The 72,089-nt window shown below is 37.9% G+C and overlaps 1 protein-coding gene across 2 annotated transcripts; it reads right to left on the bottom strand.

Moving 5' to 3' along the window:
* Positions 1-28,779: 28,779 nt before the first annotated feature.
* Positions 28,780-61,552, bottom strand: LOC113992576 (guanine nucleotide-binding protein G(i) subunit alpha-1). Of its 2 annotated transcripts, XM_027730013.2 has the most exons (9): positions 61,112-61,552; positions 42,508-42,550; positions 42,288-42,429; positions 37,591-37,748; positions 35,937-36,065; positions 33,155-33,284; positions 31,828-31,981; positions 30,718-30,932; positions 28,780-30,616 (listed from the first exon to the last, which is right to left on the bottom strand). In XM_027730013.2, the coding sequence occupies exons 1-8, from the start codon at positions 61,227-61,229 to the stop codon at positions 30,742-30,744; spliced, it is 1,065 nt and encodes a 354-aa protein (XP_027585814.1). In that variant the 5' UTR covers positions 61,230-61,552; the 3' UTR covers positions 28,780-30,616; positions 30,718-30,741. The 2 variants fall into 2 exon arrangements, with proteins under 2 accessions (XP_027585814.1, XP_039244148.1); XM_039388214.1 differs by having other exon boundaries at positions 28,780-30,932.
* Positions 61,553-72,089: the final 10,537 nt, after the last annotated feature.

The raw sequence follows: 72,089 nt of genomic DNA, 5'->3' as shown, positions 1-72,089 counted from the left end.
ATACTTTTCCAGATGTACTTTCAACTACATAGCATGGAAAGCAAAGACATTTTAATATGTTTCGGGATTTATTTACATTTTAAACTTCACCCAGAATGATGTTACCGTGACCCTGCAACTTCAGCCCTCCCTAGACTGACGCAGTACAGGCCACTAACCCCTGAAATGAAAATGCTAGTTTTGTGAAGATGAATGAAAGCAGTGTTAGTCCTCTGCTGAACAGATAACTAAAGAGAAGTATTTTGAGGCAATTGTGTAGATGGATAAAGTGCTAAGTAAGGAATACACAGAAAGATCTGGAAGTGTTTAGATTAGGACAGATTGACTTTATCTTCAGGACAGGGTAAAGTAATTACAATCAAGGTTTTATATCTGTTCACAGCAAGTAGGGTATTTACTACTGACTACAGGAAAATCAAATGGGACCTCAGAGACATACCAGTGATAAGAATGACAATGTGAGCTGCCCATTACACATATTCACACATCAGTATCAAAACTGCCTCATTTTTCCAACTATTGGGTTGTCTGTGCTTAATATGCTTGATACTGATAAAACGGTTATTGTACATACACACCAGCAGTGCATACAGGGATGATCTCAGGAATAAAACCCACCAAGAGCGCAGCTGAGGTTAGTTAACCTTGAAGGTTATTGCCCTCTCAAAATGAGAAATATCTGACAGTATATTCGAAAGTGTTTCTTTTTTTTTTTTAATTAAACATGAAGAGAGCAGTAGGGAAAACTACGTTGAATGAAAATAAGCCACACTTTAAAAGCAGCAGCACTATTCTATTTTTAACAGAGATTTATGTGACCTCTGTCTATGTTGTGCACAAAAGGACTGTTATAGGATGGCAAGGTTGGATTTTCACAGCCTTCAGGCTACAGACCATGCTGCAGTTTGTATCCATCATTCAGCAGTAAGAAATATCTAGAGGAATTAATAATGAAGAGGGCTATGGTTGCCCTTAGACATTTCAGGAAATGTGCTTGGGATCAGCATTTGCAGTGAAGTTCTCAATATATTCATGAAAGCTCTACTGGTCCATGCCAGAGTGACAGCGATACCTCTTCCTACTTCATTTTGGTGCAGTCATTTCCTGTGAAAGATGTCAGAAAGGCATAATTCTGCATAGCAGAATGGTGTCTTGTCTTGGGACACCTACATCTTCTCTGATTTGTGATGTTTTACACTTTTAGTAATGCCAGAAATTCACCAAAAGACTTAATTAAAGGGGTTTTCATTTTTGTAGTTCTACAGAGATATTAAAAAAACCCACAGCCCTTACAAAGAATAAGGGAAGATCTGTGCATATCTGTGGTGATGTCACTGAACTCAGTGAAGTTGACTGTGTTGGTAGACCATATGTTCCTTTTGTTTTATAGTATTACCAGTTAAAAACCCTTGGCTACATGTAGTGAGTCACTTCTAGAAATACAAGACTTCACTGACTCAGGGAAAAAATCAAAAAGAATCCTATTTTACAACAAAAATTTTTATGCTTATTTAATAAGCAAATTTATTGAAGTTTGTAGTTTTCTTTTCCTCACAAAACCACCGGCAGAACAGATCTTCTCAATCAAATGCATTATTGGCCCTGCTCCACCTTCCTATTAACAGTGAATCATAAGCTAGTGCTGAAAAAATAGACCTGATTTGCTTTAAATAGAAAGAGAACAGAAAATAAAGGCAACTGAAATGTTTCAGGTGCTGAAAAAGAAGGCTGAAAAGCTGAATTTTAATCCTGACTAAATGATCTGGAGCACAGCTAGTGCATCTTTCTAAACGCTGTGGTGCTCGCTGTGCAAAGACTTTCTGCTCTGGGTTTAATGCATGTGACACTTCACTGATGAGCCCTCCTAGGTCTCTAATGCTGAGCTTTGGATTTAATGTTCCAAACAATTTGAAGAAAAATGCTTTCCCCTATGATTGTTAATTATAAGGCTCTTAGAAGTTAATTGATTACAATCTCCCATCATTCATTATCTAAGGCATTACACCTGCAGCTCTAACTGAAGTATTTATGATTCCATCCAACAGAGAGCTGTCTATGCCAAACTCCAGGCAATATCTACCTGTACCAAAATGTAGGAATGTGATGGACTATAAAACTATCAGTTAGCAGCTGAGGACAAACAGAGCCTGCAGGACAGCAAAGCCCATCTTGTGCAGAGGAAGGAGGAGACAAGTTCAAGGGTGCAGACTTGGAAAGGCTATGGCAAGCCAGGCACACTCACTTCCCTACCAACAGGGCTAAAGCTGTGCAGAAAGCAGTCAGGGTGTAAGGAAAAGGTGAAAATATGTTTACACAACATATTCTAGGGGTACATGGCATGCTACATGCTGAAAAATAGCCTTATGTTTATAAATATTGAAGAGACACGTCTAATAAACCCCTCTGAGATGCTGCGTGTATCAGCTTGTCATGCTACAGGCATGAAATCTGGTCAGCAGACTCTTTACATGAAGGAGAGCATGCTCCTATATAAAGTGTAAATGTATTGTAAAAGATTGCATCTCCCATTTGCTCTATGGACACCGCTACAGCCCCTGGAGGTGCTGGAGTAGTTACCATATGGAAACAAGAGAGGAATTAATCTTCCAGAGCCACTTAACGAACATATGCTTGGACAGACAGGCGCTGTTTAGGGCTTTGAAATCCTAAACTGAACATCCAAATCAAAGACAGCTATCACAGGTGGAGAAGTAGAAGGTTATTGACTCAGACAACAGTACTTGACAAGCAGGGAACTCAACACTGCAGCAGCTGCCCTTTCAAAATGGGTTTTATAAAAATGTGACAAAATCGGATTCACCCCTGTGCAGGCAGCACAGGTGTACACAGGTAGGGAATATACTTTTGGGATTAGCTGTTAACACAGCATTTCCCACTTTCAATGTGACCCAATATATGCAGGAAGCAGAAGCAATAACACCTGTTGCATCCTTGGGAGTTTTAGCAACCCCCACTGAATTCAACTGAAGAGAAAGGGGGAGCAAGGTACCTCCACGACCTTTCCTATCCACAGACTTCACCTTTCACTAAAGAGCAGAGCTCATAAAACATGAGCAATAGCAACATAATCTGAAACAATGGCAATTTCTGTGGTTTTCTGGTTATTACTTTTGTTATCCTGAAAGATAACATGGAAGTTTGCCTGATTACTAGTGGCCAAAATTCCATTGGCTCAAAAAGGGGCAAGTTCCAAGCTGAGACAGAAAAATGACCAAAATATGAGGGAAAAGGACATAAATGTAGTTGATAGAAGAAATTATAATAAAGTCCTAACTCTAAGTTTCAGCTTTTACGACATCCACTACTTCTTCTTCCTTCCAGTATTAGTTGAGCAATGCAACTAAATCATTAATTTAGTCCCTTCCTTATAGCAAATTATAGAATCACAGAATGGCCTGGATTGGAAGGGACCTTAAAACCAGTCTAATTTAAATCCCTCTGCCATGGGCAGGGACATCTTCCATTAGACCCGGTTGCTCAGATCCCTATATAAACAGGCCTTGGACACTTCCAGGGACTGGGCATCCACCACTTCTATGGGCAACCTGTTTCAGTGCTTCATCACCCTTACAGTAAAGAATTTCTTCCTAATATACAGCCTAAATTTACCCTCTTTTAGTTTGAAGCCATTACCCCATGTCCTATCAACAGATGCCCTTGTAAAAAGTCCCTCTCCAGCTGTCTTGCAGACCCTTTAGTTACTGGAAGGCTGCTCTAAAATCTCCCTATAGTCTTCTGTTCTCCAGGCTGAACCACTCCAGCTATCTCAGCCTGTCTTCACAGGAGACATGCTTCAGCCCTCTGATCAACTTTGTGGCCTCCTCTGGACCCGCTCCAACAGGTTCATGTCCTTCTTATGTTGTGGTTTCAGAGCTGGGGTCTCACAAGAGCAGAGTAGAGAGGAAGAATCACCTCCTCCAGCCTGCTGGCCACACTGCCCGGGACACATCTGGCTTTCTGGGCTGCAAGCACACGTTGCTGGGTCACGTTGATCTTCTCACCAACCAACACCCCCAAGTCTTTTTTCCTCACGCCTGCTCTCACTGTCACAGACTGTGAATAGAGTGTCAATTTATTTATGCAAATTTAGACTGAACAATTAAAGAGCTACTTTAGCTGATATTTGTAATAGGGATGTTCATAGGGGAAAATTAACATGATTTTGAAGGAAAAAATGAGTAACTTGTGGTAGCCTGAGGGCAGGAGGAACTGACACGATGTTATTGCACACTTTATGCCCATGCAATATTAATGCAATCACCATGACAACCATGACATCCTCTGAAATTATACACCTTTACAATTATGGAACATCTGAAGGAAAACACATCTACAGCTTGCAGGAAGGCTGCTGTAATCTAAAATCTATTGCCTCTTTTTATAAGCATTCAAACATTTCTTCAACAGCTCTTTCTTCTAAAGGCTACAATAAGTTAGTTTCTAATTTGTGTCTGACCTAAGTGTAGACATGGCTGTCTGGTTCTTTTTCCACAGTGAAAAACAAATGTATGCTTTAAATTTACATGAATAGTGTTTAAAGGCAGCAAGTCATAATTAAAAAAAAAAAAAAAAAGTGCCTGCATAAAGTAGCTGACCAAAGTCTTATAAAAATTGTGAAAGGTCCTACATGTCAAAATCAATCATGGCTACATCCAACAGCCACCTTGCTTAATCAGGAGCTGAGGCAGGATGCATTATTTACATTTCTATAGAATTAGCACAATGTTTTCAGTGAACAAATAATCTGAATCACACTGAAAATAATATGGCAAACTACATAATCTAGGGGCCTGAATAGCAGCCATAAAGTAATTGCTCAGTAAAGTAATATAAAGGCCACCAGACACTGTGTCATGACAATGTTATCCTTTTCATAATGTATTCAGGAAAATCAAAATGACATAAGCAGGCTTTAGCAACAATGCCTCACTTTTAGCAAAATGCCTCATGTGGATTGCATACACTGCAGTCCTCTGCTTTTTATAGTGTCATTACATTTCCTTCCAAATTGAAAACAGGCTGTGATTCAAATGCTCATTTCTCCACTCATTTAAACATGAAGTGAAAGCATCCAGTACCTCAGGCTTATTAGAAAGAAAATGAAGAGTTATGAAACTTGAAACAGTAAAAACAAAGTGATAAGTGTCCCATCCCCAGCAAAAACTGGGATGGAGGTTCAAGGTAGCAGCTACTTAACTTTTATTGCCCTGTTACCGAGGAAGGATGGTGTCAGAGAGATATGAGACTCACTCTGTGCAGTGGCTGAAGAGTTTAAATGTCCCTGTTTATTTTCATAAAAAGCTGTAGATAGGGAAGAAAAAAGAGAACTCCTTGATCTGTTAAAATCAAGTTTAAAAGTTCAAATCCTTTCACTGAGAGACTGGGTTTAGACTTTTCTCTAGCATCTATCTTTACCGTATCCTGACACACTCATGGGTCTTCCCGCTGGCTTAGTCTTATGAAGTACTCCAGCATCAACAAGCATATTCAGAACTAATGACGTGTTTCAGTGTAACACATCCACTGTAACACATCAGCAGAATAACCCTGCAGTAGTTTGTCTCTCTTACAGTCCAAGGAGATGGTGGGAGCACAGCTCTGGTGGCAGGGCAGGCGCTGCCTCCATAGCCATTTTCAGGCGGAGGAGGAGACAGGTGCTGTGATGGCAGCAAAAAGGTGGCTGGTCCTGACCAAAGTGTTTATCCATTGGGAAGCCAGACACAGCTACTCATGAAAACTCACCAGCATCCTCATTGTTTCCCCCAGTTGCAGTACTGTCTCCATCATGTACCTGTCTTGTGAACAAAGTTAAAGCCATATGAGACAGGCTCTGTGCAACCAGGAGAACCAAGTCAGGGGAACACAGAAAACATTGCCTTTTAATTAATTCCTACTCTCATCATGCTTATAGCAGATGTGAAATTATCCCAGTGACATAAATTCTTGAACATAATGAACACAACACTGTCTTTCTGACAGTGGCTGACAAGTGCAATATGGGGTAAGAGATGCTCAGGAAAGAGGGGGAGCCTTGGAGACAGACACCTTCTGTATTGCTAAAACCTCAGTGTGCTTTGCCACAGTGAGAATAGAACCAGAGTATGGGTGATCAAGTATGAGCTAGGGATAAAGATAGACAACAGTCTTACACTTTCAGATAAAAAATTATATAACCAGCATAACTAACCAGGAAATGTAGAACACACCAAATGCTTCTCCCTACAACCCTCTTTGCCAGTGATTATATATTAAAAAAAAAATCAAGTAAGCTAAATCTGACATATTTCGTCCTACATTTAGTTAAAATATTGTATATGTGTATATGCTAAAAGAACCTAGAGGGGTTGTATAACAGCTTTCTTTGGAAAATACTACAAACAGTCAAACATCAGACTTATGCAAAGCTCAGCTCCAGTGACACCATTTTATTCATGACATTAACTTCTACGATTATACTGGCAGGGATCATTGAGCCATCTACTGTAATAAATATTAGATTTTTTTTTATAGATGTTCTTGGATATACATTTATGCACATTTACTAAAATGAAACCACTTACGAAGCAGAGGAGAACAAGCAGAAGGTACTTGAAGGGCAAATTTCAGTCAAACCTGCTCAAACTGATAGGATCATATAAGGTAAACACTGTTAAATCTTTTACCTCTGTATGGAGCAAATCAGGCTACAGCCCCATCTGAAGGACTGAGATCACAGCAACCCCATAACTCACAGCTCCCCAGCTGAGCCCAAACTCCACTCCTGGAAGCCTGACAAACACCAGGCTTCAATCACTGTCTCTCCGAGTTACAATTTACCCTGGAACTTCTACTATTATTATTTGGATTATCATAACATCATGACACACCATGAAGAACACTACTTTGAAAACACAAAACAAGATGCACCATAACCTTGAATAAGTTCTGTAGCCTCAGCATAAAGCAAGAATCAAGAGATTACACACACGCTGGTGTAAAAAAGCAGTGAAACAATGTTGGTCAGCCCGACTAGCCAGGATCCCAGCACATCAGTGGGCTAACTATTGTAAATTAAGCCAATGGAACTATGCTGATTTACTGAGAAAACATCCTGCCGAGTTTGTATTATACTCAACTGCTGCTCCATATTTAATTATAAAAATCCTAAAGCAACACAAAAGCCTACAGCAACACAGTTGGTGCCTGCTGTGCACCAGCTGTCTGCAGTGACAGAGCATGACGGATAGCCCCAACCTTTGGGGGTCCAAGGACTAAAGCAGTCCCTCAGCAACCAAAACCACTGGCTTCTTCATGTATTACAATCTTTGTTGCAAGAGTACTTTCCCACTGTGCCCATTTCCATAATTGGGAAGTAATTATTGTTGTCTGGACAGATCCTGTTTTCATCTACTTCAGCGGGAGGAAAAACACCATGAGAAAGAAATGATGGGGCTGGAATTTTAACCCTAATGCATCTTTAGGGAAGACTGAAGCACAAATTTGCTTGATCTTTCCAGCTTTGCCCATTGGATGGGCTGCACGTGGTATCCAGCTCAGGGGATGTTCCAGGACTCTGCCATGTCATGCACAGCCCCACTCCCTGGAGCACAGGAAGCTCTGAGACATCCACACTGTGTCCTCACAGCACAGGTGTTGAGGAAGCAAACATGCAAAGGAGGCAGAAATCCTTCCTTTCAGGGAGGGAAAAAGACCCTCATGATGATAACCTGGTGTAATAAATAAGAGCTCACAGTTGGTTGGCAAAAGAGGACTCAGATTTACTCCCGGATTTGTGTTTTGGTGCACAAGGAAAAAAAAAGTAGAATGGTATTTTTTTCTCCTAGACAAATTTAGTGAGTCTGTTGCAGTAAATTACTGTCATTAAACACATTTGAAAGCAGCTGTAAGTAGGGGAAAAAACAAAGACAGTTATGCACAGAGTCATGCTCCCAGGACTATGGCAGGAATATTTAATATTTTAGAGGAAGTTGAAAGAAACTTATAATAATGCTAAATTATGAAATAACCAAGTCAGAAGAGATTTTTCTTTCTGCCTTCTGCTGCTGAAGATGAATGCCTGATAAGTCCCAAAGAAAGTTCCCTCCCCTCTTCATCCCCAACCCCTCCAATAAAAACAAAAAAAGGAAAACATAAAAAAATACTCCAAGTTTTCTACACAGACAGAGTCTGAGATCAAAAGAGATGAATTTAATAGAAGGAGATCCAACACGGAACATCACTTGTAACTTGTCCATTTTATTTCCAGTCTGCCCTTCAGGTGTCTGTTGCTTTTCCGTCTGTGTCAAGAGAGACTCTCTACAATTTTGGAAAATCAGACATGATAAAATCATGCTAAAAATATTTCAGTTGCAAAATATGATGCTTTATAAAATAGCAGAAGGCCAGAAATAATTCACAAGGAAGCTTTCAAAATGCTTCAAGAACACTTTTGGATAAAATTGCACTCTGAATCATAAATACCGTAGGAGAGAGAGAGGGCTCCCCAAAGACATTTAAAGCTAACTGAAACTTTTTGTACATTAACGTTTAGAAATTTGAAGAAAAAATAAGAAAAACATTGAAGACATTTTCTTTCCTAATACAAAGAGGTGCCTGAGTGGATGCTTACACTTCCAATTCAAATTTATTATATATAAATTTTCAGATCAAACAGAGAAACTCCAGGTAGGTTTTAAGGAACTCGTAAGACATGCTACCCAAGCAAGCACTGTAACAAAGGGTCATTAGTGTGTCACCACTTGTCTGCAGAGCCAGGTAAGATGACTCTGTGCTGCTCTGATGCTATTGTAAAGTAAAGCATATTAAATGAAAACACCTTGGAAGTCGACTTTGCATTTACCCTTGACTGTGAGTGTGTACATGGTTAATCCTACAGCTCAGCTGACAATGGCAATTTATGTCAGCTATGTTCTCCACACACTGCATGTGCATATGTGAAAGGCCAGCTTCTATTTTGCCTCAGCCAACTCCTTGACTCACTAATACTTTGCAAAAATACCCAGTACTTCTGTTTCTGACTAATTCGCTAAACCTCAATCTCTCTATATGCTTTAACAAGTCAATTCCTTGGTACCTTTGGAGCAGGCTGCATTTTTCACAAGAAAAAAAGACTGAAATCCAAAAGTAAATTTTAACTATCCACATGCTGTATTTGACAGCATCGTTTTGCAAAGACAAGAAGAGGTGTAATGTTACTCCTCCTGAAGCAGCGCAGTAAGGCAATATCAGAAATGATCGTGTAAACCACGCTTCAGTGTGCTACATTTAAACTGCTCCACAGCTGGCACTAAGAGATATTCCAAAACCATGTGCCAAAAAATGACACAAGGCAGGAAAGAAACCGAGAACCATTAAGCTCGCTATAGAATGTATTATTTTTGACCATTTATTCATGACTTAGTGACAATAGCCTCTGCACTGCCTTTCTTCCACTGCATGTTATTTTAAATGGCAACATATAGACAATATCGTACTGTGAGACTCGATTCAACTGATTTTCAGTCAAATTCTCGGCTTACTGTACCCACTAAACATGCAATTATCTAATGTAACCAAACAAAATTACATGGCTGAGCAATTTAGCTCTCCATGTGTTTAAAAGACGCACAATAGTGAGCATAAGATTTAAATTTGTAACTTTTAATCCCTTGTTACAACATACACTAGTAATTCTGCACAGTTGTGTATACTCCTCAGAAAGAAAGCTGTCAGCATCATGACCACATTTAAATAGCATTTCTGGGATCAAATTGGTTTAAACCAAAGAAAAATATAAGAACTCAGTAGCCTTCACTGTCTGCCACTTGTGCGTTAGCACATTCCACTTGTGGAATGAGTTTTTTGTTTCAGCCTCCCCAGGTGGGAAACTCCAAAGTTCCCATTCCAAACTTTCTAGTGCACCCTGTAACAGATATTACAATGCCAACCAAATGTGCTACTGCAGTCCATGCTGTTATTCAGCCAGAGCAGCCACGCTAGGCTTCTGTAATTCATAGTAAGTCATAACAATAACGTTATTGTCTGTGGATAACCATCTGTGAGAACTGCTGACACAGTGGAAGGAGAAAAAACTCTCTCCATTATGTTAAATCCAGCTTGGAGGAGCCCAAAAGGAGGGGGAAGTGCAGACTTATGGCCCTGGGGTGCTTTCAGAGCACCCTACCATGTTCCAGGCAACATCCTCCCTCAGCTTTCCAAAGCTCTGACATGTCCAAGCAGGGCCAAAGGTAGCCTGTTGTCTGTGTACCCTCAGAGACGGTTGGATTCCTCCTACTCCACCAGACTCTCCCTTCCACAAAACAGAGGATGAGGGCAGAAAATATTTCTTCTATAACATCACCCACATCATGGAGATGGCTTGTATTATTTCAAGAGTACATGTTGTCCCAGGAGCATAAAGAGGAATAGTATGGTTGGATCTGCAGGACAACTTTTGTCACTTGCAACTCTCCCACTCATCTTCAGTGCCATTTATCTAATCAGCAGCAAAACAAGCAGCTCCACGTTACACACTACTGGTTTGAAGAATTTTTAAAATAGATTTTGATCTACAGGTGTGTGGAGTAGCCAAAGCAGAAAGGAAGGCTCCTGTGAATAATTACAGCAGATGAGAAAAAAAGAAAGGGAAAAAAAAAAAGATATAATATTCCTTCATTGGTACAGTTGGGCTATTTTGCTCCAGCGATATTCTTGTTGCTGCTGTAAAATAGAATATTGATTGGAGAAAGTAAAAGAAGGCATTCACAAAAGCTTGAAATGTCAAAATTAGTAACTATGTCAATTTGAGGGAATGTCTGATCTAGAATACTCCAAAGAGCATTTGATCTTTGCTATCTTTGCTTTTTTTCTCCCTCTCTCATAGACATACTGCAAATCTAACTTTGAAAAAACACAGCTCAGTTATAAAAAGAGAAAGATATTAACTTTAGAAGTTGTTTTATGTCTTTTATTGCTGATTAACAGGCATGACAAATATTTGTTTAGAGTATTTATTTTGTTAAAGTATAGGTTCAAATTCATTAGCTTACTGTACTTGCTTTATACTACCCCAAAGAAGAAAAGTAGCCATAAACTCTGCTAAAAAAAACCCCAACTGATTACACTTGCTTTGTATGGACAGAATGAAATAAACCAGCAAGAATATACCAGTCAGTGTAGACATAAAAATCTTTCTCCACTGGCATAGATATTTTGCCTTCCTAAAATGTTAAGTTTTAAATGGAAGATGTGTCTCTTGGCTACTGACAGAATTTCCATCTTTGCTATAACATTGAGATACATCTTAAAAAATATATATTATGATTGCAGTTCATGTTTTTTAAAGGTCATTTATACCACATTTCCAAATCTGTTGATGATTTAGCCTAAATACCAGGGGAATAATTCCTGTCTGTTCAGGATGGCTTTGTCTGTTTCTCTCTACATCCTGAAGGAAATCAAATCATGAGGAATATTTAAGTCCCTGGTCACATATGTGAATGTTTCGTAAGATACTTCTGTATTTATTTTCCTAGAAGAAAAGGGATTCATCACCTCTGAATTACTCTGTTTATAAAGTGTTACATCCACAGCATATAAAAGTCAATTCAAGTCTTTGGAATAACATTAGTAAGCCTAACATCAGACCCTAAAGTTGTTTAATGGAGAAAAAAGGTGTCCCTGTAGGCCTGGATTTTTAGATTGAAAGCCATCAAATTTGTTCATTATGAATAAATTAATAATTTGAACATTGTTTGTTGTACTTTCAACTCCAGATACATTTCAAGAGATCTTGGAAGGCCATTTCCTCATTTTCTCCTCACCTCTATTACTGTTACACATTGTGGCCCAAAGACACTGTCAAGTCTATATACAGCAAATCTGGGTAGTACACACAAGATCTGTATGTTATTGAGCTGTTCTCTTTATAGCTTGTAGCACTTTGCCTGACCTGCTAATGGAAGTGTCTCTGTACTGGTTTGGCCAGATCAAGAGCTGCCTACTGGTTGTCTTTCTCTCCCCGATAAATCATCTCCATTTTCTCAGGAAATAGAAGATGAAACATTCTCAAAGATCTGTCTGTGATTTAAAAGACTCATCTTCAAAATAAAACATAACACCTAACAGATCTCAGTCATAATTAGCAGTTTGGAGGTTGTTTAGCTAGAATACTCCTTCACAGAAAATCTTGCAATATTTTAAAAAGTTTCAGGTTTTTTTAATTACTCCTGAGATGAAGAAAATATAATTTCTTTCCTCTCCCAACAGATAAGTGGTTTCATACTGATTTCAAGATAGTGTTGTCTTCAGAAAAGAGATAGTCAAAAGACCACCAGCTTGCACTGTTCAAGCAAAAGAAATACATTGTTGGGAACCCTTTCTGCTAGACTCTAGCTGTGATGACTATTTAATTATATGATTTAGTCATGCAGTATTTCCCCTTGGACTCATATGAACACAGCAATATAATCTTTTGAGGACAGAATTACAAGCAAACCTACCTCAAAGTAGTAACGATGCCTGGCAGCGAAGTGTACATGATTTACATCACCTTTGAATGTAGTTGAAAGGATTGGGCTGCAAAGAGTGAAGAAAGTTTTCAAAAGACTTGGTATATTCTTCATTTTGGGATTACTGGATCCCAAATCCCAAACGTTGAATCAGTCTTAAAGCCCCCTGAAAGCACTCTGTGTTAGTGTGTGCAAGTCAGGTCTATCAGCAGAAAGGGGCCTTCATTGGATACTCGTTATTTCAGTGTTTAAGGCTTGGATACTGAAGCCCTGTGAAATCCTTCATCTCTTTCATTCTTACAGTTTCTAAAAGAGTAAATGTTCATTTGCTTTTGACATTCAGAAACTTATTAAACAGGATGAATAGAGCTGGCATCAGACATGCAGATACTCCGAGAGTCCTGGTGTGAGGCAGAACCAAGTCAGAGCTTCACTGTCTACTTCTTTCCAAGACAGAAAGGAAACACTATTACACCTGACCATGTGACAGGGCACAGTTCATATGTGACCATGTGACAGTTCATATGAACAGCACAAGTATCCAAAATACGAAATACAGATGTAAGGCCTCTTGAAGAGGGAGTCATACACATATAGGAACTTAAAGGTTTGGCTTTTTGCTCTGCAAACTTGCCACAATCTACAGGATCTTTATCTTTTGAGTAGAACACTGACAACTCAATTTCTGAACACATTAATTTTGTCTATGGATGCTGGATTCACCTTATCTGGTAGGTCCATATACCACCTACGCGGATGATACGGGATACACTGACATTGAATTCTGAAAACAGTAAACACTTTCTGATTTTAACAGTGTGTATGTAACAGTACTGCCCCAGTGACTCTTTTCACTCTTTTATCCTTCAGCTTTCCACTCACAGGAAAGGAATAACTCTTAACTTCATTTAATAAAGTCCCTTGAATGAATATTAATATATTCATAAGAATAAATTCTGTAGCACGAATAAGCTCTGTAACACTGCACTATCAATAGTTTCTATTACATAAGAATAGTAACATATTTATTTATGAAGAATTTAAGGATTCATAAGATTCATATGAATCTTGATTAAATATTTGCATTAAGGTAAAACCCTTCACAATAGTGTTAAAAAGCACACTGAAAAAGGTAGCTGAAAATTATCAATGCAACAAGTACAATCCCTCCTCTTAGAGCCAAAGTACACATGAATATCAAACTCCTCAAACACTAACAAAAATTTCCATCACTTGGAAAAAAGGAAATAAGAAAACAGATGGGATTCCTCAGGACTGAAATTTAGTAATTTCTGAGATTACACTTCTGTTAGGAGTCTAGTGTGCAACCATTATACATTTAAGCAGTTTAAGATTAATACAATCTACTCAGGGGAAAAAAAAAAAAGAAAACACCCCCAGCAAAGCAGCAAAAGTAAGAAAATCCATTGAAATTTGTAATATAGGTTATAATTAATAATTAATTCTCCTAACACAAAAATACCATTGCTGTTAAAGCAACCTCCTTACACGGGCTTATGGGTTGCAAATTTTATTTGAAACAAATACCTTTAGTTTGAGTCAAGGTACTTCAAAAGAAAATTTTTAATCTGTTAAAATTAAAATTATTATTTTCTACAAGATAGAGTACATAATTAAAGAGATCCTGCACTTTTTTTATTGGGACAACAGAGTAATTTTTCATCTTTTTCTTCTTTTTTGTTGTTGTTTGCTTGGTTTTGTCATTTTTTTAGCAACAAATAAGAATTCTGAAAGCCCAAAATTAAGTGTTTATTTGTCACTCACATTATCAGGACATTTCAGTAACTGGAGAACTGAAGGGAATAAGGACCTGAAAAAAAATTATTAACTGTGTTGATATAAGGAATGCAACATTAAATACACATGGTTTGCTACCAGCTTTATCACTTCAGGAAAAAGCGTATATGGACAGTTATACTTTTTTTTCCCCCAAAATTACAAGAGTTGCCCATGAAGAAAGTTCAGATGACCCTGCCTTCCTATTCTTCACTGCCTCATAGCTAACCAGAGACCATTTCTTTGAAACACAGGGCTGTGGAACAAAGTTATTACTCCTGTTCTCAGGGCCTAACCCTTGCTCTAGAAGGATGACATCACTGCCAAGCACCAGTAAACTGAAATAAGACTGAGCTGATTTCCTGTTACTTTGTATAACCCCCTGAAAGGTACATTTCACAGTCTGAGTTCACAGCCTTGCAGGAAGAGGATGCTTATTTCTAGCAACACCCCTGAATGTTTCTATCAATGCACAGATACATAAGCAAACAGGACAATTGCTAAATCTCATTGCTCTGCTTTTCTGTTACTGAAGAACAAAGTTAAATAGAACACAATGGTGGATTTATATAATACAATGAAACACCAAAGTCTGGAAAAGAACTATAATCACCCTATGTTCTTTTTTCATTAACTTTTTAATTAAAAAAAAAAAAAAAAAAAAAAAAAAAAAAAAAAAAAAAAAAAAAAAAAAAAAAAAAAAAAAAAGAAGTAAGAAGACAAATTGAAGTCACAGCTTCTTTTTCCAAGGAGAATGATTCACATCTACAGTTATGAAAACATTACAAAATTCAGACCTTACAATCAAATCCTGTGGTAGAGATACAGATGGATAGAGACCAGCTTCAGAAGGATTTGACTTCAGAAACGCCCAGCAGCAAACCTGCCCTTTTCCTTTTCTTCCCAAGCCAACAGCACCTGTTCTGCCATGTTATTTACCATAAGATTCCTGACAGGAATTCTGCACTATTTTACCATAATTTTCTTCACCCTGTCAGTTTCAAAACAGTATTTCTTGAATTGAGACAAGGACAGAAGCTGCAGATCCTCAGGTTTGCCGTTTGGCATCCCAGAATTTACATCTTTGCAGTAGTTTTCCTCTGATTTTGGGAAATCTTAAGTATTCCTTATTCTGTAACTGCATGGACTCACCACCTTTGAGGGTGCTGACAGCTCACCCCCAGACCTGTTATGGAAAGGCAAAGTGCAGAACCAGCCCTGCTGCACTGCTTTGCTTTGATTGTGGTTGTGTGGGCAGAATGAAGTGCCAATACAGGCTGCCCACTGGGGACACATTGGATGGGATGAAAGCACGTAGTTATTGCCACCTAGGAGATGGACATCACAAAATCAGATCATCCAGTATGGAAGAAGCCCTGTCTACTTTCCCACTCACATTGTCGCTGGCCTCCACACTCCACCTTCTTCCCACAAGACCACACCAAGCTCCTAAGAGTGCTTGTCCTCTACCAGGACAGCCTGGATATATTATGGATCCAATGCTGTCCTCCTCAGCAGAAGGAATATCTGAAAGTTTTCCTGCAGTGTCTTCTCCAGGTATTTCACCGCCACCAGGAAGAGCAGATCACATAGTCCCAGATCTGGCTGAGAAGAGCAACTCCCAGCAGAAGGGATGTCTCCCCAAAGGATGATGTGGCTGTTGTGATTAATGATGGAGCAAATCCCTAGATCAGTGCAAAGGAAACAATCCAATCCCTTCAGAGCAGGCAGCAAGCTAAAAACAGGGATGGACCAGTAGTATCAAACCCAACACTCCTATCTCAACTCCTGTTTCTCCCAGTTACAGAAAAGCTCGTTCCAGGTTCTAATCTGTAGGTTATTATGAAAACAGGGAGATTTTTCAGACTGAACACAGGGCACTGCCATCCTCTTCCTCTCCACACTGGAGGATGTTTAGCAGAATTAGTATGTCTTCTGAGTAATGGCTCTTCTCCAAGAAGTCATTTCTTGGTATTGTCATCAAACTGAAGATTCTTACCAAAAACTCTGGTTTTGAGATCCCAGTAAGCTAAGCACAGATATCAGATAGGGGCAACAACAGACATCTTCAGACTTAAACAGTTCCTCACCACAAAAACATCTGGGAATTTAGCCTCACCTGTCCCTAGACTGGCACAACAATTCACTGTGGGTTATCCAACAGCAAGCGAAGCAGAGAAGGATCAACAGAAAAAGAAGCTGTTTCATGAGCTGCATTTGAAGGAAAGTCATGGATATGAAGAAAAGCACAGTTCCTCTGTTATGTTTTCTAATCTGAGTCTCCAGCCCCAGAAGACCCCATGACAGGACACTTCCCTGGCTCCACAGTAGCAGGTGTCCAGGCAGAGGCCAATTAGGCTGCCAGCAAGACAGCTCCAATCTCTTCCCAGTCTCCTCCTCATAAAGGCTGGCTGGATCCTTAACGAAATTGTAAAAATAAATCTTAAAAAGTTATTTGTTTTGTTTGGAGCCTTATCTGCTCCTACACCTCTCCCAAATAGTAAGTTTTTTGCCAAAAGGGCAGCCCACATAGAAAGGTTGTTACAGAAATCCAGGTTGCTGGACAGGAGAGATATGATGGAGGAACACTTTGTCTCCTTAGATAACAGGTTGCCAGCGGTAAGGAGGAACACCCAGAACCTGTAGAGGTTTGGTCATAGCTAAGAGCAGCCTTCCAGCATGCATGCCTAAGAGCTTTCACAAAAATTTTTCCTACCCTTGTAGAACAAGGATGACTTTTATGGGGATTAAATGGTCAATAAAAGCAACACACTGCTTATGCCTTGTATTATACAAGTGTCCTTATAATAAAGTGCCCTTATACGTTACAGGACATTTTGTGCACGCAGCAAACTTTCACAGTGGAGGAAAGATCAGTGCTCTAGGCAGGGAAACAGAAACAATACAGATGAGTGCAATGTCTAGTTGTGCAACAAGGGGGGCAGGTATGTTTGGAGAAAGGCAGCCTGCGACAAGGCTGAGCCTGTTGAACAAGTCATCAGTGTGGTATGACACAGCTCACAGCTCTCTGATCCCTGAACAGTGATTTCAAGCACTTTACACTGCTGGCAGAAAGGCTGTCCCACAGCATTCTTCTCCTTACGGAGATGACAGAAAACACCCTGCATTTCAACAACGAATGGTTAGGAGCCTCTCAAAGCAAGTGCATGAGCCTCTCGGTGCCCTGGGAGAGCTGAATGGTAATGAAGAGTATGGATTGATATACTGGTACCCCAGAGAACGAGGTTTTCTTTGAGGAGAAGAAATGCATCTTCAGTGGAAAAAGGCTGAGGTATAAAAGCCAATTTGTGATGTAAGCTGTTGTTGCAGAGACTCAGAGAAACCACTGATCTTCAGCAATGGCTCACGGGGCCTGTAAAATGACAGAACAATAATTAATAGTTAATCACAAAATTATGAAAGCTGCATACAGTGTATTCCTTTTCATTCGAGAGATCCCTGATAACACCACCAGTACTGATCAACCTTGGGTACACACCTGTTATAGACCAAACCATACTGAAAGTGAAATATGGCATCACAGGCTTAGGCCACCAGCAGATGGTCATCTTACTTTGAACTGATTCATCACTGACCAGTGCAAGTGAAGGATTTCCAAGATCCAGAAGGCAGTGGCAAGGCTTTCTTCCAGAGGGATGAGTTCTCAGGAGACCGACCTTTCAGCAGAAATAAGAGCATGGCCATGGTAACTGTAGACAGGTTGCTGCCTTCTTCTGTACAGTGATACATAGTGGCTGTGCATAGACTCTTCTTAGAGTGAACAACATAAGCTATGTCTACACTAGATATAGTTTTCATCAGGAATGTGCTTCCAAAGGAAACAGATCCCAGGGTGGACAAGTTCTGCAAATCTGAGCCAGGAGTGCACTTACAGCAGCCAAGGGACATTTCACATCCCACGAAACACAGAGGCCTTGGGCACTGCACCCTTAGCAACAGGCATTTTACCTGCGCAAATGTACTTGTCATGGTCTGTCCTGCTTGCTATCAGGTATGGCCAAGGTGAGGGTGAGACAAGTGATCCACGAAAAATCAAAAGTCTGTGTTGCAGCTGAACCATGGTACAGCTCAGGTAAGTCACTGTAGAGGACAAGGAAGAACAGTGTAGTGACAAGCCAGTTGGCAGCACTTTGAAAAAAGACTTAAATACACTACATGATTATGCCTACCAAAGTTACCACAGACATAACTTTCCAGATCCTTTCTATACTCAAGGTATGTTATAACTGTTCTGTTTTTCTCTAATGGATATAAAAGGTATGTCAGGTTGGAACAGGTCTGCAATTTCAGTTTCAGCTACAAGCTGATTTTATTATCAGTTTTTATGAATACTTGAAAAGAGTTTCAATTTTACTTTAACAGGATTGCTGACAAACCATATTGTAAAGTGTTAGTACATAACATTTACTACCTTACACCTGGATTTGAAAAGCATGGTATATCTGAAGAGAAGCTATGAAATATATTTTCTGTAGAGAAGTTAACACCCCTCTGATCTCAGCTATTTTTTATTGCAGAGAAAACATGATAAAACAGACTAATATAAGATAAGGTTCAGATAAACAATGCTTTCTAAAAGGACATAAACATACATTTTTCAAGAAAAAGGTTGTAGATCTAGTTTCTAAAGTAGTCTTTTACTTTGTCTCTTTAGGAAGTTTAGACTGTTTTTAACCTATGCCTTTAAAGAAAGGCTCAGTATTTTTTCCAGGTCATAAGGATAATTAACTACTAAATAAATGGTCTGTATTTTATTACTGCAGCCAGAGAACCAGATCTCAGAAATGGCTGAGGGATAATAGTGCAGTTTTAGAGACATCATAAAGAGTAAGGCTCAATATGATTATCTCATATTCACTTGTTCTGCCTTCACGTACAACTTTGAGTAAGAAATTTACTATAATGAATGAGGTATGCCAAGAAATGGTCTTTGAGAAATCCTAAGAAGTCAGTTTTGGCCTCTGTTTTCAGTAATAGGGTAATACCCCATGCCATTTCCATCAGTGGAAAAGAAGTTCCAGGTTGTTCTTACAGAAAATGTCTTAAACACAAGACAGCACATTACAACATGCAAAGGGTGTGTCTTACAGGTACAGGATCCATTCTCACCTGTACTGACTTACCAGCCTACACAGGGCTCTGTGGTCATCACAGGTAAGTCAGTACTACGTCAGCTGCTCATCCTCTAACCTTAGTGGAAGCAGAATTCAGTTGTGTGGGACAACAAGCTGAACACAAAAAAACTCCTGTCCATGTTGTCAGGAAAGCAATGAGCAGTGTTGCCAGATACATTTCACTGTTGTATTCTAGTACCAGTACGTTCTGCTAGAGAAATTCCCTACCTCTGATACTGGTTTTGAGGGATGTGTTTTGATGTTCGTGAGTTTTTTTCCTTAGAAGGATTCATATCCCTCTCCAGACCAGGCTCACCTCTCAAGCTTATTTACTGCACGAAAATCCTACCCGACTGGTAAATCATGATTACAGCTGCACAGGCTGCAGACTCCTTCAGCTGTGTTTCTCCTTGTGGAATGACTTCTTACATGTTCCAAATAACTGTGGGGAATTGAATATTACCCATGTCTTATTCCCATTAAATGCTACTCCAGGTAATTCACCTCGCATGATCATGTCTGGAAACAAAGACAGAAGGATTTTGCATTCATGGTGAGAGCAGGTATTTGTCTAGGAAATTAGGCAACTACCAATTCAGAATGAGTTTCTTCACTTTAAATGGGAAAGATTTAGAAAGTCTGGTTTTGGCAGCCCTCTAAATCCTCTTAGACCATCATGGCTTCATCCTCCATTCAGCATGGTTTCACACTTGGCACTCCAGTAACTTGGGTCAGACTGACCAACTGTGTCTTCCATCACTAAAACAGCAGCCAGCCAGTTCTCTTTTGATCAACAGGGTGAAAGTGACTGAAAACATAACTTTTAAAAGTACCAACCCCAACAAAGAAACGATTAGTTTATAGTTGGGCATAAAGCACTTAAAACCACAACACAGCAAGTGCTCAGAAACAGATGCCAAAACCTCCTTTGATCATACATACAACAAGGAGTTCAGGATTTGCATGGAAGACAGTCAGAGGCTGCGTGTGTGTCAATATGATCATCATATGGAGACTGCTACAGAAAAGACACCTACCCATAAGGATTATTTATTGCTTTAAAAGGGCTTATTTTTTATCTTTCCATGGTGTGCAGATTAGATAGCCTCTTTCCATCTGCATCCTCTCTAGAACATTAAAACCAGCATTCACAACAGGGATATTAAAATCTTATTTTTCAGCTGTAACAAATCCTACAGGCACTGGCATCCCCAGCTGCTTCCTCTTCCCCAAGATCTACTCACTGCAGTTCCTGTTACCTCCCTCTACTAATGAAAATCCCCCTAAATCAGTGCATTACTTGGCAAGTGCATTTAATGTAGCTCTAGATAAATAAGTAAGGGGTAAAATCCCCTGTAAATAAGTAGGAAGGTGAACTTGTAACAGCTTCATAGAATGACCCAGCTTTCACCAAAGTGTGTTTCACGAGCTAATGGCCCAGGTTAGGCTACAGAGAGATTTCAGGCAGCTTACACTAAAAAGTAAATTTTGAAATGCACTCAGGGTTTCAAGCACAGTCCTAAAACGAAAAAAAGAAAACATGCATGACATTTCTAAACTGTAGAAAAAGTAATTATTATGGTCCATAAGAATCATTGTATCAGCAAGACTATGAGTACTTAGGGGTTTCTTTATGAGTATCTTTAGCACAGCTGCAGTGCTATAGAACACGGAAAAGAGTGCAACAACAGAAGAAAAAAAAAAAAACCACAGAAGGAAAAAAAAGACCGAAATTAGACCCATGAAATACTTAAAACCATAGCAGGACAATGAGAAAGCTGTAGGATGGTTATTTAAGGCATTTTCCATATATTGCATAAGACCGTAGCTGAAAGGCAGAATTATGATGGAACACTTTGCAACAAAGACAGTATGAATTTCTTTTAAAGCATTACAAACTACCAAGGCCACAGAACTACCCCCCTGCCTCTTGAGCCTCCAGTGAGCAGCAGCCAGCTCAGATCCATTGAGCAAAGACCCATTGAGCAAAACTATTCAAATATCCCACAGAAGTATTCAGTTCTCTCACTTGGCTCTTTCTCCTCCAGTATCTACAATTTTTGGCATCAGAAGCAAATTCATCATTGCGACTTAAAATATATTATGATTATGCTGTTTCACGATAACCATGCTCTGTGGCATGCCCTCCATGCTGTTTTACAGAAATAAAAAAAAAAATAATCAGATTTTAAAGATTAATAGATATAGGAAGATAAATGATTGTACCTTCTCACCATACTTCTGATGTCATCTCTCTTTCATCAGCACACACACAGAATTCAGCAGCATTGGGCACCTAACTCAGAATAGTGTGAAGAGGTGTGCTGATACAACGGCTAACAAAGTACCTTATTTTGGTATAATGAAATGCTATAAACATCAGTTTGCTGTGTTTGAAGCACAGAAGCCTGCACAGACACATTAACTCTACTACTTTGCCTTCCAGAAAAAAGCTCTTCAGAAAGATTCACCTCAGAAGTCCAGTTTATACCTCCTGGGCCACCAGAAAACTGATTTACTAAGAATCTCTTTCTGAAAGCAGCAAAGATTAATAACGGCTTTAAAGCAGAATACTGGTTGGCCATGAGGCAAAGAAATGCTTTCACAGCAGCCTTTAGTTAAAATCAATTCAGGCAAAGGACAAACACCTTGCAAGGAAGCTGCATACCTTCATTCAGGAATTTAAAAGTGTTCTACTATCCAGTTAAACTCCTGCAGTCCTGTTTCACCATTCAGTCTTTCCTCAGTGTGCTACCCGAATTCTTCCAGAATGAACACAGTATTCTGATTTTTGTCTGTCTCTCCCTAGTCTAATAGCATCATGAATTAGTGGAAGTCATCACTTAACCATTCTAGTATGACCAGCAACAGCACAGAGGCAGAAGAGGGTTTTGGTATTTGAGCCTATGATAATTATATTTTTGTCTTTCAATCTGCCTTTTTTTTTTTTTTTTTTTTTTTTGGTAAAAAAAGTGTATTAAATTGTCCATAAATCTACAGACCTCTTAAATATTTAAGCTTTGGGAATGGAAAATTTTGAGGCTTGTTGAGATGATTCAAACTGGTATTTTTTAGTAAAACACACATTTTGTATTCCATCCCCATCCATCATAGCAAAAGAAAAATTAAAAAAAAAAAAAGCTTTCCACTTTTAAACCCTTTTCATTTAAAAATAGCTTTGCAATTCAAGATACACAAGGAGAAGTGGAAACTGATGCAAAAAAGAACTACAAGAATGAATGGACTAAAAACACGTGAATTGTACAGAAAGTCTCCTCAGGCCAAATCCATCCAGTTCAAAAAAGAGACAGTTAAAGGACTTTCATTCTTAAGTGAGCTCTGTAAGTTTTTCCTGTTTGCTGGTAGTTCAAAAAATAATTGATAAATTAATTTCAAATTGAATTACACATTGCAAATGTCTAATAAATTATTATAAATAAGATGGTATATTATATGTATATTATATGGTATATTATATGTCATATTATGAATAAGATGGTATCTAGGGAAAAGGTCAGGTCTGAAAGGATTGATTTTGTTACCATGCAAAAGCGAAGAGGAGGGACAGCTGTATTCTCACACAACAGTCCTGCTGGCTTGGGTCCTTCAGGATACAAACAAACAAGTTCAGCATCTGCTTCAGTTCAGAGCAAGCAGCTGAGTAAGGGTCCTGCCCTGAGACCTTCTATTGAACTTATTTTACTTAGTACAAGATACATTTGATTGATTAGGATTGGTACCTGTGATACATATTTTACCCCTTGTAGATAAGAGAAGTCAGTATTATATAAAGTGAAATTAAATTAACATGACAAGGTAAAAATAACAGTTTCAGAGTATTTACTAGTCCATTTGTTAGGGGACTTTTCTCAGATTTCAGTATTTTAAAAATCATACTGACTTTGAACCTTAGTGTTCCAGTTGCCAGTCGAACATCCGTGCAACTGAACTACAGAAAATACTGTTAGTGCCATCGTCCCCTCACTTTTGTATATAGTATGGCAATGAGAAGCACTACCTGGCAGAGATCTACCTCATAAATGAGTTTCTGAAATGCTGGCATAACGTGATGATGTATATAAGTATTATTGGAAGAATGCAAGCTTTGGTTACCTAATATACAATTTTAATTTTGCGATTATTTCCTCGGGATCGTGTCTTCCATTCTTCTTAGATGTACAAGTTTTGTTGTTTTAAACAAACTGAGCTACACTGTCAAAGGCTAAGAAATCATACTGCCACATGCCAGCTGATAGTGATCACTTGACAAATTCTTTCATCTCACTTAAGATGCCGAACATTTAAGTGAAGCAAATTATGCATTTCTAGCAGAACTGCTCATTGCTTCCTACAGTCCTTTTGAAAGTGATGGCACAACTAACTCCTTTCAAAGCTTTCTCTGAAAGTCAGTTTGTGTACAACCCTTCTACAGCACCTATCACAGTTTGGCCTCAAAGGACCTGAACACCTGTACTCCAGCAGTTTAGGATCATGTATCACTGATACCATCCCAGTATTTCCTTCCTCTTTGCCAAAGATGTCAACTGTCAGTGTACTGGATTAAAACACCAGTGCTATGAGGAAGTGCTGTCAGTTCTTTGCTGCAATTCTACTGGAGACACGAACGCTTCACTCTGCTTCTCTTACAGCCTAAAGGAAGCATTTTATTTCAGCTCTGGTCTTGGGAAGGCTCATACAGAGCACTTGGAGTGCTCTATTCATCTTCATTTTGCACATTTAGTGGGGAAAAAATGAAGTAGCTTGTCCCTATCTCTGCACTATAATATTTAAAACACTAAAACCCTCATTTGACAGCCTCGTAATTTATCTTTCAGAATATCTCTGAAATGCTACAATATAAAAATTTCCCATGTTGAAGAAAAAAACTCATTCAAGACTAGTAAACTATTACTCTGCAGCTATATTAGCATTTTATTCTTTCTCGAATGGGTTTTAACTAGGGGAAGACAGAGCTTGAAGGACTGAGAATCGGGATGTGACAATACACTTCAAGTTTAAGTGTACAACGTACCAACAACTGTCTCCTAGCAGCATCCAAACACATAATCTCTACTTGTAAGATTGTATTAAACCCCAAGAACATTCAAGAACAAACTTAACAGACATCAGAAAAGCAGCTGTCTCCCTCCTCCCCCCCTCTATCCACTCCGGTGGGAGAGCACTCCCTCTCTCCTCTCCAGTTTCTTTTTGCTTCCTTTTTGCTGAGTAGCTCACAACCCTTTTCCTCAACATATATAAGATCAGGTTGCTTGGGCCTTTAACAGACAGACATCAAACAGCCTCACTTGGGAAAAAGGTGAGTAGCTCAGCAACTGCACATACCTCTGTTACCTCCTCATCATTAGAGCTCCAGGCAACAAAAACAAGTAAGAACATACCAAAAAACAACCTTATGCCACAACGCTCTCCCTAAGCTGCTTTCTTCAAATGTTGGACAGAGCTGTGAAGTTCATCACTGAAAATTTTCTTTAAAGCTTTTCGAGAACATTAATCTCAAACATCTGACTGACTACAAACATCTTTTTTTGTCCCAGTAGATGATACAGTTTATGACTTTCCTCAATTTCTCAAACAGAGTCAGAGGGCCAAAGACTGAGAACTTTACAAAGAATTAATTTATAAGCAGAAAAACAAGGTAAACTAATGTAATTTCAGTCAAACCAACATAGCTATGAAAGATACTGGCAGAATCTCTAACCAACTACTTCAAAACTTGATCAAATGTACAAAAGTTCAACTTTTTTTTCAATAATCTTTCTAAAATTATAAAGGGTTAAAACCATATTTTTGTTAGAGATCAAAAAGAGTACAAAGGTCATCATTAGAAATTGGATGTAATGAACTATCCTTGTTGATTTACAGGTACCTTAAGAAAACACAGGTCAAATTCACATCTTGAATGCATGTTCTAAAGTTGGCTACAATAAAGTCATTGAATGCAATTTGGATTTTTTCTGGTTGTTGGTGTTCAGTTTTATATTCTAAATTATGCAATTGATAACTTCAGATTTTTAGGTCTTTTAATAACTTCACCATTAATGCTTATTAATAAGAATAGAAATATAAGTTTTGGCAATTCACACCAAGTTAATACTATTCTCATGGGAAAATTCTGTGTTTTGATACCAAAGCTCTTGATCAAAGTTAGACAAGGTATTATAACTTTGTGATTCATGGAATCAAAATGGGAATAGCTGCATCTTTGTTTTAATCTACCAAAAAAAACCCCAAAAATAATCCTGGCATACAGGACAAGTGTTAGCCTTTTTTAGTCAAAACTACGTAACATTCTCAGGATGACAGTTGCATAGGATTTTTAGAACAGATTTTGTGTTTGGTTTTTTTTTAATCACATTTCAAGAGAACCACTACTGTGGAACAGAGGAAGAGTGACCATACCTCAGCATATTTTTTTCACAGTAAGATGTCATGGGTCCTGAGAAAAACTGTTATGAAATTATGCACAAAATTGATGGTTTATTCATTTGGTTTAGTTCCAATAACTGCTACTTTATTTTGACAAATGGACAAACCCTTCTGGAAGTATGTTTGTATTTGAAATGTGTCTCCCACTCACTTATTTGTACTGTACTGTCTCTTAGTACATTCTGATTTTATAGACATGAGGACACTTGTTCATAAGAGGTATTTCATATGTGCTTGGTGTCACACTGTAAAGATTTCTGATCACACTGTGGATCACTATGGAACTCATTGAAAAGTTTTACCTGCTCAGGTTCCTGGTTTCCTAGACTTTTCTTCATGCTTTTCAATATAAACAAATGCAGCTTTAACTACACTTATTCTCTAATTAATCTGCATATTCTTACATTACCATATTAATAACAATCTTACATCAGACATCTGCATGTTCTTTATCTGCAAAAGAATGAACAGATTAGCCTATTCTGCAAGGTACCCATTCCTTAGATGCCTGCACAACAGCACAACCTGTGAGGGAAAGCACAGTGACAGTGCCTCTCCCCAAACTTCTCTGTTAGTGGAAGGGCAGAAAAGGAAGGAGACTGAAGACTAAGGTAGCTGGGAACAGCTAGTTCTGTGAAGCTGCAGGGACTTCCAGTGACAACATATTTGGTCTTAAATGTCTTTTGTACCACTGCAATTAAAGAGAGTAAAATTTCAGATAGCACATTCTGATCGGTACACCCTTGCATACATAAATTTTTCTTTTGTAACAGATGCTCTGCCATTCCTTTCAGAATTGAGACATAGCATTTCAGAAACACAAATTGACTATAGAAGTGTATTTCTACACTATGGGCTCAACTCTTTTCTGTCCTAAAACCAGAGGGGAGTATAGCCAAAAATGGTACAGCAATACACTACCCCATACAGATCTCAACCCACTGATAGCACCTTTAAAGATAAGCCTAATTATGCCTTACTTCAAGTAAATTATTCATACAATAAAACTGCTCAATAACCCTAATCTCTGTCATGTCAGGTAACAGTCAAAGTCTTCTCACTACCACAAAAAAGAAACTACATGCAGAGCAAACCAGCCAGAAACATCTTGTCTAGAACTATGACCAACTTTGAAAAGCACTGCTTCTAAACAGACTACGGACAAATAGTTTGATAAATGCATTTTAACTCAGCCATTTTTAAATACAGCATATTTTAATGAGCTGGAAGTGTGACTAAGTGAAATTCTGCCCCTGGTTTCCTCTGTGTCGAGCCAGCTTCTTTGCAAGAACTCCAGACGCAGAACTGAAAATGGTTGTTTTGCACCTATGAACCTGAAATTTAATATTCCTGTTCATCAGAAAACCCTAAAGTTTTCCAAAAACTACAAGCACTAGTGTAGTCAATGACTGATAATTAAGTTCCTCTTTCACCAGTCTCATCTTCCTCATTCATATGTGAGTGTACTCTAGCAAGCTATAAATTATTCAGGGATGAGCTGCTTTCAGCCTCTTGTTGCACCTTCTACACTTTTTTTTTACAATTAAATAGTCAAGGATCTGGTGTTTACAACCCTGGCATTACTCTTTGACCCACAGGATCTTAGTTAGTAATATGAACTATAACAACTTCAAGAGATATCCACACAGTAGGACAGCCAGCATCTTGGTAGGGGTTCCCTTTTTGCTTGATTTGGAACAGATACTTATCCTTTAATTTTCCCCAATTCTAGCACACTACCCACCATGCTGTTCATGCTGCAGATGGATCTCTTTTGCTCCTTAAGGTTTTATGTAGAATTTAAATCATGAAGCTGCTAATTGCATACATGGAAACAGAAACCGCAACCCAACGAATGCTACATTGTTCCCATTCTGCGATGCTGGACCCTGTTTTAGTTACTAAGGGGTTACTACATTTAACCTCAAGTTTCCTCCTAATTCCATAGGTAGCATCACGAAGCCAAATAGCAAATTTTTCAAACCATCCTTCTACAATGTTAAGTCCCTTAAAAATAGCTATTTTTTTGAAGACAGATGCATTTTAATGAGAGACTTCAACCACACATGTGCACAAGACCACAAGGGCTGGAGAAGCCTCCGTAAAGCTCTGATTTTTTACATATACTAAATTTACACTATTTATGATAGCCTGAGGGAATATCTAAGCTAGTAGAGGGAGCTTTCCCGTGTAAGGCTAGAAAAAGCAGTTTGCCTGAACACTGCATGAAGAAATGAGATGAACAGGGAACTGGAAGAGAAGGGGGGCTCAGGTTGCTGAGGGACAAGACTGTCCTTCTCAGCCAGCGGTGCATCTGCAGCATTTCCCCACTTTTCTGCAGTGCTCTGACAGAGAAGGATGCTCCTGATGGAACAGAGATGGAGTGGAGCCTTATTGCAGCTGCAGTGAAAACTAAGTGTGTGGCTCCCCCCACAACAGAATGCAAGCCCTCTTGTAGCTTTTCCTAGAGCAGTGGCCTTGGCTGACAACTTTCATCTCTGGACAAAGACTGATCAACGAGCGCAGCACATCTCCAAGGAAATATACCTGCTGGCCACCCAGTGGGTCAGAAAAAACCAAGATTTTCTGTCTGGACTAGCGAGTAAAATTATTGCACGATTTTTTTCTGTATTAAGATGTAAATACTTCAGAAAGCACTAGTTATGAAATTCCAAAAATTCTTCAACTGAAGGTGTTGGAACAATAGTAAAGGAAATATATTAAGTCATTAATAAACATTATTTATTCTCATTTTTATGTTATTGTTTCTAGCAAAAGTTTTTGAATTTACTTTTGACTTCCTATCTTCTCATTTTCACTCCCTAGTTACCTCCACAGGATGGATGCAAAAAGATTTCCATCAGCACATTTAAAGAAAAACATTTCTTTCAAGCAAGGCACAAAATTTAGATTTATTTAATTTGATTAATCCCAATTTTTGTTTTACATTAAGTACAAAAACCAACTTGAACGTAGGTGTAAATACAATTCCATAAAGTAGTTCAGTGAGATTTAAAATCATATCCAGAACTGTAAAGCACAATTAAAAGCAGCCCAGGATATACAGATTGCTTACTATAACTGCTGAAAGAGCTCATAATGTATCAATGTATTTAACAACCTCCAGCATTGTTACCTCCTTTCTAATCTTACATTTAAAACACATTTAGCAAATCTGTACCTAACAAAGGAAACATTAAAGAATGAGAAGTGCAGGTAAGTTTTACTCAAGCTGAAGCCTAACTAAAACACACATACAATCAAAAATTAAACAACAGAACATAGACTTAAATATTTTGAACATTTCTAAGAACAAAAATGCTAATATAATATAGAAAAATAGCCACAGGTTCCAAGACTTATTTACTTCTCAAAGAACTTATGGTGTACTGTAGCTGCCTGAAATATTTTAACAATTATAGAAAATCGTATTTCCAAGTTTGGTAGGTTCGTATTTTTTAGATGACAGACATTTAAGACAACCATCAACTTATTTACAATTAGAAGCTTATTCCTTTTAAAATCTGTATTAATAAAAAAAAAAAAAATCAATTTTGGCACTATCCATAAGGCAATGGATGATATGTACCTAAGATAGCAAATCACATAATGAAAGCATAACCAGAAGAAAATGATATTCTTTAACTTATTGTTGTAAGAAACTGTGAGACTTTAATTATAATTAAAGAGGAAATTAAAGGATCAGCACTTCTAAGTTACTTAAACACCCTATCCAAAATACTGAAGAATCTTGTTATATGCAACAGGAAATTGCTGAAATCTGTGAAGCAACTCTGCCATGTCTTGTGGGAGAACCCAGTATTTCTATGGTTATTAAATTATCAAACTAGTTTTATTATCAGAAAATAGCAAAATATGTAAGGAGAACATGAATTTACTTCTTAAGTAAACAGAAAAGACATTGCTCTGAAGTCCAGCCTTTGCTAACCGTCTATTTAAAAAACCCCAAAGGTAGTTTTTCCATTCACTCCACTGAGTAAAGACCACAGCTTCAAAAAAATATTTTATTGATATAACTAGTTTTAACAACTTCCTTTTTGCATTTCCATCAGCTCTTGTGATAGCTGAACCTTAAACTTCAATTTACCAGTGTTGCCACATTTCCACTGCAAAGACTGCAAGCCCAGATTTCATAAAATGTGAATTTCATTTAAATTTTAAAATAATCTTTGCATTTATCTTGAATTTATAAAAAGATTTTTTTCAAAACTTAAGGCAAAAAACAAGTTTTATTGGTTATGTTTGTTTAAGTCTGAGCAGGTGTATGAGGCTGTTTAAATATCAAAAAAGCAAACGCCATATACAGTATTACCAACGAAAGTAAAGAATAAGGCAGCATGCACCCTTAAGATGAGAAGAAAATTTAATTTTACAAGATGTTTAAATAATTCCAAGGCAAAAAGTGTCTGTCTCCTCTAAGAGTATCTTCAGAAAACATGGAAATTTTAGAGGAATGTTTTAGAGGACATCAACTTACTAAAATATTCCGTTCAACGTTTATACAAATACATTACTACAATTGTAAGTTTACATACAATCAACTGACATCTCAGTGTTAACTAATTACTTAAATTTACAAGACAAACATAAATAAAGCTGTTAAAACAGGCAAGTACAGTACTGATCTATCATTCAGCACAACGTATTTTGTACTTCTTTCACCTTGAAAAGAATCAGATTAGAATTGTGCGAAGTTGATCTTCAAACCTAAAAACAAAATAAAAGAGAATTAAGTATATCTATGCAGGTTTTACACAGCATGGGCATATTCCAAATGCCTAAGTCCTGTTTTCAGGCATGTAATTTACCATTTAACAACCTCTTGTCTGTTCTCAGAAGAGGCCACAGTCTTTAAGGTTATTTTTAATAATGACATCAGTTACAGCATCAAAAACAAACTGCACATTTTTTGTGTCTGTGGCACAAGTGAAGTGAGTGTAGATTTCCTTTGTGTCTTTTCTCTTGTTCAGATCCTCAAATTGACACTGAATGTATGCAGCTGCTTCTTCATAAGTGTTTGACCCTAGAAGAAAAAAAATTGCTCAGTAAGCAGATTTCAAACTGCAAAAGAGTAACATGCATATTGTATCTTTGAAGGAAGTGGTTCTTTGGAAATTGTTAATCTAAACCTGAAGAGCAGTAATTCCACAGTCATTGCTTAAAGATACCATTAAAAACCTTCGAAGGAAACCTTTTGGATGCATTTGTAAGAATAAAACCTAAGTATTCAATTCCAGCTGTAGGAAGTCTTTCCATTTACTTCAGTGGCAGAGGAACAAGTTATTAATGACCCATCACTGTTCCCTAGATTAGGATATTTTGTTTCCTGAATTCACTTTACTTGCTTTCAATTTTTATGTTTTTATAAGGTTTGGGTTTTCCCCACACACAATTAAAAACATTTAGCATACGTATTTCTCCTAAGCTTCTTACCTCCAACAAGCTATTTTCTGTACCGGAGCTTGAAGTTACAATGAAAGCGATACATAAAAAGGCTAAGATTTGTTCAAATGAATTCATCCTCATTTGTTTTGTATTTCCTGAGTAAGCCACCTACTTCAAAATGTATGTACATTCCCTGTTCAAATAAAACTCTCATGTGTCCTCAGGGTTTCCTACTTACGTCTAAGTACTAAAACAAGACAATATCAGAAATAAGAATGGGTTAAATAAATTAGCCTGAAGAGTTGGAGCAGTACCATGTAAATGCTATCAGTGGACCAGCAATTATTTCACATGGTTAAAAAGACTTAGCCCTATTTTACTTGTGATCCATAAAAACAATTCCCCATCCTAAACTTCATTTCATAGAAATATTTTAGATGCCTAGAGTTATTCAACTCATGATTTGTCCATCAAAAACTACGTAATTTAACAAAAAAACCCAACAACTTGACACTTGCACCTCCCTCTAATACCTGCATATTCAGGGTAGCAAATAGTGAGAGGACTTCTTTTGATTTTTTCTTCAAAAAGATCCTTCTTGTTCAGGAATAGAATAATAGAAGTGTCTGTGAACCATTTATTGTTGCAGATACTGTCAAACAATTTCATGCTTTCATGCATCCGATTCTGTAATTGGAAAAAAACACATCTGTATTTTATCAAACTTTGGTAGTAAAATCAGGATTCGTATTTTTGATGAACCAGGTAAGTTACACAACTAAGTTTTTAGCAAACAAAATCACATTTTACCACAGGGAAATACAGAGAAGCCAAGACCACCACAAAGACCACTTCTACAAGCCCGGTTTAAGCAACTACTTTTTCTCATTTTCAGGTTTAAGTTTTTAGTATTTACTGTGTTTTTACATTTTGCAGTACAGATATTCTGCAAGAATTGCTGAGTTAGCTGAATTTTTCTTAATACTGATAAGATCTTCTGGAAATTGAAAATGAATTCTGCACCTAGCTGATATTCCAGAAGAAAAAAGAAAAGTTCTACAAGACTAGTGAATCAAGTAAGCAGGTTTTTTTCCTCTTACCATAATTCTTAACTCTGTAGAAAAATTATCCAATATGTAAGTACTTTGGCCAAGTTCCAGCCATTTAAGTAGCAGGATACTAGCTACGACCTTCTCTAACTACATTTGACTTGAAAGGTTTTCTTATTTCTCTTTCCTCCCCAAATTATATTTTATAGGAGGTTGTAGAACACGAGGAAGAGCACAGAAGTCTGTTAATGATTCACACACAACAGACAAGTATCACTTCAGACCACTCAGACAGTAACATGTACCCTGTGCACAGTGACATGGAAGGAGTAAACCCTTGAAAGAGGAGAAAGGAGCAGAGGGGGGTGGAAGGGAGAAGGAAGAGAAAAATTTCTGCAGCTGAGATCAGAGAAACATATTTAGAAAGATGCAAAAACTGAAGACTGAGGAAGGAAGGAAAAACAAACAAAGTAGATACAGATAAGTCAAGAAAGTTCTTACTCTGTACTTCTAGCATCCCTAAAGAGATTAAAATGCATATTACTGACAATGCATCCTCATTAACTTATGCATCCTTTAAAACATGAAAGTGTAGCTGCAAAGAATACTTGTCTCTTAGTATTCCTTCTGAGAATATGAGGAAATACTTTGAAACCTGAAGGCATGAATTCTATCACCATTCCTAGGACCTCTTGCACAAACCATACTTCTTATAAAGCAGCAATACTCCAGACATATTTATAGCTTTCCTTCCAAACTTATTCAGCTTCTATCCAACAACTGTTCCCTTTTTCAACATTGCAGTACTTGCCATTTCCTCATCTTCAGCCAAGACCAAGTCATAATCACTTAGTGCCACACAAAAAATAATTGCTGTAACACCCTCAAAACAATGAATCCACTTCTTCCGCTCTGATCTTTGGCCTCCAACATCAAACATTCTGTGAAACAGAAGCACAAAGCAGGGAATGAACTTTGGAATTTCTAGCTTTCTGCATATTAACCAATAAAATCTGAAACATTTATTACTATTTTTCTCAGTAAAAACCCCACTTTTAATAAAGCCTTAAAAGCCTTCCGATACATTTTAGAGAGTATGAGGAGGTATGAGATGAAAGCTAAACAAGATTAATTATTTACAATAATATATTCATTAACAAAGTTAATTGTAATCTATAAAAAACAAAAATATACAGAGTTAGCGTTACTAAAAAGTCTAAAATAATAAAAGATACTGAACAACAATGTAAGATTCTTTAAGAGAAGAGTGGTGTCTTTTTCAATACTTGGAAATAATGCAGAACTAAGGAAGTTGAATACAGGCAACACTGACTTTATTATTGATGTTTTCGTATTCTGAATATTAAAATATATAATTAAATTTGTAGAAAATAAATATTAGATCTCAACTCTTAACTCTGGTGAGGTTCAGCACCTCTCTCTTCTAAATCAAATTACAACTGAAATCCATGCTTCAACTGGCCATGTTTAAATGAGATTTTTTTTAAGACATGCCTTAATTATTTTCAAAATTATCTTAAAAGACAAAAAGAGGATTACAGAGTAAACACAACTCTCATTTTCCCTCTAATAAATGCATTGTTTGGAAATTCAATTAAGTCTTTCATATGATACACTTACTAAAACTGACTTGTATTTTTTTATTATCCCCCTTTCCTGTTTTTCCCTGAGCTTTAAGAGTGGAAGGTAGGGCACATGGATAAAACCTTACCAATTTAATGTTAGTGTACTACACAACTAGGTAAATTGGACTTGAAGGATTTTAATTACAGTTGTTATTTTTACAAATCAAGTGTTCCAAGTTGCTAGATTTTAATTTGAAAAAATAGAGTAAAAATAAGTAGAGAAGGAAACAAATTAGAAGGAAAACAAAGTCCCTTTGCTTTCTCATCAAAAAACTGTCAGAAACCTCGTAACCTCTAATAAGGTCTTCTACTGGGGTACACTATGGTGTGACAATGCTCATTGCCCATTTAATGTCCTACACTGAGACAATGCCATGTTAAAAATGCCTTGAAAGATTATTCCTGTTAGAATTTAAAAAGGAAAAAAGGATTCCTTAGAAGCGTTCCTTACCTTCAGAGATATCTTTGAGAGGATGCCTTTGGATATTACCCTATATAAATGCAAGGTAGCCACCTAGTCCTATTTCTCAAATAATTAGTGATGGCTGTACCCCTAGGAAGATATTTTATACCTGTATACCTTAATAATTAATACCTTACATTTTACTTGTTACTTCTGTCATTCTAATGCTATGCTTTATAACTTCATACTAAGAGATGAATTTCTGTAAGAATTAACATTTCTACAAAAAAAAAAAAAAGGTGTTCTTTGAAGACAAAAGTAATAAGACATCAGACTCAACTTCTGGAATAGTCTGTAGAAACAGGATGAAGACTAGCTATTTGCATTTTGCATTGAATCAATAATCAAAGTTATGCTAAGCACTTTATAGAGAAGGTTGAATTGAGGCTCAATCTCAAAGAATCTAAACACATACAGAAGAACAGGAAAGAAAAGATAATGAAAGAAATTGATACTGCACAGCTAGTCATGTTTATGTACCCTTGCCTTGCAATAATGAAGCCTTTCATGCCTTTGGTTCATCTTAGAAGTTCTTTTCAATGTTATGTCAGAGTATATTTCAAGCCCTTCCAATAACTCATTAAGCCTGTCTCCTAAAGCACAGGTACAGGTGTTTAAATGTACAACATTACAGCTAAATACTTCCACAGGTCTGTCTCAAAGTTACACATTTTACAGAAGTAGAATCCCATGGTCCTTGTAACAGCCCTGATAATCAGCACAGACTGGACCCATCTACAATAGGGAGCTGAACAAGAAACATTAGAAAGTGAGTGAGAAGATGAAGTGCTCCTCAATACTGAAGACCTCTCTTCAGGCTTGGCTGAGGACTACTCTCCTCAGGTTTTCAAGAGATACATTCCCATTTATCAGCTATTCTTTTATGGATTAATACAGATTTTGTACACTTAAACCCTAAAACAAGGAAACAAAACATATTTACACAGTACTGATGGTCCTGCAGCATACCTATTACAGTACTTGATACACATTTCCATGAAAAAGAAATATTTTCCATAAAGATACTAAAGAAACGTATTATATAGATATGCTGATAACAATTTCTGCATAGTTTAAATGTGATTTCATGTAATTTAATGTGTGTTTTATTGAGTTTTCTTCTTATTCTTCCTCACCAGTAGGAGGTAGACTATTCTGATGCTTTCACCATGAATGGCGCACCTGGGTCGGGGAAACCCCGATGTCAACACAGGCTGGGGGACGAATGGATTTAATTTACATAAAAAGCATCTTTACAAAATGTTTCCAATAAACCCAAAACATTTACTGAAGTTCCAACAACTATTATATCCCTTCAGAAAACTGAGTCCAGCATGAGGAATTTTTTTTTTTAAAGAAACAGAGGGAAAAATAATCTAAACTTGTGGTTAGACAAATTTGTTAAATTACACCACTGAAAGCCATATTCTAGAATTTTACAGGAACTGTAACAGATAGATGATCATGTTGCAAGATTTACATACTTAAAATGAAGATCTTTGAAAGTAAAGTGAGTTTCCACTATTCCTGTGGTTTTCACTCTAGTCCTGAGAACATCCTGTTGAGTTGGAATGTAGCTGGTTTGTGCTATCCTGTCCAAGTCGTTCAAGTAACTAAAGGTAAAAATAAATACTGTTTTCAGTTATTCATAAAATAGTAACAAAATAATTACAAAGAATTACAGAAGTTCTAGGTCCATCCATTACATTGTCCTTGAATTTTATAAAATAGCTTTCTCTGATGTAAGACAAAAAATCTAGACACATTATTCATTAAAATTTCCAATTTTTTTTCCAAAATAAGCTTTAGAGACACAACAATATTTCATCCTAGATGAAAGAAAACTTATGCAATTTATTCCACTGCAAACTGGAAATCCCAAAATGCAAACATGGTTCCACCTACATCAGTGTTGTTCGCACTAATTAGAAGAACACCTTCATCTTTGTAACCTAATGAACTACCAGTTACTTTGAGCTGTAAACAAAGCCCCCAAATTACCCTAGATTTGATAATAGGTATGAAAAGAACAACTCAGTGTTTTGGCCAGAATTAATGTGTTTAAGAAAATGCCTCATACATAACAATTAACTTTCTATTGAGAATTTCTAATTACACATATTTTTTACAATAATATGTTTTCATTGCCAAAATTCTTGCAATGTAGGCCAAGACCATTGCTTCTAAAAACCATACAAATCTTACTTGTGCTTACTTTTGCAGTTCCCATAGTAAATAGGGAAGGCATTATGTTCTACTTTCTGTGCAACAAGTTAGAAATTTTAAGGATACAACTGTATGGCTAAAAGAACAGTTTTCTTATGAAATTGGAGGTAGAGATATCTAAAACAACAAAATAGAACACAGGAGGGTACCAGAGGAGAGTAATTTAAACTCCAAACGGAGTGCTTCATATTGAATAAACTTTATACAAGAAAGTGAGAAATAACTTCAAACACTACAAATTACTTCAGAATTATAAAGCTTTAAAAAAATTGCACTATAAGCAGTGTCACTGCTATGCCATTCTTTACCATCTTAACTCCCCCTTGGTGGACTCTTTCCTTGACTGACTTACCATTACTTGCTGCCACACAATCTTATTTCTGCCACCCTTAGCTCCTTATTATTTTATTTTTTTACTGAAGTGCCCTAGCATAAAAGATACATCCTGATTGTTACCTTTCCTCAACACATTTCTAATAGAGACCATTAACTAACAAAGAAAATGCAGCAATGTTGAACTATAGGAGAAACTCTATTATGAACATGAAAGTAGTATCCTTGGTAATACAAATTCAGATCAAGTTTTCTGGACACATTCAGATACTGAAAAGGTAGTTGAGTCATGTTTTTGTAATAAAAATGCTATTAAAGCACCTTAAAGCAATTTTTGTCTTCTTTAAGAGGGTGAAACACGTGGTCAGAGCATGACAAGTTCATAATTATACCACACTTCTTCCTTTCCAACCTCGAAGCCTAGTTGCAGCATTTTGACCCAAGCAGACAGTATCTTTGTCCAGATACTTCTGTGGTTTCCATCTATGGGGGAGCAGAACTTGCCAAAAGATGACACTTATACTTCTTTAACTACTACTTAGAAGGCCAAGAGAATCTTGTCTGTCACACAGTACTTACTAGGCAGCAGAGTCATTAAGCTGGTACTCTCGAGATCTGTTGAAACAAGCTTGAACTCCACTGTCTTTCCACAGTCTCTTGATAACTCCAGCAAGCTCTGCAGTCATAAATCCTTCTTCTGCTGCTCCAGCCAACACAAAGAGCTGACGAGCATCATCCTTTAGGATGTAAACAGACAGTGCAGAGACAAATATTGAGAAATACAACACGTGTTATCACCTAAGATATTCAGCAAATGAGTTACTTAACCTGGTAAATGTGAATGTAACCAAACAAAAAAAAAAGTGAAATGAACAATTGGTTTTAGTGTTCTCAATAGGATATCAATTCCCACATTTTTCAACAACACAAAGTGTTTCAACACTAAAAATTTGTCATTGCTCATAAAGTTTCTTCTGATCAGTTTATAAGTTGAATAAGTTTTCATAAATAGGAGTAGTAACATATTTTGTGCTCAAGCCTAAAGTTAACTGTATTTGCTCATCAAATACCACATACTGGACAAAATGTTTACACTGCAGACTAGACCCTTCAGAAATGCAGATGTATACTGATTAACTGAAGACAACACATTAAACACTTAAGCTTCAAAAAACAGCTTTGAAAGTGACAAAATCACTTCCCAAATCTTATATCAGGAATTAGAAAAACACTTCTTAAAATCTTTCCAGATAAACCAGTTACAAATATTCATTACCTCTAATTATTCTACAGACACCAAATTTTCTTGGTAAAGCAATACCAAACAAACATCAAGATTTTTAAGAGCAAATGCTGGATTTTAAAACTATTTATAATGACAGGCTTTGAGAATGAGGCTAATGGAGTACAGGATGTAAATCTACCATTCCCCTTTAACAGAATGTGACCAGTTTAGTACCTTCATCCAATTTTGACTGAGCAACAAAACTTAACATTAGACCTGTAAGGCACTGAGAAAAAGACAGCAGCTGGGTAGAGGGAAGATCTACACTAGTACCCTGCTGCAGGGAGCTGCTTGACCTTGGTTATCAGCAGTGTGTGATCTAATGTCAAGGTACATCAGCCAGAAAAATCATCACACTCGAGGCTTGTCACTACTACCCACGGCATGTACTGTTTGTCCAGTAACTAAAAGAAAGAGAACAATGAACCTGAAAAGGAGAAAGGGAGAGACTTGGACACATCAGCTGGGAACTGAAAGTATTTCAAGAAAGAGGAGGATTTAAAAAAGCAACACATAAGGTTATTCCCACAAAACAGTAAGTGAAGACACAGGTGCAAATCTGTAGAAAAATCTATTGCTCTGCTGTTCAAACACTAAGCTGTGGGAAAAAAATTTCCAGGATAAGCACATTAAGTAGTGATTGTTCTAAAGATACTGTCCACTGTAGACTTAAACAATCAAAGTTTATGCAAGCTAACAGAAAAATTGTTTACAGATAGATTGAGTAATACTGAATTTCACAGGCTGAAAACACAAAGCTTGTTCAGTCAACTCAAAGCAAACCTGAAGAGATTTAAATATATGTGTATATATATAGGTACACATATGAAGAACCAGTATCTGATGTTGAAAGTGTCTTTTGAAAGCTAGAGTTGGTAGAAATCTAAAAGAACAGTTGTTAAACAAAAATACTAATTACTGTATATAGACAGGACAAATTGTGGACAAATAATAAAAATTCTATGGATTGCAATAATAATTATGTACAAAAACCAGAGCCCTAAAGATGAAAGGGTTGGATAGTCAGACCTCAGGGTTGGATAGTCAGATCTCAGGGACTGTAATTTGAGCAATATGCCTGCATAAAAGAAACCTGAATGGTAATTCTGGTCTTGAAAATTGTGGATGCAAAGGCAAGAACCTACAACTCACAGAAGCAGCGGATCTTGAAGAAGAGACAATATATACAACAATATGTACAACACATGATGGAAACAGCTTAGAAACTGATAGCCAGTTTTGTCACGAAAAATGATGCCATTTTATGCCTAACATGGTCTGACTTTCAAGTATACAAAATTTACTCTGTTTCAAATAGCTCTGATCTCTACCTGCTCTCAAACAGGCAAGAGGGGAAAGGGACGGTGAAACAAGGGAGTTGATTTTAGCTCTTTAAAAGCCCAAACATTAAGAAATGGTCTCTGTTACGCCTGTACTCCTTTTGCTAAGGATGGCAACTACCACAGACACCACAAGTGAGGCAGTATACAACGATCAAGTCCTACTTTCATTATTAACCAATGCTAGATATTTTTCTTTAATATCTTCAGCAGCTTCCTCTCTAGGTATCACTCATTTTTATACCAGATTTTATAAATGAGGTAATGTAAAAAGACTAATTTAACCATCCCTCTAATTACCATAAATCTCACATTCAGAAAGTGGTCCACAGTCCTTTGAAGTACATTCACTAAAGGTCTCTCAAAACACAGTTTCTATTTAAGTACTGTCCTGTAGCACAGACAAAGATACACCAGATTCCAGACTGATCATTATTGAAGCTGCTGGTGTAAGCTGCACTCCCTTGATTCAATAACTTGAAAAAAGAAAATGTTCAACTCACTGCTTTACCATTAGTCCTATGACAAAAATAAGAGTATATGATTTTCCAAACAGACTTATCCCATTTAGAGGAAAAACCTCATAAATTCACCCAAAAGAATCTTAATGTAATACTTTGCCCCAGGAGTTACAATTTCAAGCTTTTCAAGCTTTTTTTTTCCAAAACAAAATAGAATAACTGAGGTATAAATACACTTTTTTCTTTTTTTTTCAAGTGATACTGAAGCTCTGTATTACTTTTCACATTTCTGGCTTAATAAATGGCAAGAATCTAGTACTAACGTTCCACAGCAGTGATGCTCTGAAAAAAAAAGAATTTGGACCACCAAGAACTGACTAAGTGCAATGGGATGGATGGCTATTTTAAGATTATTCCTGACAGAAGTCTGCTTCATCATTTATATAGCTCTCTGAAGTTGAGAAACTCAGATGACTTCAAACTGACATCATGTATAACATAGCCCTCAAAATCTTCTTGTTAGTCATTTTATCTGCTAACACCTAAATTTACTCCTCCTCCGTTTTCTCTTACTATGTATTTAGCAACATAAGTCTACCATCTGCCTCTTTTCAACATTAACTGCCAGACTCCAGAAAGAACTACACTGCAAAATACCAAACTAACAAGCACTGAGATACTCTTGCTGCCCTGGAAAACTTTGGTCTTAAAGGGCAGACTACAGTTAACATGAGAGCAAATGCAGAGAGGAATAACCAATGAAAATGAAGCTTTTCCTATTTATGTTTACAACTGAAGAGACATCATTAACATATGTACATAACAAAAATGGCTATAATTGGCTAACTGCCAATCAGATTTAGACTTCGGATACAACTTCATTACTCACTATATGTAATCTCACAAACGTTTGTCTTCCTTATGACAACCATACATACTGCATTTCACAAGATTACTAAAGGAATACTCTCTAACATTTATAAATTTTGCTTTTCAAGCAATCAATAAAATGAACACAAGACTGTCATGAATAAGGAATTTACATACTGTTTCTTAAAGGCCCTCCTCTCCTTCCGAACTGTAATTCCACATTAACATGACAGAAAAACCTTAAGTCAAAATATCCCTCTGACTACCTTACATACTTATTTCAATACATGAACAGCAAAACACTTCCTCCATTTTTCCTGGGGGACAGCCACAACATAACAAGTTCCTGCATCGAAACCCTTACTGGTGAGCATTCCATGTTCTGACATTGATTTCTATGGAAAGGAGATAAAAGCACACATCCTGAACTAAACTTAACTATTCAGACTGACAGCTCTGGGGATCAATTTCAGCACTGCAGTACAGACTGTACTCAGTCCTGCAACAAGAGGACAAGTAAAAACACCTAAGCTGAGCATTTTATAGAAATATTCTGAGCACCTCACCACCTGACCAGATGTGGGTATAATCAGTCACCACAGATAAGAGCATAGGGGTAGGACTGGAGATATCAATTCTACAGACCAGTTTCAAACAGGTGGAACGGCAAATAAAACCATCAGAGGTTTGCATGTGGGACAAAAAATTAAATAAGATGGAAAAGGTGAAGAAAAGCTTAGAAAAAGGTCTCATTTCCTGGGAAAAATCCCAAGATTGGTATAATGAAAAACATGGGATACCAGCATCAGGTCTAGGCCCATGTCTCTGCTTTGAGTAAAATAAAGTCCTCTACACTGGAAATCCGTATGACAGGCTTCAGTTCAGAGGCTGGAAATGTTTCAGGCACTGCTGTGCCTATGAACTACTAGAGACGTTCAGACAGTAGCTACATGCCTCCCTATTTCAGCTGTGTTTTTTTAAGGAATGTGAAGATGTCTAACTGAAATGACCTATAGAATGTAGCAGCCCACAAATCTGTACAAATAGAGAAATGACTGCATAGTTTAATGTTTTTGAAAAACTCCCTAAGACTCGGATGTTTAGTTCTCCAAATTTAGACAGAATTTGGAAAATTGTATCTAAAACAAACAGTTGTTTTGAATCAATCCAATGCTGATTGCTCCACAGGTCACCTTGCCATGTGAAGTTTTCAATGAGACTTTGTATCTTATAAAGAAGATTTCTGGATATCAAAAGATTTTTTCAGGAAATAGTATGGATATTTCAGCTGTATGTGTGTGTGTGTACTTCAATACTCACAGCCCTGATTGGATCACCAAAGTCTATCTTCAACCTCCCCATTGCTCTAATGATAGCAATAATGGACTGAATGGTGTTACTGTAGACAACAGCTTTGTACTGTTTACATTCTTCTTCTGAATAACCAGCTTCATGGATAATCCTACGGAAGAAAAAATAATAAATTCTCCGTTCATATAAAGAGAAATATTTCTCTGTCATAGTATTTTACCATACTTACTTCATCTGCTTGACAATTGTGCTTTTCCCTGATTCACCAGCTCCTGAAAAATAAATGTGTAAAAATTCATTAGAGTTTTATTAATCTTTGAAAATACATTTAGTTTCTACATTTCAATTGTCTAACCAATATAAAAACTTTCAATAGGTAAAAGGACACATTACAAATTGATTTTTAATAAAAAAACGCATCTTAAGGTGGAAGTTTCAAAATCAAACCATTTTAAGAACAAATCATTCAATTCTAAAATGTCTTTTCTTTTTACAGAAGTGAACATAATCCTTACACAGTCTGCTGGTGTTTCTAATGCTAACAGATGATAAGACACTCAACTTCAAAGTGGTCTGAAGCTCAATTCCTCTAGTTGCCTTTTTAATCAAAACCTAAACAAAGTTTGTAAGTTCTTCACACATTAACGGTCTTCCGCGTTGCAAATGAACATCTTAAAACTCTTCAGAGCTCTAGTCCTTATAACCCTGTTTTGACCCTTGCATGAATAAACCAACACAGCCAACCTACTTCTTGTTAGAACAGATGGCATAAGGTTTGTCAGTCATCCTGATACCATTCTTAGTGCTTAACAAATTAAAAAAAAAAAAAAAAAAGAGAATGCTATGTTAAAATACAAAGCTTACAAAAACAATTAGTATCTCTGTCTACAGACGGGGGGGGGGGATTGTAGTTTTTGCTGTCTCAACAACGTATCTTTAGTCTGTTTCTTTCTCTAAAGATATATGAAACTCTTACAGCTGTGGTGGAGTCATCATCCCTGGAGGTATTTAAAAACTGTGTAGATGTGGCACTTGGGGTTTAGTGATGGACTTGGCAGTGCTGAGTTAACAGTTGACTTTTTCCAACGCAAACAATTGTATAATTCTGTCCACATAACCATTATGCATGCCAAGGCCCTACTTTCCAGGAAGTGGCCTAATACCTGCCTCCCAGTGGGAAGCAGGGAATTAATTCTTCTTTTTGCTTTGCTAGTGTGTGCAAGCTCTGGCTTTTCCTATTAAAACATCATTATCTTGATCCATGAGTCTTCTTGCCTGCCTTCTATTTTTAATTTATCCCAAGGGAGAGGACAGTTATCACACAGCTGTGTGGGTGTTTGGGTTGACCCTGGCCAACAGCTTTCACGGCTGCAATGGCAAAACTGCAGACAAGTCAAAAGAAGTTGTTCTTCCCCAGCAGTCAGCACTCATTATGCTGCATCAAGTACTGTATCCAGTTCTCCCCCTCAGCAGCCAGTAAATGAGATACGGATAAACTAGACAAAAACCAGTAGAAGGTCACTTAGTTGTTTAGAGGGTTGCTGCACATGGCATTTCAGGAAAAGCTACAAGGAAAGGGGTTTTTTAATCCTAGAAAGATTGGGAAGAAGGTTGGATGTGTGTACAAAACTGCTGTCCTCTCCATAAAACCTGCTTAAGACAGCTTAAAGCAGAAGTAAATTTGTTACTCATTACACATACGCAACAAAAAGATGTGAGGCAACCAAGAACCTGCAGCACAGGCAGTTTCACAGATATAAGGGGGGGAAGGGGGAGACATGCAGGGGACCTATTCCCACGGAAGAGATTGTACTGGAACCAACTGCGCACAGAGGAAGTAGAAAGGCAGCCTTGGAGACCTACAAGATTCAACTGGCCAAGGCTCTGAGCAACCTTATCCATTTCGACGTTAGCCTGGCTTTGAGCCAAGGGCTTAACTAGATGACTTGTAGAGGTTTCTTCTAACATCTATTATTTCATGCCAGTATAACAGAGTATTCTGTACTTGTACACTGTCCAGTGATGCTTTTGAGATGTTCCTCCTACTGAACCAAATATGTAATTCAGGACAGACTCAGGCCAATTTAAGACTGCCAAAAGTTGTCCCGCCTCCCCCCCAGCACTGCTACTGATGTGGCTACACTTCCCTTCTTCCAGCATTGCAGAATGAGCACTGGCATCACGAGGAGCTGGTGAGCTCAGAGTTGAGTAGCTGAGGAATAGAGAAGGTCTGTCACATCCATCTAAGATTGCCTAATGCCATCGTTATCTAATGTCCAAGCAAAAAAACTTTTTTATAAATCTGCAAGTTTCTTTATAGAGCAGCAATAGTTCTCAGACTCTGAGCTGCCATGGAAATACACTGATATAAACAGAAATCAGAGGCACCAATAAAAAAGTCATTTGTTATTTAGACATCTGAAGCACTTATAAATCAAATTAACACCCAATCTCAAAATAGCTAATCATGCACTGATGCACAAATGAGTGACAAAAGTTTAAAGATTAGCTTTATTAACAAAATTACTATAATTTCCTTTGCAGTATTATTTTTATTCAAATAATTTGAACAGTATATTCCCCTGCATTCAACAGCAATTTTGGAGATATTAAGAAATATACTACAGCATAAAATTTATATAACCTCGTAAAGTGCTCTTTCTGTTAAAAATTTGTCACATTTGACTAACCAAGCAGGTCAGTGCCAGGGTTAGTTACAGTATAAAAATGAAATTATTTTTATCTCACATTTTCTAGTCCATTTTTTCTGAGTCAGATACGAGTGTTAGAGTTCACACGTACCAAATACCTAGAATTATCATAAAAGGCCTGTCAGTAACATAACCACAAACACTCAGAATACATATGAAGAACAATTAAGACATTTTTTTATCGAGTACTCAACATCAACAGTGAGTTCCTGGAAGGTGCATTCCCCTACATTATTTAACGGAAAATAGAAACGATCGTGTTTGGTTTGGGTTTTTCCTTTATTTGCACACTGAAATGCTTGCAGCTTTCCTAATAATCTTTGCAAAGTATATAGGAAAATTACACCTTACTCAGTGTCCCATAGTGAAAGGAAGTTCATTATTTTCACACTCCTGAATGCAGACTTCTGCCAGGTTTTCTGACAGATGCACTTTTAACATATCCTCCTTTATCTCAGCGTACATAAACTGTCCATAAAGCAAAATGAGAACTAACCCTGTTTTAGAAAGCTTTAGACAGGAGCAAGCAGTATTAAATATTACATGTGACAGCTGCATATAAAATGTCAGAGCTGACTGTATTGTCGCAACCAAATCCTACCCAAATTTAGGCTGACTTGACTGTATATTCCTCAATCATCTAGTAAGGGATGTTATTTATTGCTTGCTAGTTAAGTGTGATACTTGATTTCAGCATCACTACTGTCAATAATTTGAACAGTCTTACAGGCTCTGCTACTATTTATGTATAACAAAAACATTAATAAAAAGACATGACAGTTCTGCTCAGACTAGAAGAAGGGCAGCACATCAGTTCTGAATTTAAAAGAATAGTGGGCATTTTTCGTTTGCTTAGTTTTAAATGATGGTCTAAATTAACTGTTAGGTCAACACATAAAAAAATGTTTAATAACTGATGAGTATTTTCCTTTCTCTTGCACACTATGTCCTTCATGTGCTTCTCAAAAAAAAAAAAAAAGCAACATATCCTACGAAAATCTAATTTAAAGCGAAGAATTTTAAAACTTTTGTTCACATAGTTCATAAGAATATAACCTGAACTAAATCTAATACTCTTACTACACTTGCTTGCCAGAAAGCAGGTAGATCCTTATGCTTCATTATGGAGACTGACAAAGTGTGAAAGCAAGGCACACCCAAGTTAATCAGCACAATTACATGTTTTCCCCATAGATCCTACTATAACCTGAAGGGTCTTCTGCATTAAAGTTTAGTACCTTCACATGTCAGTATTTCACAGCTATGCTATTCAAAGTAGACTTTTACTTTTTTTTGGATCCAGCCTGAGCTCTGATAGCACTTGGTGAATTCAGAGCCAGCACATAAACCCAGGCCCGTGACTGACCCAACTGTACCATCCGCAGCTCAGGGAATCTGAATAAAGAGGGATTAAGTTTGTATTAGAACTTTTCTTTCAAAGCCAATTTTCAGCTTTGGAAATAGAAAAATCAAAGCATCTTCATGTTCAAAAAACCCAATCAAAAAACCATTTAACAGATCTGCCTTGCATATAGCCCTCTGAAGGAACCAAGCAAAACTAGCAAAGCTCAAATAAATTTAAGGAACAGCTAAAGCAGTATTTGATTCTCCAAGCTGTGATTTGTCCAATTACAGAAAAAACTTAAAAGACAGGGTTGGACTAGATCTGAAGGTTCTTTTCCAACCTAAATGATTTTATCACCCTATGACTCATTACTACGAAATTGTAGCAAATACCATCTTAGACAGATTGAATATTCTTTTACTTTTCAAATGGAGCAAATCTGTGTTTAAAAAGAATTAAGTATTTAATAATTTGATTAAAATTAACAGATCAGCAAAAATGGTACTTTAAACTACTCAGAGTGTCTCATGATTTATTATCCCACGCACTGCCTACATAGCAAGCATTCCAGAACTACAAATTTCTAGAACAAATGTTTTATGCACTCAGGCACAGAAACTGCTGCTTGTAAGTGCTGAGATCTTAATAGTAACATCTCTAACGTGTGACACATTTGCTAATTGGTTACTGAAGGAAACAGTCAAATACCAAAGTAAAAACAAAGGAAACTTCAAGTTCACAGTATCCCTCTTTGGAGGAAACCATTTGTCAAGTACAACAGTTTCTAATAGTATAAATATACTTCTTGTAACACTAACACAGTAAAAACCCTATAGATTTAATTTTTTTTGAGAAAAAAAGATTAGAACTGGAGAAAAAATGGGTTGGCTTTGAACTACTGACTAAGTCAGACAAAGAAACAGAACTCACAAACAAGTAGAACAGCCCTGTATGTTGTCAGAAGAGAGATCAAGTATGGACAAGACTAATTAATACAAAACTTTCTACAGATGCTTGCCAGCTTTTCAGCTTGTAGAACAGGACACTTAGACCAGACTAACTTAAGTACAGACACATGCAAAATTTAAAATAAAACAGACTGACTCGTAAATTTTTGGATTCACCTCCTGTGAAGTTCTCTCCCCACAACTCTCCTATCCAATTCTGTCAGACACTGGAGTTTCATAGTAGTAGGCACAAGCTGAATGATGCCTGTTCCTCACTGCCACTGGTCACAGACAAGCTAAATGTCCATTGATTTCTACTCTTTCTGATATGGGGTCAGTAATCTCTTACAAAAGCACACTGCTTTGTAGCTTGGAAGATCATGTGGAAGTATAATCTCTTAAATTTATCACCTCATGACACATTACCAGACATGAGATCTAAATTAGAATGCAAGCTGCTGATCAGCGTTACTATATCCAAAACACATCAATTGCTGGGACAGGAAACCCACAGTGGAAACTTGTTGATACAACATACACCAGACTGACACTAAATGAAACATTTTCTGACACCAGCACCCACACTCCTCTATCTCCCTGAATTTTTTTATTTTGCCCTGTGTTCCCAATCCCCCTTTTTGAAGCCACCCACACTTATCTACCACCACCCTGTATTCTTCTAATGCTGGGGCAGCTGCTGACCCTAGCAGTTTATGTTCCTTTTCCCCCTTCCCTGCTGTTTTCATATAATCAACCAAAATTGGACAGTATTCATTACTTCTAAGGTGGCATTAGTCTTGGAATTTCCATAGCTGCTGGAATTTGAATGTGTCAGGAAACTTTGAGCAAGTTGAGAATCTGTATGAATAGTATGTGGAAGAAAATATTTCAGTAACGTAGCCATGCAGTAATAGAGTGTGAATCCCAGATTACAGCACTGGTTCAAACCAGAGAAGTGACATATTCTAAAACTATAGACTGACTCACATAAAAGATCCGAGATAGTTCCCAAGGTTTCAATAGCTGCATGCTGGCTTAGTCCTACAGAAGCAGCACCATTTACACTAATAAGACACTGTCACTTTTGTATATTCCCTAACAAATCAATAATTGATTACAACTAATTATTTCTTTTCTAGGTCTTTAGTGTTGCTTCTAGATAGATGTTTTAAACCAATAGTACACAATAAAATAGTCAATATATTATATATAAGACATCATTTAAGCAAACTGTTAAAACACTACCTCAAGAAGCAATCATGCACTAACTCATGGTAGCATTTTATGTGTTTATTGAGATCTACACATCTAAAAGACTGCTCTGAGTTTCTTAATTATCTAGGCTGTTACTATAGCAAACAGATAAGCAAGTGATAAAGACAGTATTGATTAGTTTAGCATTGAAACAGCAAGGAGAAATTATGGTTTTATATTCAGTATAACCTCTGGAACTCAATGAATTCTAAAAAATAAAGCTAAAGATGAAATGAGAGAGACTCCATCTTGCAAACCTTAAGGTAACTTCTATTCACCTTGATGCCTCAGAGTTTTTTGATTTTTTAATTTTTATAGATTTTAGAAGTAGATATGTAGTGGATGTAGATTTTAATGTATCAGTATTTCCAGTAGAAGTAACTACAGCAGCACACAACTCAGGTATCATTTCCACAATGAAGTCTCTACCAGCACAATTAACATGCATTCTTTTACTGTCTCACTGTATTATATCCCTTACCAGTATTTTCCAGTAAAAGTAACGGCAGTAGCTTAATGGCTGCACATACCAAACCCGTCCTACATCAATCCCTCACAATTCCATTAGCTGTTTAGTCTTCTTTTCAAGGTGGAGTTGCAGAAAAACACCTTAAGGCCTGCACCAAAAGATGTAAACATAGACAAAAGTGACCTTCAAGCCTGGAACTCTGGAGGGTCTCCAAGGACTCAACGTACTGAGAGGAGGACGAAGATGATGAAAGAGGGGTCCCAAACTCCCCCAGACTCAGTTCCTGAGGGGGTGTGCCGGGGGGCAGAACAGGGCAGAACCGGGGGTTGGTCGAACGGGGATTGGAAGGACATGATTATAAAATCATAGAATCTGTGTCTGAGTGCATGCGTGTGGGTTTGCATTCCTGTAGGCCAAGGGCTCATTAAAGCTCTGCTCTTCTTATCTCCTACCTAAATTAGCCTGATGGTTTTTTCTCCTCAGTCTTTTAGGCAACAACCTTTTTATCTTTAAAAGTATGAACTGAGTTTTGAGCTACCTGAAATTTTCAATTAGTCCATAGTATCTTTTGATGACAAAAGGTTTATGAAACGCTCTTTTTGTTTAGGATTTAATCATGTGATAAGCAGACATCTTACCATAAATTGTTATGTGCAATTTCATGTACTACACAAAATTAAATGCATGCAGTTTTTGAATACAAATTCTATCTAGCTCTTCAAAACTGTTCCTATACTCCTCAGTCGTTTCAAGTTACTAGCTGTTGCATCACTAGTATGTGCATCACTTATACCATAACCCTGTTGTACACTCATTGTCTCACTCTAAAAGAGAGCAGCAGTACAATACGAAGTGTCATATTTCAGAAACTTTGAAAAACATTCAAAAGGAAATGTGGTACCTTGGAATTGAAGCTACTTTAAAAGATGTATCTGTTCAGAATGTACAAGAGATCTCTCAAACACCAGTGTCACTGCCTTTCCCAGGGACAGTGCCATTGTACTTTTTATTTCAATTAAGATATAGGCGTAGCTTCCTTTGTGTGAAGTGCCAAACCCAGCAGGTCCGTGACAAGCTGAGACTCGAAGGTTTGGAAATAAAACTCTTACTTATGCCACAAAATAAATATGGGAACTAATGCACATTTAGAGGTAAAAACTAGTTTGCAATCATGTTTGCTGCCTGACAACTGTGTGTGACACCACCAGCAGCTAAACATTTGTGGGTCCAGGTTTATCTAACATGTCAATATTGACAACAGTTTGATAAGATTAGCAGTTGACTACTTAAATGTATTAAAGGCCAGCATCCACACTACTATACTCTAAAAGACTCGGGAATCTCCTCAAAACTCAATGCCCAAAACCTTATTAGTGTTTCAAATGGAACTTCAACATAGCAAATAAATTATTTCCTCTACAAAACTGAAATAAGATTTAAATTTTTTTACTTAAAAAAATTAAAGCGGTTCTCTTCTTCCATACATACTAGTATGCTCAGAAACAATCACTGCATAATTTGAGATCATGGGATGAAAGAACATGATTCAAGACCTTCTAGAACATGAGTTTGAGTGGATATTGTATGTCTCCACTCCAAAAGAGAAATGCTGACTGCTCCAACAGAAAGAAGCATCTCCTTTACTCTTACAATGTTTATCAAGAGAGTCGATTTCTGCCAACAGAGTACAGCATGCCTCATCCAGACCTCCAAGTATACAGCCAATAAACCTCTAGAAATTCACAGTGCCCTGACATTGTTCTTGACAGTGTGGTTGGCCTTCATGGCCTTTTACTGTTCAGTGAGCTATAACTATGATGTGCAAAGATCGCATGTCCAGCGACTGAGATACCAGAGAGAACTTACTAAGCAGGCTATCATTCATCACAATCGAAAATGCTTTATAAAAAATTCCCCACCACAACAGAGGCATACTTTATGCAGGTTATTCTGGTGGAGAGACACAACAAAGGAACTTGGAATTAACAGCATATTTTCATTGCAGTCTCTGCCTGCAATGCAGAACAACACTACTGTTGTATTATCTACAATTTTGACAGAACCTACTGTCCTGCTACCTCATATTACTATGTAACTGTACAAAGAGCTGGGACAATCAGAAAGCAGTGTGTGCATTTCTATCAAAACAGGAAAATGATCTCTCATGTAAATCTCCGCTGATTTTATTCAAAGCTCCACTTGTCACGTAACACCAAGGCATTATTTGAATATGCGATAAATGGGTACTGTCAAAGTTTATACCAGGACAAGTGCAATTACACTAAAAATTGTCCCATTATTGTAGAAACAGAGCAATAAATTTCACATAAATTTTCAGTATTCATCCACACTTAACAGTTTTTTTCATTTTGTAGCTCAAGGACTAAGATCCATAAAAATAAGAATAAGCACATTGATAGCTGACCTAAATTCTCTCCAATGTCTCCAACTCCACCAAAAAACTGTATGTATTTAAAGTGACAGAGATTAAAATGTAAAAAGATCTTAGATAGCTAGAACAACCTTTTTCAAATACAAATATTTTCAGAACTATTTGTATTTGAAGCAAGAAAGAAAATTCATGTGTACAGGCAACCATATTCTTTTGTTACATGCACATGCATTTTGCACACAAAACTATTCTCAAGCAGCATATTATTGGTGGTTAACAATACTTAAAAAAAAAACCAAACTGGCCTTTTTTGGTTGTTGTAGTTTAAATTTGTATTTAACCAGTCTCATATTAAACTGAGAAAACTATGAAGCATGTAAAAATTCCAACCCCTTCCAACACGCAGTTGCACACAATAATCCCAGAAGCAAGGAATAAGACATAAACACATATATACATAAACAGCAGTCTGTTAGGCCTCAAACAAGGTCTCAAAGCCTGATACAACCTAACCTCAAAAGCTCCCATGTTCCAGAACAGTAGACAGAGAAAATAACCTAAATAGTCTCTCATCCAGGAATTAGATGACAGCCTTTGCTAGCAAACACTGAGGCACTAAAGCATATCAGAAGGAATCCCTGTCACTGTCTAAGGGCTTTATGCTTAAGTATTATATGCTTCAGAAAGTATAAAACAGTTTTGCTAAGAGTTTATCAGATTTATTAAGGATCAGTAACTTAATCTGCATACAGCTGAGAAATCCACTTTCAAAATGCTTCAAGAAATATTTAATGAATCAAGAATACAGACAGCACTTCAATGAGACTCAGCAGCTTATTTTCATTCCACCGTTGTATAGAACATCAATGGTAGGTCTGAAATCAACAAGTATTCAAAAAACATTTAATAAATAAAATCTACAAATATTCAAGACAACCGTCTGGTTTACTCCCAATTTTTATTGCAAGACCCGTTACTCCAGTCATAGCAAGTTTTAAAACTGCATTCCAATACAATGTTTACACTGTATTCTACTTATAACGTTAGTATAACTTTACTGTTGTCTCCATTTTCCTCTCTACTGTTTGCACACTGAGCTGGCAGTTGCACTTCTTGCCCATTATCATCTTGCATTCTGCACCAAGTGCTAAGCAGAAGAGGATTCTTCCTAGTCAAGCCTACAATCTATAAAATAGAAGAACATGAGAAAACACAGGTCTGAGGCTCCCTGGATTTGGAATGAAAACAAACTCCTACCTCTAACTTCCAATCAGTACACTCCTTAAGGCAGACTGGCACTATCTCCTATTGCAGCAACAAAGTTGTAAAAAAGTGGGTTTTGAAGAAAGTTTGAGATTTCTACCAACTGGACCTTGCAGAGGAACACAATTTCACATTATTCCTAAGCCAATTCTACAGTGAACTGTGACACACATATGCAGAAATTGGAAGCATCCTATTCTGCACTCATTTTCCACTCCATCTCCTGCTATGCATTTCCAGTACTCCAATTGCATATGGTATCTCCACTCCTCATCACGCTTTTAGTCAGGTCCTCATCAGACCATTATGAAATACCAGCTGAATTGACCACTCTGGCAGCAAACTAAGTCCACACAGGACAGCCAGCTTGACTACTGAACCAGTAAAAAAAAGAATCAAGCATTTAAAAGTGACAAGGAGAGGGCAAAATCATTCAGCTGCATGCTGCAGGAGCACTCTCCTTTTCAGCAATCCAGAGTTTCTAGAATAGCTCTACTGCTCATTAGACAACATCCACTGCATATTTCCAGCATTCCAATTCAGATTTAGAAAGTAGGCAAGAACCTCTTGAGTTTTACTGGAAACTACTAAAAAAGACCCAGAGATTCAGAACATCCTTATGTCCATGATTGATAACAACTCGTATTACAAGCCTAACAACTTCAACAGCTTCATCCATGCAAAAAACAACATAGAGTTGGTATGCAAAAAAATATTTTATCAACTTTGCAAAAGGAAGATGGGATTACAGGTGGCCATTTGATTCCAACAGTATTTTCATTTCAAGAAACAGATCATATTAAATTCTAGACAATATTAAGAATTATAAACCTGATTCACATTTTCAACAGGAATTTTCATTCCAGTACATTGTTTTCTTCTATAAAAGCAATCTGCTTAGAGCAATGATTGTAAAGACTTCCTGTCCATTCTGGTTGCCTAGATACTGTTATATTTCACTAAAGATTTAATCAGATACCTTTGTTAAGTATATTACTCACTTCAAATTCAACGCTACATTTCTAAAAAGCACATATGAAAAAGTAATGAGGTAGAGTTAATTTCATAAGTTGAAGCACAGCATATTCAAATGGTGTTGATTCCTTTAAGTAGCTTCACAAGAAGTGAAATTTTCTAATTTCAATATCAATTTATCTAGGTACTTATAATATTGAAGTTTACACATATCTCTAAATATAGAGTACCCAAATAAGCATACATCTATAAGTCAACACGGCAAGTTGATAAATCAAGTTGTTACCAAAACATACCAGAAATGGTCTTATTCAAAGCTTCAGTTATCAAAGCCAAGAAAGCAATTTACTTGCTTATCACATATTTAACAAGCCTCTTATTTAAAGAATTGGTTCTTAAATGCTTTATGTCAATTAACCCCACCAGTTGAGATCCTGAAAGAACTATACCAAGAGAAATTTTTAAAAATAACACAAAAATATGTTTCAAGGAAAGGGTTAACCAGCAATTTATAACCAAAAGGAAAGTCAAAATTTGACCTGAACAGATAACATACTTTCAAATCAAGGTTTGGTGCATATGAGTATCTGTGACACTAGGTGATTTTTAGGCCATTTTGCTGGGACAGCATAGAGTGATAGGTGATACTTCACCTTCTGTTACATATTCAAGCTCTAGATAATTCCAGAGATTTTGAAGTTGGCTCCACAGCTCTGAGATATCCAAGGGCAAAGCCATGATGATGCAAAACATCTTCCAAGTCCCCAGCTCTTATACTTAGAGCTATACAGTGAAAGGATTACGAGCAGTCACAAACATGGGTAATCAGCCTACAAAATCACTCCTTCAGTTCCCACCCTGATTAAGAAATCTTATTCTGTCTTTTCTGTGCCTACTTAATGGAGAACAAAATATGTTTAGCACTAAGAAAAGAGTTCAAATCTCTTACTGCAGAAGCATACATTCCTGGCACACAAAAGTGTCTCACCAAATACAGTTTATTTTTGTCTTAATAGTCTAATTTCAAAATTTTAATTATCTTTCCACTCAGAAATGTCACTAACTTGAGCCACTTCAAAACCTGCATTTTTCTTAACAGTGCACTCAAAACTTCTTGCTCTCAGAAGTTCACAGTTCTGATTTTTTCAACTACTATCTATATACCTTACGAACTTCAATACTTTTTGGTTACAAAATCTCTCAGGTGAAGCCAACTGAGTCCCATTTACAGATTAACTGTGCACTTTACACAAAGCCTGTAGTCACAGTAGGGCACTGAGCAAACAAGGGGAATAAAGAGAACAGGAGACCTCAGTAAAAGCTGGACAATGACTAAGACTCAACCTCAGAATAGCAAGTTTTCATCAATACAGGTTCTTCTATACATGTCCTGGGAAAAAACTTTTAATAGCTAATTATCCAGTCAGTTCAGATCTTTATTTCAGTGTTTCCATGGCAAAAAAACCCCCAAAAACCAACCAACAACAAAAAAAAACAAAAACAAACAAAAAACAAAAACAAAACAAAAAAACCACAAAAAACCAAAACAAGCAAACAAAAAGGAAAAAAAACAAAAACAAACAAACAAAAAAACCCAAAACCAACCAAACAAAAAACCCCCACCTTCACACTTAACAGAACACCTTAAATACATCTTTTCTACTTCCAATTTTGTACCACGACATTTGCCAGACAGCATGTTACAGGAAACACTGCAGACAATCATCAAGCCAGACAACAAAACTGATTTCAGAATTTCATGCCCTCTAAGCCAGACACATGGTTTGGTTTCAAATTATTTAGCCAGACTTTAGGATGTGCCAACTGTTCAATTCTCCTTCTCAGAGGACCAAAACATCTAAAGGGTAAAACGTGGCAGCAAAAGAACAATCCACTTTGACAATATGATTATATAAATCATTACAACCCAACTACAGCACAAAGCCCTGAGTTCAAGTTGTGCCAACATAACTATGCAGGGAGCTATACTGTAAACTGTAGTTTTGATGTGAGTTAAAAATAACTCCACAAAAGGAGGTTAGGTGAATTTTGGTAATATTATCTACAGAACAATAAACTGTCATATCAGCACCACGATGATACAATAAACTGTACTGCCAGAAAAAAAACAGAAGACAGTAATTATGTCATAGTGTATTACAGAATTTATGTGTGGTCTTGAAGCCCCAATGCTGGGAGTGGACAGCTTACCAAAAAGTACCTTAACCAGAGTCTCCACTTCAGGAGGGGGAAAAAATAGAAAGAAGCATTACATTGTTTTTGAAAAAAAACTTAGAGGAAAACCATTTCTTAAGTTTCAGATGTCTTCTAACCTCTAAAATATAAAAAAAAGCCTTAATATTTAGTGCAAAAGGTAAGTTAAATTAATTTTTATATATCCACAACTACACTTTTTAATGAAGATTTTAAAAAGCAAAGTCACCATTACTGATATCACAACACAGCAAAAAGTGTACAGCTCCTCTTTAACCCTTGCTAAATCAACATCTACTGACATAAATTTTGTCTTAAAGAACTAAAATCGTGATACAATCATAAATAAGGCTCTTATAAAGTAACTTCCAAAAAGAAGAAATAAAATAATAATGCAACAGAAGACCCAAATCACTAAAGATAATTTGTATTGTAGTGAAGTCTATACACACAATAAAGACCAATATGTTGATCCTTTACACCAATATTCAGATAGAAAGAGACAAGCACAAAAGAACCCAAACTGCAACTACACAAACATAACCATAACTGAATGGCTGTGCTTTCTGCACATCCATGAGCCTCCTTTCACAAAAACAAGGGGGATTATCACACTATGAGAATCTAGTAATTTTGACTTCTGTTCTTTGAAATTATTGTTATATTTAGTACAAAGGCTGGAGAATTTCCCTGACTTAACTACAAAGCCAGACATAAAACTCCACATAAATAAAATCCTGATTTGCAGAGTCCAACTGTACCATATTAAAATGCAAGAGAGCTCTTAGTTCAGAATTCCTGCTAAATCTAAGCAGACAGGCAGAAATGGGGGCAGAGGGGTAACACAGACAAGACCAACAAGCAAAAAATCAAATTCAAACATCAAACACTTCTTTTAGGTACTACAAAACAGCTTTTCAATAAGAGGTGAACTTTGTAAATATCTGCAGATAGCTGTCTCTGAAGGCATGACAGGAAATGTTTTGTTAGAAATGTTTTAGACTAGGCTGGTATAATTTATAAAGATGAGGTCAACATCTCTGAAATGTGCAATACTTGTTTGTGAGGATAAGGCTTTTTTGAGAGCTCCCATAAGTTCAGACTTCTAAAGTCTTTCTTGTCTGCAAGTGTGGAGAAAGAGAATACTCTGGAGGAAAGGCAAGAGCAGTAATGGCACGAACAGCATAAATGTATTTTTTCAGTCCAATGTGCAATCAGGTCTGGAGGGAGGGAGGTATTGCCAAGCACTGTGAGGATCACGCTGTTGAAAAGATGAGTATGCAGCAGGAGTCAGTTTGACTGAGCAGACAGAAAGATGCAGGTCTATAACAAAAGAAAAGCAGACAGAAAAAGATGCCCAAGATGTGAAGATTTAAAACAACAACTAAATAGAATTGTTCTAGCTATTGTCTTAAGGAACAGGAAGAACTGCAATGGAAAAGATTAAAAGCTGTATTCTGTCTTAAGTTAAAAGCCACTTATCTTTAAGAACATGACATGCCAATGTTCCAATATGAATCACAAGGATCTGTTCAGGAACAGAAAACTGGCTCTGTTGGTCATGAGTATAAAGGTATTCATTCAACTTAAATCTACAACCATAACTATCCAGAAAGAAGACACATAATTACAGCTGTCAAATACATGGCCTGTGACCTCCTGGATCCAGGATCCACTTCTAAAGAACGTTTAAGACAGATCTGTTGCCTTCTTCATTCAAGATAAAAGAACCTTAACACTAAATTTGCTATATTAGGTGAAGAATGTGATAATTCACAAGATAAAGTGCTAATCCTATAAATTTATGCTGCCAATTTGAATGTACTCATAAAACCTGATGAGCTAACCTCATACCAGAAGGCCTTCTGCTAAATGAGGTGCTGCCTGTTCTCCTGCAGTTGGCATAAATTCAGTGTTATGTGCTTTAGCTAATTCAACAGAAATGCACTTGCAAATCCACACCTGATCTGGATCACATGTGTATTAACACAGCACATGGATCAGTCACACAGAACTGCCACCTCCCAGCACAAGTAGAATTACATTCATTCTGCAATCACTGGAATTTTTATTTACTGAATACTAAAAGTTGAGATGAGAAACCTGGAAGAGAAAACCAACTTGGGTCTACTGCTTTCTCTGCTTGGAAGACAGCCAAAATATAAACTGCTTCTCCAAAATTTCACACTAAGTATATAAGCTATCTATAAGAAACAATAACAAAAAAATACAATAAAACAAAACAGTACTTCAATTAGGACACAAAATTTTAGGAACTGTCAACTTGACACAAGTATTAGAGTGCTTAAGAAAAAGTACATACTTTGGTATGTTAAATTTTCAGTGTTGGCCAATATAATACATTGTACTTACACTTTATGTAGAGTTTTCATGCAACTTAAGTATTTCTTTGTAACACACAGACTGAAAAAAATATTAAATTAAATAAGCTTGTTTATTTAATAATTTTAAAAGATATAATCATCAAAATCCCATGTAAAACCAAGCATTTTTCATCTGGCTTACAAACTATATGCTCAAATTCAATTTACTTCTAAGAATGATGGCTCCCAGAAATCTTCAAGGAAAGACTCTCCTGCTGTTGGGATGGCACATTGAAGTGCATAGAATTACAAGGTTAAAATAGTTATATATGGATAATGTTTAGAATCCAGTATTTTATTCCAAATGACGTGCAGTCAAAATTGTATAAAGGGATGGACCAATTTACAGATATAACAAAAGAACTTAGATAATCCAGTTCAACATATATCTACTTATTCCTAGAGACAGGACAACAAAATATAAATCTAACATGGATCAGTGATACACAATGTACACAAAGTCATGTTTCAGGTACAGCAATGTCACATCTCTCATAATTAAATCCCCATAATTTCCTGTTTTAGAAAAAACCTTTGGAAAAGCATATAATGGAATAAATTAAATTTTAAGTTTAGAAATAGACAGATTTTATGAACATATCTTCCTTCATTTGAGCATTCTAGCTCAAGCTTCCAGTAGGATTCTCTAATCACCATATAAAAATACAGGTTTTATAGATGCTGGAGTAAATCAGATTTATGGGGTCATTGGAGCTACATGACCTTTTCCTACATAAGCAAGGTATTTTAGATGCTCCTCACATACTGCATTTTCCTGGCAGCAGACCACAATTTGTACTTTTCCTTTTATTTCAGTATCTTTTTAGCAGAACAAGCCCATAAATAGATGTAGGAGTACAACCGAGTAGATGATAAACTATGACATGTGGGCTGAACAAGCAATTGGGAAAGTGAGTGGTGAGAAGAAAGTGACTCCAGTGGAAGTAACTCTAAATAGTTTTGCCATCAGATAAAGCATTCACACCACATTTAAGACATCTGATAGAGTTGCAAGGAACACTAACAGAAAAACTTCCATTCCAAACCATGTGAAATACACAAATGCATCCATAGGTGTATGCACAAAACCTCATTCGGAGTTCACTAAACATACAGGTAATCTTTGTTTAAACAATCATCCTAACACTGGTCCTAAGAGAAGCCAGTCTGATTGCCTTCATACCTCTTTTTAATAAGGTACGGGGAAATACTAAACCAACCAAGCCGCTGCTCAGAACAATGGGAGAATCCACATGTATTTGACCATTTGTTCCATATCCTAAGATTTCATGAGAGTCGAGCAGAAAATCTTTTCAGTATTAGAAACAGAGAATTTATAAAATTTAAGCTCGTAACATAGCGCTTTGTACATAAGAGCATTAAACAACTGCAAATAGCAACAAAATCCATTCTCAAGTTTAAAGCATCTTTAAATGGACTTTATCTGTATCCAAGGAATATGATGAAAAATACTACAAGTACTCAACTACAGGTACTACAAGTTCCATATAGAACAGCAAAACACTGACAAATCATTTCAAATGCCTTGCCAGAAGACACATAAAGCATTACTTTGCCACCTTTTTCTAAAAAAACCCCTATGTTCTGCAGTATTGTTATGGATCCCATACAGGAGAACCTTTCCATGCAACAATCTGAGGATGCCAAAGGTGCTCAGGAATAGGCACTGTACCAACCAAAAACCTAACACTTCCTGGAAAACAAACCAGAAAGAAAAGCTTTGTTTCTCTCACCAGTAAAATTTTAAATCTATAAATACATTTTAGGCCGTTTGTTTTTCCCATAATAGATTCGTTTCATCTACACATAAAAGTTGCTCAGTTTTTTGTACCCTTCTAGAGCCATTTTTGAATTTAGCAACAGAAAGTTATTTAAGAGGTCTACTGCAATGTTTGTAGTGAACAAACAGGAGGCGAGCAATGCAGCAAAATCAGTGTCGAGGGGAGTGAAAAATTGAGGAATCATTTAAAAAGTTTGCCTGAAACTTCAGATCTGAGGGTGAAACTGCAACCCAACAGCCACTTTAACTCTCGATTAGAAGGATTCAGTCTGGTTTAGCTATACTGCAAAATTCCCTACAACATCGATTCAATGCAAATCTTGCAGCATTCAGCTGTCCCCAACCTCTACAGTAGTTTTAGTTCCTGCACAAATGTATTCTAATTAAAATCCTCACTTCCTTTTTTCCTGTAATTTTAAATGTAATCTTATCTTACTTATCTTTTACACACAAGCTATATATCACTTAAAACACACAAAAAGGCGAGCTTCAAGTACTTGTGAGCCAAACTCAAGAACCCGAGATGGCACGTAACGAGAGTCACTATATTATACATGTAGAACCCCCATCAAGGCGGTAAGATCTCAGAAACACAAGCAAGTTCCACAAAAAGGAAAAAAAAAAAAAAAAAGCAACGCGAAAAGTTAAACGGCGCTTTGCCTTTTGTTCTTTTGTCGCCTTCTGCACTTTATTCTCATAGGAACAGTTTCGGGTATGTTCGGGTCTACAAGCAACATTTAAGAGTAAATATCCTCCGACGTAACATTTCCTTCCTCTCAGCAGATGAACAGAGAATCCAGGTCAGGAGTTTCGGGCGTTCTCCCCTTCCCACGGAAGGCAGGGCCCGGGACAGACCAGCCGTGCAGCTGCCCCTGATCCCCGAGGAATCGAGGCGGCCACCGGCCCCAAGGGGCTGCTGTGCCCCCCGCCGCCCCCAGAACTCCCGAGGGAACCCGAGCACGGACCCCACGGTCCGGAGGCTCCCTCGCCCCCCGCCCAGCCCGGCGGGAACCTGCCCCTCCCCGGGGGGGGGCCGGGAACTGCCTCGGGCGGACCCTCCCCTCACGGCAGCCCTTACCTAAGAGCAGCAGCTTCACCTCCCTGGCCGCCTTCTCGCCATCCTCCCGCAGGTTCCTGTCGATCATCTTGCTCCTCTCCACCGCCGCCTTGTCCTCGGCGCTCAGCGTGCACCCCATCTTGGGAAAGGGGCTGTTCGGCTCCGGCGCGAGAAGGGAAGCAGGGGAGCGGCGGCGCTCGGCGGCGGGGAGGCGCTGAGGAGGGCGGGGGAGCGGCTGCTCCCCGCTCGCTCTTCTTCTTTCCCCGCTCCCTCACCTGGGGCGCGGCGGCGGCGGCGCGGGCACCGCGCGCCGGGTTCGCCTCACAGGACAGCGGGGATGGGCGCGGGGAGGCTCTGCCAGGGGATCGCGGAGCTGGGACAGCGGGAGAAGGGACGGGCGGTCCGAGGCCTCGAACGGGGGCCGCCGCTGCCGCCGCCGGCCCTGGGGCTGCTGCGCGCGCGGCACCGGCACCGCCCCCGCCCCGCCGGAGGCGCGCGAGTGCGCGCGCACCGCCCACGCCGGGAAGGGGAGGAGGGGGGGAAGGAGCGCGTGCACGGCGGGAAAGGCGGCGGGCGCGGCTGCTGCGCGTGCGCGGGGCGGCGGCGTGAGGGGAACGGAACAGGATGGGGATGTGAATGGGGCTGGAAGTGGGGAACAACGGAACCAGAGCGTGAATGGGGCTGGAAACGGGGAAACAACGGAACCAAAGCGTGAATGGGGCTGGAAACGGTGGCACAGCGGGACCAGAGCGTGAATGGGGCTGGAAATGGGGGCACAACGGGAGCAGAACATGAACGGGCCTGGGAACGGGGGCACAACGGGACCGGACCTTGCGGGGGGCTGGAGGCGCCGCTGCCGCGTGACGTCACGTCGCGCACGGCGCGCGCGCCCCGCGCACCTGCCCGGGAGCCGTTGGGGGCTCGGATTCAAACGGCGCCGCGCGCGGGAGGTTCCATTGCTCGGCGGGGCGGGGGGAGCGCCGGGCGGGGCAGTACCAACCCCCGCAGGGGATAAGGTCCTCGCCCTGGAGCGCTTTGTACCCCTTGGTTCCTGCTGCTTCCCGCTGCGGGGAGCCACGGAAGGGCATCAGGGTCCAACCCCACCGCCGCTGGGTGCTGGCGGTCGGCCCTCGGGAGGGACAGCAGCGCGGCTCTCTCTCCTCTCTGGACTTGTCAGTCAGCCGCGTTTTACACCCCGAACATAAAGCCAAACGAGCCATCCCACCCCAGGGCTCAGAGATGCGTAGCCCACTCACTTTTGGTGGGAACCTTATCAGTGTCTCTCAGTATCTAAAGGTGGGTGTCAAGAGGATGGAGCCCGGCTCTGCTCAGTGGTGCCGAGCAATAGGCCAAGAGAAAACGGGCAGAAACTGATGCACGGGAAGTTGCACCTGAACAGCCGGAAGAACTTCACTGTGCAGGTGACCATACACTGGAACAGATTGCCCAGAGAGGTCGTGGAGTCTCCCTTTCTGAGGATATTCGTGAACCATCTGGTTGCAGTCCTGTTCCATGTGCTCCAGTATGACCCTGCTTGAGCAGGGAGGTTGGACCCAATGACTCACCACGGTCCCTTCCAACCCGGCTCATCCTGTGATTCTGTGCCCCATCCCAGAGCCCAGGACTGGGCCTCTCTGCAGATTCATGGCCTGTTAGGTCGTTCTGTGATTTGTTTTGCTCTTTAATATAAAACTCTTAAGGAAACTATCCAGTGTTCACAAGCTTTTCCCTACCATGCACATGTGCTGTTTGGATTACAAAGGAAAGATATCATTACCCGATAATAGGATCATGGAACAAATCGGATTAAAGGGACCTTGGGGGATGATCCATCCTGGGGCAGCTGAGCTGCTCCACAACTGGGACCCACCACCCTGGCAGATGAGCACCAGCAGGGCCAAACACTGAATTCACTGTGGACATGGGATAAAACTTTGTGAATCTCAGGAAAACCCTTAGACAAAACATAAGACACAAGAGCCTACAAGGCAAGTCTGTTGAATTAAAATTCATTGCCCCAATGAGTCCTTAGAATTTTTTGGTTTTGTAGGATCTCAAGAATTTCTGCCCCCAGAATGAGTTTAAAAAGAGCATAATTTTACAGCACAGAAGGCATTTTAGTATTAGACTACAAAGACCTTAAGTCAGACTCAACTATTACTATACTTAGTAAATTAAAAGGTTTTTTTTTCCTGTCATGCTTAAAGGAAAAGTGTATCAAATGTTCCGTTTTTATTGGATGTGTTGGATTTTCTTCTTTGCAGGGGTCTTTGTATGCTGACACTGAATAAACCATAAGCAATGGTGTAAAAATGAAGTAGATAATGCTCAAACTGTAATTTAAATATTTTTATATTTTCTGGCTTGTAGACATGCACTCAGCCCTAGCAAAGCATAGTATAAAATCCTTGCTTAAAGAAGTCCTGAACAACATTAATTCTTAGGACTTCATAAGACCTTTCAGACATTTCTTTTGGCCATCTTTGTTGTGTTACTGCTTCAGAGAATGGCAGAGCACCTGGGAGGTGTGACTTGCTTCTCTGCCCTCCTGAGTTGTTCAGGTACATAGTTCATTTTGTGTTCTCTTGTGCAGACTTCCACACTGGCACCATATGGGATAAAAGCTTTTACAAAACAGTTCAGCTCACATATGGGGAACTAGTGTTTTTTGGGGGTTCCTGGCATATCCTGTAGTAGAGTTAACAATGTCAAGTGCTGCTCAGGAAAGAACAGAGTCAGAGGAGAGGAAAATTATTAAGTTTAGGGATAGTTTTCTGGTTTGGAAATCAAGGACAAAGAATGATTTCTGAGATAAACAACATGTGGTTAGGATGTTGGCAAGTGAAAGTACAGATTAAGAGATAAGAAAGTAGTGAACAGAGATTATGGTAGGTGGAAATAATGTGATAATGAGAGTAGCAGATGTTACAAAGATGGAGATACTACAAGTAGGACACCCCAACTTTGAGTGGATTTTGTTTCATTTAATACACAGAGCACACATTTTTATACTTTTGACTAGGAGGGTTTGGTAGTATCTCTCTGTCCTCCTTCCCTTTTAACACAGTCACTACACTCAAAAAGGGTGAAATAGGCCTAAGTTCCTTTTCTTTTTATCACCCTGTAGCAGGAAAACAGAACTGTATAGTATCTGCCCTTTCACACATATAGCTAGTCTTAAATACAAGAAAATTCTTTTTTTTTTTTTTTTTTTTTTTTTTTTTTTTTTTTTCTTTTTAACCTAAAAAGACTTTATTTTGTAATTAGGGACTTTTCTACTACCTTTTTCCTATTACAATCCTGTGGATAAGGTGTACCTTTTTGTACATGGACAACATTACAAAATCCAGGGCTACTCCTGAAGATCTGCTTGCCTGTATTTTCTCTGACATGCATTCTGTTGAAATTTGCAACCAATTTGTGTAGTTTTCCGGGAGTAGAAGAACTACTCAGTACAGGTTACATATGATTCACCAATATTATTTCCTTATGCAGTCTCTTTTGAAATGATAAGAGATATGAGCGTTCACCAATGTCAGTTGTTTAGTTCTACTTAGGGAATAATGGCCCAGGTGATAAATTATTATATTCTAGAGTTACTTCACATACATAGCAGCTCTCAGGATCATGGAATAACAGAAGCTCCTTTTACAGTGCCCGAGAAGGCTGAAGAATGATTGTGCAAACTCTGTTAAGGACAGGAAACTCCCAGTATTCAGAACAGTTTGTCAGTGCAGTGCTTTACAACAAATAATATCTTACATAATGTAGTGCAGTGTAGGCCTGAATCTACATCTGGAGCTAGTATGTATCTGTCCATGATGTCTTAAAGTATTTTCATATAATCTAAAATATTCTACTGGATAGTGAAAGAAACTACAGTTAAATAGTTAATTATAGTCTGTATTTGGGCAATACACCATCTATCAGTTTTATTCCAAAGGGTCAGAACTAGGTTTGCTCTAACTCATTGATTAGAGTTGGTTCACAGCCATATGAGACAGTGTATTCCATCCCTGCAGTTAGAACTGTACAGCTTTTACTTTCATCTGACAAGTTGGGAGATTGCTTAGGAGCTCTTTGTGTGTTTCATGGCCTCATTCCTGAGAGGGGATTTCTTCAAGAGATTTTGTTGTTTTGCTTGGTTTAACAACAAATAGCTGTTGTTTGATATGACCTCCTTTTGAGTTTCTATCACCAGCTCTTGAGCTCGTTTTTCTGTGAGATTATCTTTAGCTGCTGCTGCATGGGCTTCATAGATAAATTTCTTGTGTTTGGAATGAAATACAGTGTTTTGTAGGGATAATGATCAGCCTTCAGCCTTCTATTTTGCTGTTTTTGAGATTTTAATTAAAATTATCTGATTTAATAATCTTATTTGCTCTCATCTTTAGCAACACAGTACATAAAATCATATATGAGAAACTGAATAAAATTGTTATAAAAGAAATAGAGGAATGTGGGCAAGAACTTGAATTTCTGCCTTTGGAAAAGTGAACAGAGCAAGGTAAAATACTTCCTGAATAAAGCATATAACTATATGCATAATTATATCTCCATGCCTAATATAAAATAAATTTTTATATAATTTATTTAATTTCTTTTTGTGCCAAGAAAGCCAAATGTTCCAAGGTATGGTGCAAGGTATCTTCTTCCATACTACTACCTCAGTTTTAAAGGGTGTGTGTTGCATCATGATCTTTAACCAGCTGCTTGACTTTTTTTACAGTTGTAGTGGCCCCCATTTTTGGGGGGCTTTAATTATGATTAAATGAGAGGCCTCTCATGTGATGCTGTGGTCCCATGTGGGACCATATCTCATAGAATCATAGAATGGCTTGGGCTGGAAGGGAACTTAAAGACCATCTCATTCCAACCCTCCTGCCATGGGCAGGGACATCTTCCACTAGACCGGATTGCTCCAAGCCCCATCCAACGTGGCCTGAACATTTCTAGGGATAGGGCATCCACAGCTTCTCTGGTCAACTTGTTCCAGTGCCTCACCACCTTCACAGTAAAGAATTTCTTCCTAATATCTAATCTAAACCTACTCTCAGTTTGAAGCCATTCTTCCTTGTCCTGTTATGCTTCTCTAAAAAGTCTCTGTCTTTCTTTTATTTCCTTTTTGATACTGGAAGGCCATAATTAGGTCACCCCAAAGCCTTCTCTTTTCCAGGCTGAACAATTACAGTTTCCTCATAGGAGAGATGTTCCATCCCTCTAGTCAACCTTATTGCTGTCCTCCTGGAAGGCATCCTTTTGGTTGTGTTCCAGCAGGTCCATGTCCTTCCTGTGCTGAGGACCCCAGAGCTGGATGCAGCACTCCAGGTGGGGTCTCACCAGAGCAGAGCAGAGCAGAGGGGCAGAATCACCTCCCTCAACCTGCTGCCCATGCTGCTTTTCATGCAGCCCAGGATACCTTTGGCTTTCTGTATCTAAACCATTACCAACCGTAAGAACCTGTATCTAACATCTGAAATTTAAACAGATGAAAAAACAGTAAAACAAACCCACCATATGAGTTAAATGTCAAATGCCCCTCTGCCCCATTGCAAAATACTTTCATTCCACCTCCAAGAACCTCTGGATTACACTGTATGCATACACAAAGCTGATTCTCCTCTCACGTTACTGTGATTAATTAATGGATAGTGGATACTTTAGATGTTAATTATCTATGATAATGCGTTCAGCAATGTCACTAATGACAGGGCAGAACTCATGCAGCACCTGTGTGAAAGGCCTTTCTGACTAAGAGATTTCGTATGGTTAATTCAAAATGAAAATTTTTCTTGGAACCACAAAACAAGTTCAGCTTTAAAATTTGCCAGCACTGTAGCTGAGCAATGCTGAATTGATGAAGCAGCAGCTTTGTAGCACATATAAAACTTATACTGCTTGTTAATATGGATGCAAGTAATTATTGTCAGTGCCTTGGGAGATTCCAAGGTGTATATTGTGCGAGGATGATGCTGTTGGGAGGGGAGGAGATGTGTGCCAGTGAGTGCTGTGCACATCCTAGTGCTCACTGCTGCCCTAAAATACACGGTGAGAATTCTGTTAATTTTAATGAAGGCAGTACTAATTACACTAATGTGGGAGGAAAATCAGCTTTGTGTATGCACACAGTGTAATCCAGAGGTCCTCGGAGGTGGACTACATGTGTTTTGTTAGGAGGAGGCTCAGCAATGGGGCAGAGGGGAATTTGACATTTCATTCATGTTATATTAGCCTCTCCGAAAGACCAGGTTACCAATGAGTTGTGTGAGTATCTAAGTTGATGATTTCAGTATTCAAAACACTGTAAATAAGTCATCTACTAGAATATGATAGAGCCAGGAGCAAATGTTCAGCAGAGAAGATTTCGTTTTGCGCAGTTGTGCAGTCTGCATTTTTTTGAAATATTACCTTGTGAGATTTAATTCTAAATAGTTACAGCAGAAGGTACTACATAATCTACTGTCTGTTCTAACCCTGAGCTGCAAATGAACCACTCATGATAAAGACTTCATAGTATAAATAAACAAAACAAAAACTCATTGAAAAATTGAGCACTTTATTAATAAATATTATGTTAATTTATAAGAGAAAGAGACACAGACGCATAGATACACATTTGTTTCCATAGTGGTAAGACACACAAAATCCTGTCGAACTTTAGGACATAGTATACCCATAGTAGAAATGGATTGTACATAAAAGAAACCACAAAAAATCAGGTAAACCTGTAATATTCTGAAATACATGGCTCTCTGGGATATGGTCCAGTTACATTATGTTTTGTTCCTTTGTACATATGGGTAAATTGAAATTATTTCCCAGCAAGTGTGAAACAGCACTGAACCACTAAGTGTTGCATTTGTAAATGTTATTGCATGCAAGTAAAAATTAGGTACATAAATAGGTATATTCATATGCAACTGTCACATCAGCAAAAATTTTAAAGTGGATATCATTCTATTTGTGTAAAGCTTCAGTAACTTTTTTATAGTGACTATTTCAGTTTTGAATTGTAGCAGATAAAGATCAGTGTATGTGTAAAAATATCCAACAGTAATGTTTAAACCAGTGTTTACTGTTATGATGCTAGGTCTTCATAGGTTGGTGTCTTTTTAAATGACCTTCAGATAAACGTATTTATTCAAGATTCATAAAGGTATAATGTGTGAAACAACTACATAACATCTTACACTAAGTGAGATATTCAGGAAAATTGCTGCAGGAACGTTCCATTTTTCTCTCACATAAGCACAACATAACTATAAGACAATGCAAAAACTTTTGACAGTCATATCTAAGTGTTTTCACATATGCTCTGAAAGGCAGCTCCTATGAGTACATACCTTGAACAGTCAATTTGCTTTTACTGCATTTGAAAATATATGAACATTACTTATTGTGATAAATTAATTCTATAACATATTAATACAAGCTTTTAATTCTTAGTTATAAATATAGTACAAATCCAGCAATGATTTTGCTGACAAAGCATATCAACAAACCACAGAATAGGACTGATTGCTTACCGAGATTCAGAGACTTTTTCAATAATTGCAATTTTAAAATAAATTGCAGGTAAAGTCTGTTGATTGAATGAAGAAGATTATGACCATATTTATCCAATAAATATTATTTGCTTTCTTTCAAATGAATGTTGCATGATGTTTACATGTAAATTAAAAGTATTTTCTATTAAGTAGTCCTTTTTATTTTTGCAAACATTTATGTGTGGGTCATGGCACTAGTCTTTCCGTTTTAGAATGCTAAACAACTGTGAGTAGTGGTCAGTAAATACCAAGAAAAATAACTTTGAATCACAGAATATGCCAAGTTGGAAGGGAGCCACAAGGATCATCGAGTCCAACTCCTGGCCCTGCACAGGACCATTCCCATGAAATATTTACCAAAGTGGATTTGTCCTTCTCATCTATGCATGATGACATAGACTCTAATACTAGACCTTGGAACTGTAGTAGAATAAAAGAGTCTCCCGATTACAAAAGGTGCAGAAGAAACAAAGGCATAAAACTGCTGCCTCCTTCCAGTGATTGTTATGGAGAAGCAACATGAAGCGGGTCTGAAGGGAGGCCTTTGCTGTGGTTTTAGGTTTACATGTTTGCAGAATCTTCAGAATGTTCCTGTTCATTCTCAGTAATACCAGGCCCCATATTCCATCCAGAGTTATACTTACATCTATATTTGCTTTTAGTCTTGGCTAGTAATTAGCTTTGAATTCTGCAGCTTCTGAAGAAGGGCTTGTGTGCCCTAAAGCTTGTCTTTTTTTCCTTAGCTACTCCAGTCAATCTAAATAAACCAACAAACCATAGTTTTAAGCATTTTATTAGAAGCAATTAAGTTCGTGGTTCAAATCCTAGATACACTGGAGTCAATGGAAATGTGACTATTACTCTAGAATTACTATACATAAGTACAGCCAGAATTTCTCTTTTGGAACTGGTCAAGTGCTTCAAGTTACACGTGTTTAAGTGCATTCCTGATCTACAGCCAAGCTGCTCAGCATCTTTCAAAACTGTTTTGTAGTTAAACAAATTATGCTGACACTTACTGTGTTGCAAAACTATTGTTTTTACGGGGGAAGTGAAGAAAGTTATTATACTTTTTTTCCAAAATCTGATCCTAAATGATTTGGGAGGAAAGATACAGTCCTTGAATAGTAACATCTAAGTTTATTTCCGTTCAAAATTTGTGGTTTTGATGTCTGAGTAATTTTCTCCCTTAATTCTCCTTAAATGGCCTAAAAAAAGTAGAACACTTCATGTCATCACAAAGACCTGGATAAATATACAGGATCTTCTCTAATGCGGTGGCAAGACTGGTTGTATTTTGCTGATTACTAAGTGCTCTGAGCAAAACAGACACTTTCCTTATTACAGGAAATAGTGGTTTCTGGTGCTACTTCCTTCATCTTCCGAACAGGAACAAGTAAACTCATCACATAGTTGGTTATATTTCAGTGCCCCTTTGTTTGTTTTGGCATTTGCTTTGCTTTTATATAATTTAGTATGAGTTGCCTGGGTAATGTTTTTCATTCTGTTGTTTGTTTACATGTTCAACATCTTTAAAGCTTGTAGTAAAAACGGGCTACTACTTTTTCTTCTGGTAAACTAAGTCACTTTTCTCATATCTATGCAGAATACAGAAAATTAATGGTTTCAAAGTTATTAATTTTTAATTTTCATTGTGAATTGGATGCCATTATGATGTTCAACTGAATAATACATTATGTCTAATGGTGCCTGGTATTATAAATTACATTTTGAATATAATCTTCTCCTTGAAAGCTAAATAGTTTTGCCTTGGATTAGTCTATTTATCTGTTTAAATCTTACTCACCCCACAAAAAAAACCCCTAGATGTACCAGAGGAGGATTCTAACAGAAGATTTTCTTTTCTTGAATAAAGTTTGTAGAATTAATTGTGTTAACAAAATAAAATCAAACAACACAATCAATGTTTTTTTCATAAAAATGCAATGTTGAAACAGGCATTACATCTATTTGTAAAATAACATGAAAATATTCTTGGAAATGTTTTGTCTTAAAAATGTTATGGTTAAAAATAGAAATAAAATATATTAGCTAAATACTGTTGACATTATGAATACCAAATCCCAGAACCACTGTCAGGAAAGAAGATTGCTGTCATCAGTGTCTGTAAGACTTGATTGTAAGTATGCATTGCACAGTGTTGAAGAAAGTGGTAAAAGAATTTAGAAATAAAAACCTTGAGTAACAAACTAATTTCTTTTTCTCTCCAGTATGCAGAAATAATTCTTCCTTGTCTGTCACAAGATCACCTGATTGAATAATCTGACAAACTACTCTACGCAGTTTACTCCGTCATGTTGAACTTTTGCTAGTATATTTAGGCTTTATTCCCAAGAAAATAGATGCAGTTTTAGCTTCTTTCATGAGGGGTATTTGGAAGATCCAGATACTTCCCTAACTGAGCAGAACTATAAAACTGAATTGTGAGCCTTTGCTGCAAGAATTTGGAGAACCAAGATTAAGAAAACTCTATATTTATAAAACTGGCTAAGGGAACAAAAACAGGAAATGCTTTTAGATGAGAAAGAGCTATCAGGAATTTAAACAGGAAAGGCTGAGTACTGTTTGTTACTGCAGAATGCTAATGCTGTATGCAGAATGACCATTGCCCTGACTATTACAGCCTTGACAGAAACTCTGTCCAAGGTTAGGCAGTCCCGGTCAGCAGTGCTAAATGGTCTGCAAGGTACTTCACTGGTTAAAAGCTGAAAATTGAATGAAAGTCAGGCATCCAACTATCCCCTAAATTAGTAGGACCAATTTGCAAACAAGAATTTTGACCAGAAAAAGAAGAATGTTAGAATAGTGCACTATTACAGCTGGGGTCAGGGAAATCCTGGGCAAGCTGTGGGAACCAGATGAGTAGTGAGGTCCAGCTGGAGCCAACTAATGGAGTACAGAGACAGTAATCCAGAGCTAGTCACAAATGGGGGTATGAGCAGGTACGGTGCTGACACACAGGAGGGGCTGTTATCTGCAGGCCAGAAAACCTTGGGGAAAAGAAAGGGAACATGTGGCAGTGGTTTAAATGCCACCATGGCACGTGCTCTATGGTGGGAGCGCAGAGCTGTGCTGCCCAGGGCTGTGGCACGACAGGAGGGCTATGAACAGCAGTGTTGGGCCAGAGGCTCACAGGGCTGCTTATCCCAGGCCTGCAGGGCCACTGCTCATTGACACTGGCCAGCTGAGATAGCACTACAGGTCTTAGTGGCTGCCCTGCTGATGTATAGGGATGGATATGTCAATGAATAAAGGCAGTTCACAACTTTCACTTCCTGGCGTTCACAGCAGTCCCTCACAAGGCTCAAGGCTGGGGCAGGGCTCTGGTTTCCCAATGTGCCTGCAAGCCATGGGCGTTTTTTCCCCAGAACTGCCTTAGAATGAAACCAGATCAGTAGTGTAGGGAGCAAGCAAAAGAGTTTGGAATCCCC

This window comes from Pipra filicauda, unplaced genomic scaffold, assembly GCF_003945595.2.
Source record: "Pipra filicauda isolate LSUMZ 115617 unplaced genomic scaffold, ASM394559v2 scaffold101_size5749837_pilon, whole genome shotgun sequence".
NCBI classification, from domain to species: domain Eukaryota; kingdom Metazoa; phylum Chordata; class Aves; order Passeriformes; family Pipridae; genus Pipra; species Pipra filicauda.
Note: the sequence above shows the minus strand (reverse complement) of the source record. Positions and strands in the feature narration are given on the sequence as shown.

What these genes read in the sequence shown, in the direction of transcription:
- LOC113992576 (XM_039388214.1), bottom strand. Translation starts at nt 61,229, where the DNA reads ATGGGGTGCACGCTGAGCGCCGAGGACAAGGCGGCGGTGGAGAGGAGC. An exon ending in GGTGAAGCTGCTGCTCTTAG is followed by an intron (nt 42,551 to 61,111) that starts GTAAGGGCTGCC and finishes TTTATTTTTCAG; the next exon opens with GAGCTGGTGAATCAGGGAAA. An exon ending in TGGCTGAAGATGAGGAAATG is followed by an intron (nt 31,982 to 33,154) that starts GCAAGTACTGCA and finishes TTCCAATTACAG; the next exon opens with AATCGGATGCATGAAAGCAT.